Below are 72,089 nucleotides of genomic sequence, written 5' to 3' on the forward strand. Positions count from 1 at the left end.
TGAAATGAGAAAAAACATTAAGTACTTGGCATAATATAGAGCACATAGTATGCATTCATCACAGGTTGGCTTTCATTGCCGTTTGGTGTTTATTCTTCACAGAAATCATGTTTTAAATGTACCTTTACACTACTTAAAATGTGGTTAGCAAAGTGAGGGAAGTTCATTAATCACCAAAACCACTGATAGGGAGATCATGTGGTTGTAAAGTGAGGACGACTGAGAAGGCACCATGAGGCTCTTGGTCTCTTCCATTCCAGTGTCTTGAGTCAAAAAGCACAGGGTAAACAAAGAGCTGACCCAGTCCGCTCAGATGAAACCTATCTTCTAAATTAAAGTCTTTGTGTGAGAGAGCTGTAATCCAAGTGCCAGAAATCAGGCTTTACTTCTATTTTGAATCTTGACTCTCACATACCTAAGTGTACTGTGAAATCTGGGCAGGTAACAACGTATTCAGCCTCCTACTAAGGTCTCTAATAATAGAAATTGTATCTGGCAGGATTGTGTGGAAATTAAACAAAAATTAAATGAGATACAAGTGTCGACAAGAATGTGGAGAAATTGGAATCCTCATACAGTGCTGGTGGGAATGGAAAATGGTGCAGCTACTTTGGAAAACACTTTGGTAGTGCCTCTAAATATTAATCATAGAATTTCTATATCACTCAGCAATTCAACTTTTAGGTATATACCCCCAAAGATGCAAGACACTCTTCCTTTTCCTCACCTCAAGCAGAAGGAAGGGGTCTCTTTTGGAGCCACGAGCTGTGCAGCCTGGCATTAGGGCCAGAGTGATGTCATTGCTCCCTTGGCTGCCCCAGCTGGGGCCTCAGTATGTCACATACCCCCCTAGTTCACTGTCTCTCAGCCTAGTTCAGTCCTAGGACTAGCCTATGAGTTGACGTCTTTATGGCTTACACTACCTTTCAAGTTTACTTAGAGACCAAGAGCACTTTGGCCGTAGGTGGTGAGGCTGTGGACACTCAAGTTCAGACCTTTGAAATGGGCAATTTCCCTCTGGCTGAGGCTGGTTTAAATGATCCCTCTGTGGGCAGTCCTCAGCTGAGTTTGATCTGGTTTTCCTTTCGGCTCTAACAGGACACAGCTGGGCTCAATGCCTCACCATTGCTGTTTTCTTCTTTCTCCCAGTGCCCAGAGATGCTCTCTGCACCACACCACCACTGCTGGGGTTGGGGAGTGGAGTTGGTGATTCAGGAATATTTTTCTATTTCTTCAGTGCCTCCTTCAGTGATATGAAGTTAAAACCAGGTACTGTGAGTGCTCACCTGATTTTTGGTTCTTATGAAGGTATTTTTTTTCCTGTGTAGATAGTTCTTAACTTGGTGTACTTGTGTGGGGGATGATCCGTGGAGCTTTCTATTTCATCTTGATCTGCCTTTCCCGAAACATGGGCATATTACATGTGGGAAAATTCTATTATTGTACTCTTGAGTATAAAATATGGTTTAGAGGACCCCAGAATTCTTTTCAGCTGTGTAAATTAGTTAAAATAAGGTTTTTATTGCAGATAAAATTAAGCAAAGTGAAGACAAGTGATTTTTGTTCTCTAGTATCTTGTAGCACTACTGTGATGTGTTTCTCTGCACAGTTGCTCTTGATATCTATATAGTTAATCTTTCTAACTCTTCATTTACTGTGTCCTAACCATGTATTTAGCCTTTCTCCTTCACTCACCAACACAGGTACTAATGACCTTTCTACTTAGATAAAGTAATCCTCAAAAATGGCCAATGAAACTGTAACACAAATAGCAACAGCAAAGCAAATCTAAAAGTAATAGGCTGTCAGTGACTTGAAATATTCTCTCAAGATAAAAATATGTGAGGGGAACAAGACGGCCCACAGAATGATTCCAGGATGGTGGGGTGGATGGATCACAGATAAATCTGGCAAGGTTGAACCTTTCCATTCTTGCTGCAGGAGGCCAACCCAAAGCCCTGAGCCGGGACCTATGCTACCCACTTCTGCATGTCCTGCAACATGTGTTCTGTGCTCCACATTTCACCTGAAAAAAAGGAGGCAGGTGCCATGGAGAAGCTGGCTATAAAATCCTTTGAAACTGCACTGTAGAATTCCAGAAAGGGAGTTCAGAAATGTTAATCCAGCTCCCACATTTACTGAAGGGGAAACTTGGGATCAGAAAGGATCTCTTTAAAGACATGGACTCTTTAGATTGTGAGCTCTTTAAAGACAGGGAATTAGTCTTTTTTGTAGCCCTAATAAATACGTAGCACCTCCTACAAAGTGTATGCTCAGGTACATGCACCTTGAGGTAACAGATACCCGGTACTTAAGGAAAGTGTTAAGATGAATATACCCTTGTAAACCGCACACAAAATGTAACCTCAGAAAGAAACTCTCATTTTTCAGCAAGCTTTACTTACCTATAGAGTTCCACAGAATGCAGCTAGAATTTCAGTTGGGTTAGGAATGGCCAGAAATGCCCAGGTGTTCTGACTGGTGCCCTTGGATAAGCCCACAGATTTTCTGGGGAAATTTAATGACGTTGACACCTACCTCTGGGACCAGGTGGGCTTGTGGAATTTTCTGGCTAACAAAGTTCCATTTAGCATATTAATATGGATTTTGAAAAGTGTATTCTAATGAACTTTCAAGAAAGCCAAGATCAGCTAGGCTACTTTTATCTAAATCCAAAGGGTGTGTGTATATGTGTGTATATATATAGATTTTTTTTTTCTTTTCATTGTGAAGCATCTGGAATCTAGCAGGAAATTTTGAAGCTATAGGATGTTATATTTTATGTTTTTGTTTTTTCCCTTTTTAGGTTGAAAGGCAAATTATGACAATTTGGGATTTCTGGAAATAATATTTTTCAGTAGGAGTTTTGTGCCCATTTCAACTATAATTTCAAATTCTCTTTTTGCTCTCAAGAGTGCAGTGATGAATGGTCGCAGCTGTGTAGTTGTAGTTTTGGGGTTTCTCAGGAGATGGCAGTGGATCCTATAAAGGCTCCATCTTAACGGTCGTACAAGAACCTTGGCATGCTTACCTCCTGCATGTGCTTTTGTTCATGACAACATTGCAGCATCCCCAAACTGTAGGCATGCTCCCTATTTCATATCAGAAGGCAGGTAAGTTTCCCTTCCTTTATGGGACAGAGACCTAAGCTTGGAGGTTCGGGAAGTTTGAGGAAGTGCCCAAACTTCCACCACTGGGGACAGAGATTGGCCTGACTCTATTTCTGCCTGGAAAATCCTATCCTTCCCCATCCAACTGATTCTTTCCTGCCCCCTTCAGAGCTGGCACAGAACACATTTAACAAGGATACAATTTGAGGACAAGGTCTGCCCTAGTCAAAGGGCTTTTCAGGAAAGTGGCCCTACTCAGACCCCTTCTCCAGCTTTGGAATCAGCACACACGCTGTCAGCACCCACCTGTGTATTGAAAGCAGCCAGGGTGGCAGCAAGGGGGTGCCGCAGCAGATTCGTACAAGTCCCACATTCTGCATCCTCAGCCAGAGGTAGTAAACTGGCAGCTTGCTAGCTGGACCTGGCCTCAGGGTGTTTAGTTTGGCTCTCCCAGAGTTGGCCCACACAGTGTTTTATATTTGATTTATTTGATTATAAAAATGGGGAGATATCACATAAATGTGCAAATTTCCAAACTCTTTTGAAAAACACTTGGGAAATGCTTGGCTCTTTTCCCTTGATTTGCAAAAAGGCTGTAAAATAGCAGGTTTTGCCACCTTTTATAGAAGCATGATATGATATCATGATTTTTAATAAGAAATATATATATTTTGATCTTTGTTCTCAGTTCCTAAGACAGGGCACCTAGTTCCTTGGAGTGTTCTGGGTGATATAAACATCTTTTTTTTTTTTTTTTTTCCTAATGAAGTAACTCTTATCAACAGAAAGACCAAGCATGATTAGAAGCTTGGAACTTTCAACCCCACTTCTCATCCTTCAAGAAGGAGAAAGGGGCTAGAGATTAAATTAATAATCAATCATGCCTGTGTGATGAAGCCTCCATAAAAATTATTGAACTACAGGGTTCAGAGAGCTTCAAGGATGGTGAACAAGAATGCATCCATGTACCAGAAGGGTTGTGTACCCCCAAATACATGGGCACAGAAGTTCCTACACTCAGGACTTTTCCAAACCTTGCCCTATATATGCCTTCATCTGGCTGTTGATTGGTATCCTTTAAATTTTCCTTTGTGAAACAACAACAACAACAACAACAACAAAACCCAAAGACCAATGAAATAGAATAGAGAACTCAGTAATAAAGCCAAGCATATACAATCAACTAAATTTTGACAGGACCACCAATAAGGCAAACATGGTGAAAGGATTCAACAAGTGGTAATGGGAAAATTGGTTATCCACATGGAAAAGAATGACACTGGATCCTTAAATGGATATAAAATCTAAAACTGTAAAAATTCCTAGAAGAAAATATATAGAGGAAAAGCTCGTTGACATTGTCCGTGGCAATTAGTTTTTGGATTTCACAACAAAAACTCAGTCAATAAAAACAAAAATAAACAAGTGGGACTATATCAAACTAAAAAGGTTCTCTAAATAATCAACAAAATAAAAAGACAGCTTATGGACTAGGAGAAAATATTTGCAAACTATATGTCTGATAAGAGATTAACTCCCAAAATATATAAGGAAGTCACACAATTCAATAGCAAAAAAAAAAAAAAAAAAAGGTTTAATAAATGAGCAAAAGTCTGAATGGACATTTTTCTGAACACATAAAAATATCCAACAGGTATATGAAAAGGTGCTTGCCATCAGTAATCATCAGATAAATATAAATCAAAACCACAATGAGATATCATTTCACATCTGTTAGCATGGCTATTATCAAAAAGACAAGAGATAGCAAGTATTGGTGAGTCAAAATTAAAACTAGAACTACCTTGTGACCCAGTGGTTCCTTTTCTGATCATATGCCCAAAATTAAAGGAATCAACACCTTGTAGCTATTTCTACACTCTGATGTGCTTCGCAGCATTATTCACACTAGTCAAGATAAGGAGACAACATAAGTGTTCATCAACAGATAAATGGATAAAGGAATGGTATCCATCCATCCATCCATCTTATAAAGAGGGTTGGGCGTAGTGGCTCACGCATGTAATCCAAGCACCTTGGGAGGCTGAGGCAGGCAGATCACGAGGTCAGGAGATCGAGACCATCCTGCACAACATGGTGAAACCCCATCTAAAATACAAAAATTACCCGGGTGCGGGGGCGTGCGCCTGTAGTCCCAGCTACTCAGGAGGCTGAAGCAGGAGAATGGCTTGAACCCAGGATGCGGAGGTTGCAGTGAGCTGAGATCACGCCACTGCACTCCAGCCTGGGCAACAGAGTGAGACTCCGTTTACAAAACAAAAAGAGAAAGAGATACTACTATAAACCGGAGGAGGTTGTATTAAATGAAATAAGCCAGACATAGAAGGAAAAATACTGCCTGATCTCATTTCTATGTGGAATCTTAAAAAAAAAAAAAAAAAGCCAAGTGCATAGAAACAGAGAATAGAATGGTGATTACCAGGAGCAAGTGATGGAGCAGAGGAGGAAACACGGAGGAGCAGGTCACTTACAGTTTTGTAGGATGAATAGATGTAGACATCTAATGTGCAGCAGCATGAGGACTGTAGTTAACAATACTGTATTGTATACTGAAATTGTGCTAAGATAATGGATTTTGGGTTGTCTTATCCACAACAAGAGAAAAGTTGAGTTGATGGATATGTCAATTAGCTTGGCTATAGTTATCATTTTATTATCTCTCTCTCTATATATATATGTTTTGAAACATCGTGATGTGTACCTTAGATATATGTAATAACAATTAAAGTAAAACAATTAAAACAATGATACTATCCTCAAAAAAGAATCTTTTGTAATAAATCAGCACTGGTAAGTAAAATTGTTTTCCTGGGTTCTGTGAGCCACTCTAGTAAATCAAACCTGAGAAAGGGGTCATAGGAATGTCTAATTTGTAGCCAAGTCAGCAGACATTGTGGATAACCTGTCAACCTATTGCTTGTGGTTTGCTTCTGAAGTAGAAAACAGTTGTATTATGGGGCTAAGTGTTTAACCTGTGGGGTCTCCACTACCCTAGTTAGTGTCAGAATTGAATTGAATTGCAGGACATCCGGTTAGATACAATAGTCCTACCTTATTCATGGTTTTACTTTTTATGGTTTTAGTTACCCGGAGTCAACAACAACCTAAAAATATTAAATAGAAAATTTCAGAAATAATTCATAGGTTTTAAATTATGAGAAACATGGTGAAATCTCGCTGTCGCCCTCCATCCCATCCTGGATGTGAATCTTCCCTTTGTCTAGCATCCCCATACTGTTTACACTCCTCTGCATGTGAGTCACTTAGTGGCCTTCTCCATTATCAAACTGACTAGCACAGTATTACAGTGCTTGTTTCAAGTAACCTTTATTTTACTTCATGATAGCCCCAAAGTGCAAGGGTAGTAATGCTGGCAATTTGGATATGCCAAAGAGAAGCCATGAAGTGCATTCCTTGTATAAAAAGGTAAAAGTTCTCAACATAGGGGGAAAAAACGTATGCTGAGGTTGCTATGATCTACACAAGAATGAGTCTTCTATGTGTGAAATTTTGAAGAAGAAAGAGAAATTTGTGCTTAGTATATATGGGGTTTGGTACTATCCACGGTTTTAGGCAAATGCTGAAGGTCATGAAACGTATCCCCCGCAGATAAGCAAGGGACTGCTGCAATTGCTAGGTGGTGAAACACACTCTACCTGGTCATGTTATTGGAATACATTCTAATTTTTAAAAATTCTGCCATTAATTTGATAATCATTTTAAATGAACTTGTAGTTTGTTAACCACAATTACATGTAAATATATTTGAAAAAATTGGTTTCCCATACATGTACAATACATATAATATATTCAGTCGACTCACAGTGATTGATGTATATTTGTATTTGTAGCCCATAGCTTACAAACACTGAGCTACAAAGAGACCATTTTCCAAATCGTGCAATCTCAATACCACTGACTGGAATAAAAATGAAGGAAACATAAATGGAGGAAATAGTAGTTCCCTATTACCTACTCAAAGCTCTTTCTCACTTATTTCCTTACTTGGGCCTTAAAAGGTGAGGAAAGCGGACCCCTCAATGCCTAACATATTATAAAATTGAAAATTTACAATGTTTTATGTAACATTTCTTCTATGAATAAGTAATCCAAGTTTTCTAAAAAGTAATTGATGAATTACTATGAATAAAAGTCACCCACAAATCTGTATCACATAAAGAAAACCAAACTGTCAATAATTTGAGATACTGTCTTCCATTGTTGGAGTGTGCATGTGTGTGCATATACACACAAAAACATGCATGAGTTGTAAGTTGTATCCTAATGTGTTTAGAATTTTACAATCTCTGTTTTCATGTCAATTAACATTTATTAAAAACACAACCTTTTAAAGATTGTGTAATTACTATCATACAGATGTACTATTCTCCTACCATTGCACGTTATGTTTTAGCCCACTTGTCTGGCTACTGTAAGTAATGCACATTTATGAATAAAGCTTTGTTCAAACTGGATTATTTTCTTAGAATAGATTCCCATATGTAAATGTATAAATCAATTGGTATGAAATATTTTATTACTCTTTATTCAAATTGACTTTTAAAAGATTTATGCCCAAAGTATACTGTATTTCCATCATTGATATATGAATATGTAGTATGTTAGCACACTCATATATAATTAATATTAATTGCATGCTTTTAAGTTCATAGAAGGCCCTTTCAAGTATTATCTCATTTATTCCTCCATGGCAATCAATAAAGTTTAATATCTCCACTTACATAGAAGGAATCTAAGGCAATAGGAAATTAAATAATTTGCCCAAAGCTTTTGCTGCTAAGTGGCATGTCAGAAACTAACTTTGAAGCCTGTCATTTCTCCTACACCAAATTGCTAAATGAGAAAATCTGTAGTATAAAGAGTTTATAACTTTTCTAACATTAAACAGGTGGTTAGAGATCTGGGGTAAGCATTTACATCTATTTCAACCAAGTTGAGGCTCTCTCTTTTCCTTTAATTCACCTTTATCTCTTAAGTATGTATTGATTCTTGTTATTCTATGACTAATTTAAAATACTGGATGTGTGTGTGTGTGTGTGTGTTTTTATGTGTGTGTGTGTGTATGTGTGTTTAATTTAGAAGGTCAGTCCTCAAACATTAAAGCCTTAAAACTCAATCTATTTATGTTTGTTCTAAGGCATTACTTGTCCAGAATCATTAGGGTGTTTCCTGCTATTGCCATTAGCTTGATTATTATTTATTCAGACTTTTCCAAAAATTGACTCATATAAACCCTTCTCTCTTTCCTCATTACACTTCCCTGCCACCCCCAGTCTTTCCTGAAAGATAAATCACATTATTTTTTGGCAGTGGTTTTGTAATGGGGAATTTAGCACAGCACTGAGATTGACTCTGTGCAAAATTAGCTGGCCCTGATTGTTATGATTCAGTTTACCAAACAGCTATGTTAATGGACCTAGACAATGTCAGAAATACCTGTGTCGGCTCTGTTACAGAAGCTGGAGAAAATGACTATGACAGGGAAAACCTAGTCTCATTAAGTTTGCTGCTTTTTTATTTAATGAAGAAGATTATTTTTCCTTTTGTAAAAAACACTGGGCAAACATATGTAAATGTCTTGATCATCTCTTCCCATTGGGTAAGTACGCCTAAGCAGGAGCAAAAGGCAGAGGAAAAGAAGTTCATTTCCTGAAATGGAATACTGTGTAGATTTGGCTCTATAGCCCAGAGGATGATTGGGATGTGTATTGTTCTTGGATGCCTCTGAAGTGAAGACCAAAAGGAAAGAATTCAGAAACCTTGAACTAGAAGGGTTGGTGTTACTCATCCTCTGATGACTGTCTTCAAAGTCAACAAAATCAAACAGCTGGACTTGAGAGGAGTCATATTTGTGGTGGGGAAAAGACCAGGTCATTCTTGACTGCCCCCTTGATTTTTACTTCAGCTGCTTTATTTTAACTTTGTTCTTGCAAGGATCACCTGTTTTAATGAGTGTTAGTCCTATTAACATTTGCAACTGTCTCTTTGAGAATCTCCTTTTGGTGGAAGTGTGAGTGGGTGGGGTGGGCTAAGAATATTGTCTCTGCCTAGTCTCTTCGTAAACATTTGGATTCCATTTTATTTTTGGACCCTAAGCTCTGAATTTTCAGAGACTATCTTCTTTTTGGTATGTGATTTTGACTGCAAAAAAAGTATCTTAGTCCAGTATTTCCCACCCTAAATCAAATTTTTGAGAACCATAAATAGGCCATTAAGAACTTTATACTTTTCCAGTGAAATTAGGAGGGAAATGTTCCAATAAGTTCACACCATTGTTTTAATGTCTCTGAGTGATCCCATGAATAAGCTAAGAATCACAAAATCTCTAAGATGAATATGACCTGGAGTAAGAAAGAAAACTTTAAGAAAAACTCATTTTAGAAACAATTGAATTCTCATCCCCAGTAGTATAATATATGTGGTAATATTTCTCACAAATGTGGAATCATTGTTATTCATAATTCTTTTCGTAGTTATTGATCTTCCTTGCCACTACCTCAACTATGAGACATGTGGGTTTTTCCTTCATGTAACCATTAGTCCTTGTTCTGGTCCATACATTTTAGTTACCATCATAGCTACAGATAATGAGCTTTAGCACTGAGAAGCCGTTGGAAGGATGTAGCAATTACTTGGTCTAGTGAGTGAGCATAGTTGTGTTAGCTATAGCTCAAAGATGATTACGTGATTAGTATTTATTTGCCAGATAGGATGGGACAAGGATTGTAGTAAAGGCAAATAAAACATTTTTTTCCTTAATAAATCTATATGGGATTAAGAATTAGTTCTATGTGTGTAAATGTTACTTACTCTTGGTAACTTATATTTGTATTTAAGAAGAACAGTGTAGAAGACAATTTTATAATTCATCTCCACAATAAGGAAGGTCTGTTAAAGTGAAAACTAAGCAAGTATTTCCATAAAGGAGAATCCTAGGCAATCAGAAATGGTGCTAGAGTCCTTATTTTCCTGGGAATTTACAGAGCTGATTCACCTTTTAATCTTTAATATGGTAAGGAGATGCTACTGAGATTGCTAAAGTCCATGTCTGACAAACTATCTTGAAATTTTAAATCAGTAAATCTTACTAAGCTTCAAAGAGGCAGCAATCTAAGTAAGATACATGTGACTTAGGGAAGTGTGTGTGCAGTTATGTATATGTTTCTGATGGAGAAGATCAGGCTTTAGTGGATGGGTCTTATTCCATGGTAAACTATCAGCCCAGGGGATTTCTAATCTTTAAGCCTGGAATAGACACACTCTTGGCTGACATGTTCCTGGAAGAGGGATGATTAATGGAATTGGAACTAATTTTAAGAACACGTCTATCTTTTAAAACAAAAAAAAAAATCTACATGTGGTATTGGCAAGTTGCTTGCATGATGAGTCTTAACAGAGTTCTTTCCACATGGGTTACCTGAATAAGTGAAGCAATAAAGAGAGAGCACTAGCTTGTACTGAGCAACTATTGGATATAAAATAATATATTATAAAATAGCAAAAAATTGCACATTATGATACTGGTATAAAAATGGGTCAGTTGGTTAGAGTATGAATTCCAGAAAAAGAATTAATTGAATGTGTTTAAAGGAACACTCCCAACAAGAACTTAAGGATTATTCATTAAATGGTGATCTGATAGATAGCAGTTTTGAAAATGAAGAATTAAATTAAATATTTCTGTGTTGATGATCAAGGATTGATACAATTACCTCCACTCTTTAATAAGGCAGTGAAAGATTTTCTAAGCATAAAAATGCAAAAGGACAAATAATGAGAAATTGCATTAGCAACAAATGGAAGATAGAAATTAAAAGATGAGTGCTAAGACACTTAACTGACCTGAGAACACTGAATGTTAAATCAGCAATGGAGAAAGTTGAGCAGCTACTCAATCTGTACCGCAGATCTCACAAGAGGCTCAGAAATTGTCAGCACTAAGTATCTCTGGAGAGGACAGGATGGAGTGTATGAAGAGGTTGTTGAAAACAGGAAGTTGGATTCAATTTTTTTTTAGACTCAGTTAAATCTCCAGATTCCTCATCCTCTGTGCAGCTGGAAGAGTTGTTGTCCCTCACCCTGGCAGAAGACTGGAAGTTTATTCTCTAGAGAGGTAAAGCTGAGTGTCTCTGGATTGGGAATATCAGACACATTTTGAAGAAGGTCTAATCTTATTGCAGATTGAGAGATTTAATTAAAGCTTGCCTACTGAATGTTAGGTGCTCCCATACCATTCTTCTCACACTCTGCTCTCAGAAATCGAAAGAGCCTGTCTTATGCTTTTCTTAAAATACTTGAAGATTATTCTATGCAGAATGTAAATGGTCAATAAGAAAAGACTAAAGTCAGTGCTTACTTCAGTGTCACAGCCCAGTCAGATCACTCTTTAAAGTGAAGCCCAAAGTTGACAAGCACACACATGCTCAGAAGTGCCAACCAGCCTTTAGTGATCACCAGATATTTTAACAAAACCTCTAACCTAAAAGTTAGTAACATAAACAGAAAGCAACAATGTCGGTGGAACAGATTATACAGAGAGCTAAAAAATTAAAAACATCATTATTTCCCAAGCGGCTATGAGACAGTATTGTATCAATGAAACAAGAATAATGTGCTTCAAAAAGAGATAATATGACGCAAGAAAAAAAGTCCTGAAAAATTAAAAACATAAAATATGATAAAATAGTTCTAAAATAGAAGTTTTAGAAACCAATGTTAAGATATTATCTCGGAAAGTAAAACAAACAGCAATGGGAAATAGGAGAGAAAAAAATAATAGAGAATTATCTCAGGAGTGCCAATATTTGAAATTATAGTTCTAAATAGACAAAATACAAAAAAAGGAACAGAAAATAATAATACTTTAAGTATCTCCCAGAATTGGAGAGAATGAGTTATAGAATTATAACAAGTCCCTAGCAAAATAGATTAAAATATGATTACATACTGTAATTTCATACTGCCAGTGCCCAAGATAAGATCCTGAAGCTTTTGGAGAGGAAAAAAAATCAGATATACTAAAGATTATGAATAGAATGTTTTTGGACTCTGCAGAAACAGACCAATGTTTTCAAAACTTTTAGGGAAAGACTTTCAACATTTTTAGGGAAAATGTTTTCCAATCTAGAATTGTGTACTCAAACTGTCAAGTAAATGTGAGAATAGAATAAAGACATTTTAGGACAGTCAATGTTACCAAAAATGTACCTCCTGCTTACCTTTTCTCTGAAAGCTACTTTAGGACTTTCTCCACCAACTTAGAAAGTAAAAACAAGAAAGAAGATATAGGATCTGGGAAACAGAGTATCTCACTGTTGCAAGTGGTAAAAAGAATACTCTTGATGATGATGTGCACAGATTTGTAGTATTTAGTAAATATCACTTTCCTTTTCCTATCTCCAAACTCCTGTGTCCCCAAATGTTCTTCAGTGGGCAGATCTCTGCAAACCTACACCTAAAGTTAGAGGAAACTGAAAAGCCGAAGAAAAAGGCTGACAAATCAATTTTCTTAGCAAGAAATATTTAATAGAGCCTTGCAAACAGAAGCCATGCTGTCCCCAGTGGCAATGAGACGAGATAGTGGGGCCGCATGCCATTAACCCCAGATCTGGGGCTTATATACAGTAGGGAAAAGGTATATATGATTCAGAAGGGATGTGTAGGACACTTGAAGTGTGATAACATCAAAATTGTTTTGACCTAAGGGAGGATTTACAGTAAGTATGTGTTCTTACACAAGGAACAATAGATAGACTGAAAATCTTAGAGGTCTTCCTGGAACAGAAGTGAATCAAAAGTCAACATGGCAGATTAGCATCCAAGATGGAGTTGCTTTAGCTTCTACACCAAACTCCCATGCATTAAAGTGTGGCCTCTGGACTAAGTCTTGTGGATGGAATGGATTGTGCTACTTTCTCACTAGTGTTTTCAACAAGGGATTGTGCCTCTTCTGGCTCCCCTTAAGATAGATGGATACAGGTGATGACTAGGCCCCAGTAGATGGTAGATTCACAAGATTAAAAATAAAAACCTGGATCCATAAATCACCACATGCAGAAGAGGCACCCACTAACCAAGGATCACCATCTTGGATTGTTTCATGGGCAGGAAATAACTTTCTATTCTGGAAGTCTGTTTATCATTGCAGCCTACCCTAACTACTAGGAATGGTGAAAGGAAATACTAGGATAAAACCATGTAACAGGCCGAGAGAGTAACCAGTCCAGATTAAAACAAGTCAGAGGCTCTGGAAGACAAATTTTCTGGGAAGATGAAGCAGATAGAAAACTGGATGTATTTAACCACTGGGGAAAAGTTTGGGGGTGAATTAGTCATAATAACACAGGCAACAAGGAAAATAAAAGTAAACAACACATCCACTGAATCTAGGGAGAAGGAAATTTATGCAAGATAGGAAAAGTAATTATACCTTGTTGCATGGCTCAATAACATTTACCTAACCTTAGAAGACTGGTCCAAGCAACATAAAGTTGTAACTTTCTTCGGGGGTTAGAAGTCTGGAGTCATGCATGTGTATAGTAATGTGGGAGGAAGAAGAAGAGTTAAGTCTGTATGTCCCATCTTGGGAAGTCAATAGATTATGCCTAAAACTGATAAATCAAGAATGGCTATATAAGCATTTCTTATACATAGGGAGATTAATACCAAGAAAAATTAGCTACAAGTGTCAATAGTTCATAACACTGAAGAATACAAATATTGAAAGGATATCAGCAGGGGACTTATATTTTGTAATAAGCCACATAGATTTATTTTGCTCTTTAAATTCCATATCTATATATAATACATTAAAACAAAAAACATAAATATTGAAAAGTTATATCCACACTCTTTATAAAAAATATTCAGATGTATTAGAAATAGAGCTATAACATTAGAATAAAGTTCAATCAGAGTGAAGGAGAAAACAGATAGGAGTGAGGGGATTCTGCTGCTCAAAGCTACAGAAGAAAATGAAGTGAAAAACATCTGTCTAATAAAAAGCTAAAACTCAATAAAAATCTGGAACTTTATCAGTTATGAAACTGTAAGTTTTATTATAAAGTAGCTCATTCAAATTATGAAAACTATCAAGGCCTCAGGAGATGAGTTTTAAAAATATTATGTGACAAACTAGAATGGGCTAATTGTTAAAAAGGTAAACTTTTCTGTTAAGTGAAAAAATGAAGATTTACCTTTATGTGTAACCAACTTAAAAATGGTAACTCTAAATGTTCTTGGAATTAATAAGCTTGTGTTGTATATGTAGAGCCAGTCTCAGTGCAAAATTTTATGTCTATTTGAGAAGAATGAGATAATTAACAGCACTAAACGTGGAATCTTCGAACTCTATGACAAAGTTTCAGAGATCTGCGAATTTATCCTAAGTAAATAAGCAAAGAAAAAAAATCATGCATAGTGAGATAAATAATAATTCCTTACCCTATAGAGTGGCAACCTAATTATAAGAACCATTCACAACTCAATCAGATTTTTATTATATAATAAATATTAAAATATATAAGACAATTCTGTAGTTGTGATTTTTATATAAAATGCAAATGCATATGGACACAATTGTCAAAATTCATAAATTTAGATCAATGACTTAGGGTGCTGGCCTGTGAAATGACATTTTTTATTCTTAATTTTTTTAATGTTACAAAACAGGTTTGAAGTTTAAGTGTTATCTGCAACACTTGCTGATCCGTTTAGAAAAAGTACATATATTTTAGAGCCTCATTTTGCTCACCTATCTCTGAGCATTTTCCTGAGAATCCAGTGCTATAATGTGTATGAAAGCACTTGGTAAATTCAAAGTACTTTATTAACATACGAAGTTATTGTTATCATTTTTATCAGTAAACCATTGAGAACAATGCTTTGGCAGGATTTTTTCTTCTCTCAACCACAGACAGAGCTTTATCTCCCTGCCTCCAGATGTGACACATTAGAAGTTACTTGAGCTCAAGGTCAATTTTCAACTTTGGCTCCTTAGAGAAGCAATGGAATAAACCAAAGATCAATGTGAATGTTTTCCAATAAAATCATCCAAAAGGAATACCCAGGGAGGGATGGAAAGCATTCCAAGGACCCCACAGGAAGAACAAGTTTCTGAGAGCTCTGGACTGCTCTAATAAGATTGCCTTAGCCATTGTCCATCTTTCCATTGGGAAAGACTTTCCTTGGTCAACTCCTATTACATTTCAATGTTTCCTTGGTCAACTGCTATTACATTTCAGTGTCTTTGAGGGGCTTAATCAGAGGGCCTCAATCAAATGACTTAAACTCAAAATATTTAGGCCCAATCATTACTATAGACCAGGATCAAATTGGAGTTCTTTTTACATAATTAAAAATATGTAATTTTTAAATTATGTAATTTCAATAATTTTTCAACTTGGGAGCCTCTCTGAGTTCGACAATTAAAGTTTAGAGATAACTGTTTGGGAATTCTAGTTTGATCTGTTTATTGAAATTAAATGCAGGAGAGCCAGAGACTACCTCAATTGCAGTTCTCATGGTTTGTTGTGTCAGGAACATAAAAAGTATGTGAAAATATGTACTGAAGTTGCTCAGTCTTATTTCCTAAGAATATTATTTATTGTAACATGAGCTTTGTTAAAGGCTTATTTGCCATCTCTCTGTCTCCTTCAGTAAAATGTCCATTCATGTTTTTTGCTCATTTCATAGTTGGACTTTTTGTTGTTTAGAAGCTGAGCTTTGAAATACACAGCACTAACCCTTTATGCAATATGCGGCTTGCAAATATTTTATGCCAATTTTGCGAGAGGTTTATCAATTTTATTGATTTTTTTCAAAGTATCAGGTTTTGCTTTCAGTGAGTTTTTTCTTATTGTTTTCCTGTTTTACATTTAATTGATTTATCTTCTTATTTTTATTATTCCTTCTTATTTGCTTTTATTGTGCTGTTCTTTTCTAGTTTCTTAAGATAGATACCTGGTTATTAGTTTGAACTCTACTCATTTTCTAATGTAAGCATTGGAGGCTATACATTTCTGTGTCAGCCCTGCTTCAGCTGCATCCCACGAATTTTGTTATGTTTTATTTTCAATTTATTCAATTGCTTGCATTTTAAATTTTATTTTAGACTTTCTCTGTGACCCACGAGTTGTATAGAAGTGTGTTTGTAAATTTCCAAGTGTTTGAGGTTTTTCCTGTCATCTTTCTGTTATTGCTTTTGATTCAATTATGGTTGGAAAAAATGTTTTATAGGATTTTAATTCCTCTAAGTTTGTAAATGTTTGCTTTATGAGTGAGGATACAGTCTATCTTAATGAACATTTCATGAGTACTTGAGAACAGTGTGTACTCTGCTGTTGGGTGGAGTATTCAATAAATGTCATTTAGATCCTATTAATTGATGGTCTTGTTCAGTTATTCTGTGTCTTTGCTAATTTTCTTCTAGTGACTCCATTGGTTGCTGAGACTAGGGTGTCGAAGTCCCAACTATAACTGTGGATTTATCTTTTTATATTTCTAGCCCTATCAATTTTTGTTTCATGTATGCATTAGGTTCTTATGTTGCACTAACAAATTACCACAATTTTAATGACTTAATACAGCACAAATCTATTGTCACAGCTCTGCAGGTCAGAAGTCTAAGACAGTTCTCACTGGGCTAAAATCAAGGTGTCAGCAAGGCTGTATTCCTGTCTGGGGGCTCTAAGGGAGAATCTGTTTCCTTGTTCATTTAGGTTGCTGTCAGAATTCAGTTCCTTTTGGCTATAATTTTGAGGTCTTCATTTACTTGCTGTCTAGTGACTGCCAGCCCCAGCTTCTGTAGGCTGTCGGTATTCCTTAGCTCATGGCTTCCTTCTTCTTCTTTAAAGGCAGTGATGGCAGATCAAGTTCTTTTTATGCTCTGAATTTCTGCTGCCTCTTCTTCTATTGCTGCATGCGTCTGAACCACTCTTCTGGCTTCATTAAAATTGTAAGGGCCTATGTGATTTTATCACATGGGACCCACCTAGATAATCCATGATAATGTATCTCCTTATTTTGAGATCAAATAATTAATATCTTAATTTCATCTACAACCTTAATTCCTCTTTGTCATGTAACATACAAGGGATTATGATGTACATGTCTTTGATTCTCAGTACCACATTATATTTTAAAGCTCTGTTGTTTTATTCATACATTTAAGATCGTTATATTTTGGCCAGATTGATCATTGAAATGGCCCCTTTATTCACCAAGTAATTTTTTTCACTCTGAAATCTACTTTATCTGGTATTAATATAGCCAATCTTGCTTTTTAAAAAAATAATAATATTAGCATGATATTTTTCTATCTTTTTTTATCTTTGACCTATGTATGTCATTTTGTTTGAAGAAAGTTTCTTATGAAAAATATTACTTACATATATATTTAACCTGCCAATCTTCTCTGATATATTGAGACCATTTTATTTAAAGTAATTATTGATATATTAGGGCTTAAGTCTACCATTGTATTATTTGTTTTTTTATTTGTTTCTTCAGTAATTTCTGTTTTTCTCTTTTCTTGCCTTTCTCTGGGTTAAGCATTTTCAGGTTATCGCATCTTGTTTTATTTATATTATGTTAAGTATATTACTTTGTAGCTTTCTTGGTGGTTACTCTAGGTATCACACATAGAGAGCACTTCAAAAGTTCATGGAAAATGGCATTAAAAATAAGTAAAAGTATAAACATGATTACATCCATTTTAAGACACTTCTGTAAGCAATGATACTGTTTAGTCCATCCCTAAAGAACTGAAGATGAGTCTGGGAACTTAACCTTGTCAATGCAGTTTTTTATATTATTAACTGAGAAAATATGAGTACCCTTTACAAATTTTTTAAAAATATTAGTAGACAAAAAAGAAGAAACCAAATTAGGACTGTAAGGTGGATGCTTCATGATTTCCCACTGAAACTCTTGCAAAATTGCCCTTGTTTGATGAGAGGAATGAGCAGGGTCTTTGACCTGGTTGGGAGGGACTCTCTGGTGAAGCTTTCCTGGGCATTTTTCTGCTAAAGGTTTGGCTAACTTGCTCAAAACACTCTCATAGTAAGCAGATGTTATTGTTCTTTGGCGCTCCAGAAAGTCAACAAGCAAAATGCCTTGAGCATGCAAAAAAACTGTTGGCATGACTTTTGCTCTTGATCAGTCCACTTTTCCTTGGACTAGACCATTTTCACCTTTTAGTACCATTGCTTAGATTGTGTTTTGACTTCAGGATTGTGCCAGTAAAGCCATGTTTCATCTCTTGCTACATTTCTTTAAAGAAATTTATCAGCATCTTGATCTCATTTATTTAAAATTTCTATTGAAACTTCTGCCTTTGTTTGCAGCTGATCCAGGTGCAATAGTTTTGGTACCCATTGTGTAGGAAGTTTGCTTAACTTTAATTTTTTAGTCAGAATTGTGTAAGCTAAACCAGTTGAGATGTCTATGGTGTTTCCTATTGTTTCAGCTGTTAGTCATCAGTCCTCTTCAATTAGGGCACAAACAAGATTAATTTTTTTTCTCTCAAATTGATATGGATGATCTGCTGCTGTGGGCTTCATCTTCAACATTATCTCTTGTCTTCTTAAAATGAATATCAGTTTATAAACTGCTTATTTTGGGGGGACACTGTTCTCATAATCTTTCGATGGTTTCCCAATTCTTCCAAGGTTCATGATAAATTTGTTGTTCAGTCATGCATCAATTTTAGCAGAATTTATGTTGCCCTGATAGAGGCTCCTTTCAAGCTGACTTATCTTTCTTAATGCCTCCAACTAGATCCAGTTGGGGTGAAATGATTAATAAGATGATGACTTATCTTTCTTAATGCCTCCAACTAGATCCAGTTCAGACATGGTATATTAGTATGAGTTTATTTTTGTGCAAAAATATTTTAATATCCATGATAGGTTTTTCATAATACATGTTTTACATGAATTTTTGAAGACCTTTTGTATATAATTCATTACCAACCCCTAATATTGTCATTGTAACTCTTTGAATGAATATTGAAAAATTACTTCCACTTATTTGCGTTTATCTTCCCTACCTTTTAAATGTAATTTTATCAGTATTTTCTCTACAATTACTGACCAGCACAACTAATATTATAACTTCTGCTTCAACCATTAAATACAATTTTAAAAATTCGTGGAGAAGAATAGTCATTATATTTTCCCTTATTTTTTATTCCACACCTTCTTTTTATAATTTATTTTATGTTTTGAGAGCTTTATTTAGCCATTAAGGGTAGTTTTTCTAGAAACGGATTTCTTTAATTTTGAGAATGTCTTTATTTCCTATTCATTTCTAAAGTGTTCTTTAGCCAGATATAGAAATATTTGACAGTTTTTTTTTTCAACACTTGCGAAATGCTGTGCTGCTTCCTGCTGAACTCTGTGGTTTCAAATGAGAAATATGTTTTCATTAGAATTGGTATTCTGTTATAGATAATGTGTTATTGCTTTGGTTGCTCTTAAGTTTTTAGTTTTAAGCTATTTACTTATGATATCTATTGCCATAATCTGTCTAATTATTTATGGTTGCTCAGTTTTTTTAATATGTAGTTTTATGTCTTTCACCAAATTCAGACAGCTTTCAGTTCTCATTGTTTTCAGTATACGTTTAGGTCCACCATTCTTTCTCTTCTTGTTTTGAGACTCCAGCTGCAACAGTTAGATCTTTTGTTGCAGTCACACATGTTCCTGATATTCTATTCATTTTTTCCATCTATTTTCTCTCCATTTTGCAGACTGAGTAAATTGTATTGTTCTGCTTTCAAGTTAACTGATTCTGTCCTCTGTTATCTGCTCTGTACTATTGAGGACATGCATCAGGTTTTTATTTCAGTTACTGGATTTTTTTTAGTTCAATAATTTTAGTTTGCTCCTGTTTTTTAACTTCGATTTCTTTGCTAAGGTTTTCTTTTTTGATCCAATGGAATTCATAATAATTTGTTAAAACAATTTTATTGTGGCTGCTGCTTTATAATCTTGTCAGAAATTTCCCATAACTTGGTATTTGTATCAGTCCATTGTTTTTTCTTGTCATTCAAGTTGTAATTTTCCTGTTTCTTGGTATCAGAAATGATATTTCATTCTATCTTGGACATTTTGGATGTTATCCTAAGAGGTTCTTGATCCAATTTTTTATCTTCTATTTTAGCCGGTAGTCATTCCTTTTAGGTTTAACATGTAAATTCTGACATTCTTTTGTGGGCTATGGTTCCAATGATAATTTGGTTTTCTGAGCCTTTGAAATGCTATTATTGTCTGCTTCATTTTTTTGGCTCTGCTCAAGTTTTCTCTGGATCCACGAGAGAGCTCCCTGAGGGGCTGAGGATGCTTATCTCAGCTCCCCAGCAAAGTTGGATAATGGGGAGCATGTACTAGACCTGTAGGACAGAATAAATTCTGTTTTATTTTCTGGCCATCTGATGTTGATGAATTTCTTACATTATTTCTGCTGCTGCCACTGGAGAAAAAAGGACTTACCAGGCTGCCTTCTGGCATTGGGTGGAGGATCAATAGCTACAACGTCTGGAGGACTCTCTGTCAGTTTGGTGGAGGGCAAGATTATACTGGTTCTGTGCCACCTTATGCAATTGAGTAGGCAACCAGGAGCTACTGAGTCTGGGCAGCTCTCTGCAGCTGGTTGGAGCACCAGGGGGACATATCTTTTGCTCTGGAGTGGGGCATGAGTTGACGTTGTAGTTCGTTCCCACGCTGCTAATAAAGCTAATAAAAGGCTCTGTTGTGTCTGCCCCTCCAGGCTCTGTTGCTGCTTGGAATACTGGCCTGCTGTCACTGACAGGTGTGGGCAAGGGATAGCTTGGCTACCCAAGATCTTGTGACATGGCTGCTGCAGGTAGATTAGGCATCATTGCCACAAGGTATGGGTACCAGTGAGGCCTGTAACCCACAAATTTAGCCTCAGCTAATAAGTTACCTGACTCTGGGTAATTTATAAAGGAAAGAGATTTAATTGACTCACAGTTCCACATGGCTTGGGAGACCTCACAATCATGGCAGAAGGCAAAGGAGGAGCAAAGTCATGTCTTACATGGCAGCAGGCAAAGAGCTTGTGTAAAGGAACTCTCCTTTATACAACCACCAGATTTCATGAAACTTATTCACTGTCATGAGAACAGAATGGAGAAGACCCACCTTCATGATTCAGTTACCTTCTACTGGGTCCCTACCATGACACGTGGGAATTATAGGAGTTACAATTCAAGATGAGATTTGCGTGGGGACACAGCCAAACCATTTTAGTAGGCCTGCACAAGATCTTCAGTTGACATCGCTGTTACCTGTTATCATGTCCACTAATGCTGGCAGGTATGGGTTGTGTCAGCCCCTCTAAGCTCTGTTGCTGCTGGGAGTACTGGCCTGCTGTCACTGATAGGTGTGGGCAAGGGATAGGTTGGCTACCCAAGATCTTGTGGCATCGCTGCTGCAGGTAGATTAGGCATCATTGCCACAAGGTATGAATTCCAAGTCCCCAGTGGGCTTTCCTTCCCTGATCTTTTGATCAGAGAGAGAAGATTCCTTTTCTTTGCTTTTTTCTTTTTCTCTGCTTTTTTTTTTTTTTTTTTTTTTTGGTTATTTTTATTTTGCTTTGTTTAATTGTTTTGTTTTGGTTAGCTGTTGTGGGTTACAGGCCTCCCTGGTACCCATTCTGGGATAACAGAATAAACAGGAGGAAAGTTACCATGTTGGTATTTATTAATATGTGAGACCCTTGAGGAAAGAAAATAACTTTTATCTGAAGAGCCTTTTAAAATGATCAGCCCCAGAGAAACATTAAAATTAGACAGGAAACACTTCCTACTTTACCCCTTGAGCTCTTCAAACTGCTTATTATTGCCACAAGTAGCTTTCCTCTAACAATGCCACACCACACACAGCTTAACAATGTATAGCCAATCACTAATAAATGTTATTTCTGTAAATCAATGAGAATTCATGACAAAAAACTTTGTATCAGTCCACTCCTGTCCCCTGCCCCCGCCCCCCCTTTTTTTTTTGCCTTTAAAAACCTGCTTCTAAAAAAGGCTTATTGGAGCTCATATCTGCGGTTACTTAGGTCTGAGTCTTCCAGGCAGCTGTCCTCACATTGGCTCATGTAAACTCTTTAAGTTATAATTTGTTCTTCAGCCTCTTCCTTTCATGGTGCCTGCCTTATCCCACCAGTCGTCATCTTACTGCCTTTCAGAGTACTTTTATAATTGCCTGTTGAGTTATTTCCAAAGTATGCCATTGCATATAAAGGGGATGAGCAGTAAAAAGATAGTCTATGCCATATTATTCCTGAAGTCTAAATGCTAATCTGCTTTTTTAAAAAAATAATTTACCTCAACCACTGAAGTTTCTTTTAAAGAAATAATATATTGAAAGTATTTTGCTGTAAACAATAAAACATGCTAACTATAAAAATTAGCCAATAAAGAAAATATAGAAAGTAGGAAAACAATCATCTGTAATCATTATCCAAAGCCAAATATAATGAACATTTGGTTAATTACTTTCCAATCTTGTTTTTCTGATGAGTTAAGTTATGCCGTTACTTTTCTGGGTAACCATGACCATGCCATTTTTATGTTTCAATTACTTTAATACAAATATTTTTCCTGTTATTGTAAATTATTCATAATTCTTTGTTTTGATGGTGGTTCATTTTGGAGTACCATCATTTTCTTATTGTTAGACATGTAAGTTGTTTTCTGCATTCCAGTTATTTTTTTCTGTTGTAATATTCATGTAATGCATACCTTAATATATACAATTATTTTGATGGTTTGTTTTATTTAAATACAACAGTGTCCTGGAGGAGGATAACTATAAGAAACTGAAGAAAAAAATATTTCACCCCCAAATATCCTTCTTTGACATATTTCAAGATGGCTATTAGGAGGGAATGGTAACACAAGAATAGCTAAAAAGCTGCCCTTTGTCGGGGAGATTTGCATCTGTAGAGAAAATCTGCATTGGTAAAATGAACATCCTGGCTTGCTCTGCTTCCCACTCCAGCCTCCCCCTCCACCTTCAGTCTGGATCTAGGACTGATTGGCTCACTTTGGGGGTCTGACACATACTTTCTCTTTCTGAGCACTGCTACCAGTGAGGTTTTATCTGCTTGGCAAAACTTAGTTTGACCTGCTTTCCTCTCTTTACTTCCCAGAGCCCAGACAAAGTGGGTTCCAGAACCCTTTTTCTTTCATTCATTTCTCCTGAAAATCATTTTACTTCTACACCCACCCCCCAATAAATTCGTATGCCTTTCTCCCTGTTATCTGTCCATAATCTTGTCTATTAGGGTTTATTTTATTATTTTTATTTTTATTTTTAGAGAGAGGTATGAGGTGTTGCTCTGTCATCCAGGCTGTAGTGCAGGCTGTAGCGCCATTATAGCTCACTGCAGCCTTGAGCTCCTGGGCACAAAGAATCCTCCCGCTTCAGACGCCTGAGTAGCTGGGACCACAGGTGTACACGATCACACCTGGCTCAGCTTGTTTTAGAGTCTCAAATCATCTAAATTTCCAGGGAAAAATTTAAACTTCCCTACAAGACAAAGTTGCAAAGAAGGAATAGGCTTTGGTATCAGAAACATAACAACTTGGTCCCTGCCTTTCCTGCTTTCTAGCTGGCCACCTAATCTTTCTGAGCCTCCCTAATCTCCTCCGCTTGACATGGGAACTAACCAAGGTCATATATGTAGAATTCTTAGCCTGCACCAGGTACTCATATATATTACACAGCAGTTCTGTTTCCCTCTCGCCTCACTTACTCCTCCATCTCATTCTCTTCCTGAAGATAATTAGGATGAGTTAACTAGTAAGGCGATTAAGGGTCATTTCTAAAATATCAGATTTTAAAACAGTCATCAATACGACTCTTTTAAACAATCTGCATCTCACCTCTGTAAAATTATCTTTCTAGCAAAATTAAATAAGCTTCAATAAATTGAAATGGAATTAAAAGATTGTAAGGTTTACGAGAATGTGAGTGAAATGGGGTGGGGAGGAGATTAAAATTATCTGTGAGATAGAAGGTTAAATTTTTTTAAATGTTAAGAAAAACATAAGTAAACATTTGATGTCAGCACACAGCATGGCAGTGAAGTGCCACACAATTTCCAAAAGTCTCTTTATCCCACAGAAACCATATTTGGATTTCTCGTGTATGGTAGTTTCCCTATGAAGAGACCCAGAGGAGTTGCTCTACTCTTTTTTGATGATGATGATGATGATGGTTGTGGTGATGATGGGTAAGACCTCAGAGGGGAAGAGGAGACAAAACAGAAAGAGGAAAATGGGAGGGAGATTAATTTATATCCATTGTTGAGTGCCTATTGTTTAGATTATTATTTTTTTCTGATGGTGCATCTGGGGTCATTTCTTCCTTCTCCTTCTATTATCTGTTATTTACTTTTGTCCTGTTTGTGCATTTTTACTGCATGTACTACCAATATGAGAGATGGCCCATTTCTATGCATTTGACCACATTGCCTACTCTTCTTTTTAAATTACTAACATTTATAAAGGTAATAAGCTATATCATTAATTTGTTAGTTTCTCATTGCTGGCGAGTTCTGCACATGTCTTTTATAAATTATGTTTAAGTTTGGAATAAATCAGAATTGAGGATCAAATTATTATGAATAGAGAGTGCTTTCCTCATCTTTTATATTTTGTCTACTCCAATTAGTTTTTATTGGAGTTTTGTATAAGTTTATGGGGTGATGAATTTTTATCTGTGTTTATTTTCTCTGCTAAACAAGAACTCTGAGAAGCTGGGTCACATGCCTTTGGTTTTGGGACTCAGATAGTTTTATTTAGAGAAGTTATGAGGTTCAACATTTCTGAGACTAACTGTATCCATGCAGAAAACCCTGCCTTGGCTTCACCTTTGAACCTAGGTTCCTCGAAGACCCAATTTACTCTTCATTTTAGTTCATTATCCCCAATGGGAGAGTGAGGTACTGTTCAGCCAAGTAGGCTCAGCCTGAAAGAGCCTACTTTCTCTAAACAAAATCTAATCACGAGTTTCCTGGAAGAGAGAGCTAGTTTGACTGTTTGGTCAGGAAAGTGCCATGGTAAGGTGAACTCATCTAACTATACTTGGTCCTCATGGCCTAATCTTTTTCTATGTGAAACATCACAGAGAAGATTCTGTGTCCTGAACTCTAATGGGCTCCAATTATTTTCTTGGGGAGAGTGAGATTGGTTGGAAGGAATGCTTTTAGGATTCTTGGCATAATGGGTAGACACTGAGCATAATGCAATATTTCTGTCATTTATATAATAACTATTCTGTATCTGAATATGCTCTTCATTAAATGTATCAGCTTAGGAACTCTACCAAGATCATAGCCAAATAATATGTCACTCCATATATAACTATGACAATCTTGAGATTAAATAACCATGGGATGCTACTTTTAATGGTTTTTCTAGCATCTTTAAACTTAGAAATGTGAACATTTGGCAGGTATTTTTATATTTCACTTTGTATTGTAAAAGGGCCTTAACCCTGAAAAAGTAGCCAGATTTTCACTTGACAGTTCTTGAATCTCAGTTTTTCTATGCCTCAAACAAGGGCCTTTAAGCAGCAATGTGCTACATCTTTTGTTAGTCACTAGAGTTAAAAAAATAGAAAGACATTCTCTTGTTTACTCATTCATTTGGATATCATTTGTTGAGCATCCATTATGTGCTCAGCATCATGCTAGGTTCTGTGAGGTGATGTGGAAATGAATGTAGTAAATTTATTCATTCATTCAATGAACATTATTGAGAATCTGTGATTTGATGAATTCATAAAATGTGTTTCCCATCTTCAATAAATTCACAGTGTAGCTACAGAAACCCCAGCTAATAAAACGATTGAGATCCTTTGTGTTAAACGTGAAATAAATGGAAACTATCATAGATGCTAGGAAACTACTTTGCAAATAATGAAACTTTGCACTTGAGAGTTTTGTTTAGCATCAAACAAAACAGCCTTTTCTGTCTCCTGACCATACAGGGGACACATATTAATTTAGTTTATTTGACTAGAAATTTACCATATGACTCCATAATTCTAGGTCCTATGCCAGACATTGGTAATAACAAGATTCAAGAAGCACAGTTCCTGCCCTTGAAGAACTTAGTAGCAATGGCGATGAGGATGCTCAGGAATTGTGCAATGGTACAAGTGATGCGTGAGCACTGAAGAGAGAGCAGAGAATGTCCCTAACAGTAATGGTGCATGAACTGAAGTTCAAAACAGTAAAGAGAATGGGGCATCAGTGTTCTGGCCACAAATGAAAAAGATCAGAGGTCTGAGAGAGCTTGCTCTGTTGGAGGAACTACATGTCGTGTGTTATTACTGGAGCATGAATTCCGTGGAAGAGCATTGGGAAAGGTCTTGGATATCAGGAGAGAGCATTTGGATATCTTTCTGGAAGAGACGGTGAGTCAGAGATCTACTTTCCATCTAATCTGCCAGTATTTCCCAACTTCTGTTTTCTAATATCCTATGAATTTTTTGCATTTTACTTAAAAGTAATATTGTTTGAGTTCCCCAGCAGCAGAGAGTAATGAACAATGATCAGAACAGTTAGGTTAGAAGAACATAAAACTAGTTCCCAAGTGTCAGGACACATTCTTTACTGGTGCTGTGTCCCATGTGGCATATGAGAAGCACCTTCTGTTATATTTATCTCCTTTGGTCCTCTCAATAGATTTATAGAGTGAAGTGGAATTTCATTCATTTGCTAGAAAAGAAAACAGAGACCCTGGGAGATAAACTGATGTTTGCCAAGCCATGCAGAGAGCCAGCAGTGGTTTATTTCCAGAGCCTAGGCCTCCTGGTCCCAGTGAAATGTTTCTGCCATGAGTCACATGTGGACTTTCTGCTCTGCTGTGACCCCAGTGATGCCCAGCTTACATTCAGGGCTTGCAATTTAGAGTGTGAAAAAGATGGATCCCATACCTATGGTTGTAATGCTATCCATTTCATACTTCCAGCAAGCATCCAATCATTTATTAATCACTTACTGTGTGCATTTTTATACCCAACGGTGTGTAGAAGATCAGACCTGGGCATTGAATGCCAGCTTTTATACTACATGCCTCTTAATTTTGAGCAAGCTTTTCAAACTCTTGGTTTTATTTGTTCATCTGTAAAAGTTGACACAATCATGATACCCAAAACATGAGGTAATATGTTCTTAGAAGAGAGCATGACACGTGTTAACCTTTCAGAACCGTTATACAGTAGCTAAAATAAGTAATAAGGTCTGGGCCCTGCTTTCTCCATGCTTTATCTCAGTGAGAACACCAAAATTCAAAAGAGTTCTTGAAGTTTCAGTAAGATGAGAGAGCAGGATATCCCAGGCACCCTAGACCCTCTCTTTGCACAATGGAGTCACATATTCTTGGCTATTTACCTTCTTTCTGTGGCTTCTGACAATACTGGCCAAAGTGTTCTGTTTAGGAAAAATGCCTACTACAAGGGGAGTAGACTGACATAATCTTGGGAATCACCCTCGTCCTCTTTTCCCCCGCCTCCTCCTGCACCACTAAATGCTCTTAAATTCCCTTTATCCTCCTTTCCTCTAGCTGTTTTTCTTGGCCTGCTTAGAAGTTATGTTTTCTAATTGGGTCTCTCATGGAATTGAGTGTTCCTCCATTGTTTATAGTTGCACCCATATGCTTGTCGCAGATACACATGGAGCTATGGATAAGTATGAGTTAGGTCTTGACTGTGCATGCATGTGCACACACACACACACACACACGCCCCCCACACATACACAGACACAGACAGAACATGCCTGTTTCCATTTAATTTTGCTTTTTGGGTGAAATCGTTTACATAAGTAGGACCATAGGTTAAGTGTGTCCATGTTAGATGATTTGGCAAATGAATCTGGTCTGAAAAGCATGTTTGATATCAGAGGGCCTGAACAGCATCATTTTCAGGGGTCAGGCCCTACTGGGTCTGGCTCAGAGTTCTCTGCCAGTTTTGAGGGTGTGGTGCGGAGAGTCTGATGTTTGCTTTAATGAATGTGCGAAGTCTCTTAAACAGATTGTCTGCCTAGAAAAACATTTCAGATGCTTCTCAGTCCTGAACTTTGGCTTCTTCAGCCATAACCAAAGAAATATTAGGCTAGTTTAAAACCTTTTCCAATCATTCCATAAAAATTGTGGTTTCCCTCCTCTATCAAATCAGCTAATCTCATTTAACCATGACCACTGCTTAAACGCAATTAAATTATAGTCAGAAAATTCTCTTTCCTTGACAAGAACCTAAAATAAGGTGCACATACCAATGAACGTAGCTCACACAAGACTAAGGTCTAAGTTTACAAGTTCCACGAGGACAGGGGCTTTGTTCATCTTGTTCCCTGTTATATGCCCAGCCCCTATAACAGGGTCTTCATTACTGCCTGCAGAGTAAGAATTCATAAAGGAAGTTTGATGAATCTTTTCATCTCTGATGTGGATGCTTGGCAACTAGTGGACTTTTCATTAAATATTTGGGTAAATAAATGCTGACCCCTGGAATTCCATCCTCTGATATTCATGAGTCTAGATTGAGACATTGATGATTGTTAAAATGCAGAGGTGACTCACGGAGTCAGTTGGTCTTCATGTCTTCAGGAATAAAGGACCTGAGATGGGAGGCAAGAGAGATTGTGCTGAGGGCCTGGCTACCAAGGGAGGTGACAGTAAATGGATGCAATGGTGGGACAGGTTGGATGCAAACAAGACTTTTTCCCCTTCACTTCTAAACCTCAGTCTGCCATCAACCAGCCCCTCCTGGCTCTCTCCCACCGGCTGTCCCAGGTTTTTCAGGTTACTCCTCAGCTGCTGGGAGACAGCTCCTTCAGAAACTCAGGCTACTGTCTTTCTGATTCAACATTGAAGGTCCAAGGTGAGTATTTCCTTGGATTCAGCCTTTTGTCACAGCCCCAATGGATCCTACATATAACATTTTTCTTAAATATGTATTTTATATGACTATAAAAGCAATACTCATTTGAAGATAATTGAGGCTATTTATAAGGTATAAATAGGCAGAATAAAATTATTCATTAACATTTAGTTACAGTTTGTTCTGGCTATTTTTTTTTTTTTTTTTTTTGAGACGGAGTCTCGCTCTGTTGCCCAGGCTGGAGTGCAGTGGCCGGATCTCAGCTCACTGCAAGCTCCGCCTCCAGGGTTTTACGCCATTCTCCTGCCTCAGCCTCCCGAGTAGCTGGGACTACAGGTGCCCGCCACCTCGCCCGGCTATTTTTTTGTATTTTTTAGTAGAGACGGGGTTTCACTGTGTTAGCCAGGATGGTCTCGATGTCCTGACCTCGTGATCCGCCCGTCTCGGCCTCCCAAAGTGCTGGGATTATAGACTTGAGCCACCGTGCCCGGCCTGTTCTGGCTATTTTTTATGCTTAGGGTTTTTTCTTTTGTGCTATTGAGGTCATATTGTATGAACAATAATATATTTTGATTTTTTACCTAGTAGGATTAATACAGGAATTTTCTTATATCATTAAATGACATTCATTGCAAATGCTATTCCAAAAAATCAGAAACTTTTGTACTTTGCAAATGCACTGTAATTTACTTAGACTTTCTTCCATTGCTTGACAGTAATTGATACATAGTAGAATGAAGAGTTTCTCTAGGCATGGAGAGTACAGTATTAGGTCATGTTTGGAACTGCCCAAGCAAGGCTTCTGTTCTCCTGGGGAGAGGTAGTTTTCTAGATCTAATCTGTGTTAACTAGTCATTTGATTAAGATAGATGCTTCACTGAGTACAGACATAGTAAGATGTATACGGGGAAATATGAATATCCCTATTTTGTTTCTTCTGACTTAAATTTTTGAAATGATATAAATAACACTCAGACTAATGGCTTACTAAAGGGAAACAAGTCACAAACACTAATGCAGTTTTTTAACCTTTAAGCCTTAGTTCAAAACAACATAACTGTACATTTCAATCTTAATTTGAGTGACTCATGAGTTTGATTTGATAAAATTAAATTAAACTGACTAAGCTGTCATCAGTGCTAGCCACCATTCAAAAGGCTCTGGAAGAATATAAAATAGTGCAGCCACTTTGGAAAACAGTATGGCAGTTCCTCAAAAAAGTGAAAATAGGATTACCATATGATCCAGCAGTTCCACTTATTGATCTATATCCAAAAGAATTGAAAACAGGGACTGGAACAGATATTGTACACTCGTGTTCTGAACAGCGTTGTTTGTAATAGCCAAAAGGTGGAAGCAACCCAGGAGTCCACTGATGAATGAATGGATAGACCCATAAAAACTGAAAATAATTGTTTAAGAAAAGAAATGAATAAAGTGATATATGCATATGAAATAAAATATTATCCAGCCTTCAAAAGGAAGAAAATTCTGACACACGCTACAACATGAATGAATTTTGAGGATGTGCTTAATGAAACAAACTAGTCACAAAATACAAATCGTTGATATTTCACTTATATGAGACATTTAGAATAGTCAAATATGTAGAGTTGTAAAATAGAATGGCAGATGACAGGGAAGGGGGAAGAGGGAGATGGGTAATTGTTGTTTAATGGGTATAGAGTTTCAGTTTTGCAAGACCAAAATAATTCTGGAGGATTGCAGTGATGGTTGCATGATATGAATGTGCTTCATACTGCTCAACTGTATATGCAAAAATGGTTAAGATGGTAAATTTTATTATATGTATACTTTTACCAAAATTTTTATGAAATAGGCTCTGGAAAAACAAAATAAATAATGTAAAAATACATTATCTTAGTGACCTCTTAGGGATGTGTGAGTAGTTAGGTCAAGGAGGCTAGGGGAAAATAGGCTGGTTCATAAATTACAACACAGAGAATAAGTGAAGTGGGTGTAAACTCTACAGAAGATACTTAAAGAAGTTAAGTAAGAGAAAGGCACGTGTGAGCAAGTGGGGACTGCGGGTCAGGGATGGTCTCATGAAGGAAGTGGCTAGAGCTTCCACAGAGGGATGCGGGGGGTGGACTGGAGAGTCAGCACAGGGGGATGTGATGGTTAATATTGATTGTCAACCTGACTGGATTGAAGGATGCAAAGTATTGTTCCTGGGTGTGTGTGTGAGGGTGTTGCCAAAGGAGATGAACATTGAAGTCAGTGGACTGGGAGAGGCAGACCCACCCTCATTCTGGGTGGGCACCATCTCATCAGCTGCCAGCAGGGCTAGAATAAAGCAGGCAGGAGAAGATGGAAGAGCAGACTGTCTAAGCTGAGTCAATTCTCCTTAATAAACTCCCTTTCATATATGCATATATCTGATTAGTTCTGGCCCTCTAGAGAACTCTGACTAATACAGGGGAAGAGAGGAAACTGGGAGGAAAAGACGTGGAATGAGCTTAGGGCAAGTTTGGAGTATTAAGGAAATAAAGTGTCGTGGAATAAACAGCTCAAAGATCCTTTCTTCAGCTGTGTCAGTGTTTGGGCCAGCAAGTTTTTTTACTAATGATTTGATGTAAGACTGAGAGTGTCCTAGTCATACATCTGTCAGTCTAAGAAGAGGCAGAGCTGGAGGTTTGGAAGCATTTAGTTCAAAGTGAAAGCAGGTTTGTTTTGTTGGAAAGTCAGTAGATCTGGAAATGAAATCTCACAAATTGTTTGTCAAATTGGATTTGTGGGAACAGATTGAATTAAATATTATTCAATTGAATATAAAACTTAGAGGTACATGATATATTTGTGATACATTAGTGCTATTTTCAAAGGTTACTTATTTTTTTTAAAAAAAACTTTAACCAATGTAGTACCTACTGGATGACTAAGACTGTGTTAGAAGAGAGGCGAAAGGGCAAGAAAGGAAAATTGAAAGCCAAATTGATCAGAGTTCCTGTGTCAATGGAAATAATAGTTCAGCAGGGGAGAGACATGTGTGGTTATTGTAAGGTAGTATGGGATGGGGCTTGATCATGCTGGGTGGGACTGAAGATCAAGCTAGCCTCAGGACACAAGGATAGAATTTGATGTCAAGGAGATAGAGGGAACTCGAAAAATCTTGTCTCTCAGCCTAGTGGCTTGAGTAGTGAATCCTTCAGGGTCTGGATGAGATAGTAGAGTGGAGTAGCTTAGGTTACTGAAATATTCAATCTAAGAGGTGCAGAAGGAAAGATTAAAGATCCTACAGGGAAGGAGTTTCCAAGCTGCAGGTTGTTACCAGCATTCGTTACAAACATAAAGTAGGCCAGAATAGCATGTAATTGAGTAAGAAATATTAGTGTGATATTGAAGACAGTGAAGAGAAGTATAATTTCGTCAAACTGTGGTTTCAGTTTTGAGGGTGGAGTCATAGCACAGAGCATATTTCTTACTGTGAGTCTCAGTGACCAATGTTTGGGAGCAGTGCAGTAGGCATCTGCAGGAAGCAGAGAAAGCAAATTAAGAAGACAATTGAATATGTTACCTTGCATGGACAATGAATAGTATCATAATAGAATGTTCTTTTTTTAATAATAAAGCTTTGATTAAACTTGTTTCAATGTTACTCGAAAGTTTAAGATTAAATATATATAAATATATACGTATATGTACATATATACATATATACATATACACACATATATACATATATACATATATACACATATATATGAACAAAGAGTTAAAACAAAAATAACAAAACATAACACTGCTTATTAATACATACTAGACATGGAAGAAAGAAGCTATAATGCCCGTATGTTTATGTGAATGAGTGCATGTGTTTGTGTCTGCCCATGAAATACTACTCATCTAAAAGAAAAATTAGATTGTCCTTTACAAGTAGCAACCTGACACTGAATACAGTGGTAAGACAAGTTATATGGACTTGTGATTTGGTCTCATGGCTATATGGGTCTCATTGAGTATGCCTGAGCATCTTCTTAACCAATAATCTTGTTATTTTCTTCAGAATATGGGAATTACATACCTTTGTTTTTTTTTGTTTTTTTTTTGTTGTTTTTTTTTTTGAGACGGAGTCTCACTCTGTCACCCAGGCTAGAGTGCAGTGGTGAGATCTTGGCACACTGCAATTTCCGCCTCCCAGGTTCAAGCGATTCTCTCAACTCAGCCTCCCAAGTAGCTGGGATTACAGGTGCCCACCACCACACCTGGTTAATTTTTGTATTTTTAGTAGAGATGAGATTTCACCATGTTGGTCTGGCTGGTCTCAAACTCCTGACCTCAGGTGATCTGCCTGCCTCAGCCTTCCAAAGTGCTGGGATTTCAGGGGTGAGCCACTGCACCCGGCCCATGGAATTACATAATTTTTAGGAAAAAAAAAAAAATCTGCATTTCAGGAAGTTAATTTCAGATCCATGACTGTGATTGCAAGGATTACAAAGGCCATTTCTCCTCTCATTAGAGAAAAAAACAAAACAAAAACAACTTAAAATATAGAAGAGAGTTGCTACCAATAATTTTAGGGGTTTTCTTATAAGATCAAAGTGAGGTGGTCTAACAATCAAAATGTCAAAAGATAGCAAGTGTTAGCAAGTATGTGGAGAAAAGAGAACCCTTATACAGTGCTGGTGGGAATGTATATTAGTATGGCCACTCTAGAAAACAGTATGAAAGTTCCTAGAAAATTAAAAATAAAACAACTATAAGATCCAGCAACCCCTCTTCTAGGTATATATCTTGAGAAAGTAAAATCACTCTCTGGAAGAGATACTTGCACTTTTGTGTTCACTGCAGCATTAGTCACAATAGCCAAGATATAGAAAAAAAATGTTATGTGACGGATGAATGGATAACAAATGTGAGGTGTGTGTGTGTATGTACATATCAATGGAATATTATTCAGCTTTACAAAAGAAGGGACAGAAATTCTGCCATTTGTGACAACATGTGTGAACCTGAGAAACGGTTATAGCATGTGAAATAAGTCAGACACAGAAAGATAAATACTACATGATCTCATATGTGGAATCTAAGAAACAAAACAAAAAGTTGAATTCATAGTAACATAGAGTAGAATGGTGGTTACCAGGGGCAGGAGAGTGGGGGAAAGCAGAGATATTGGTCAAAGAGTACAAAATTTCAATTATGAGCAAGTTCTAGAGAACTGATGGTGACCAGAGTTAATAATAATGTATTGTATACTTGAATTTGCCAAGAGAATTAGCTGAGAGCAGATCTCAAATGTAGTCGGTGCACACACTAACATGGCACTGATGTGAGATATGTTAATTAGCTTTCACAATGTATACATACATATCAAAACATCATAGCATACACTTTAACATATATAATTTTTATTTGTCAACATACCTCAATTAAAAAGAATTAGTTTCTAAATGAAGATGGTAATATCTAGAAAGGAGTTTTGGCAATTAGCACAATGATACTGATTGTTTTGGAGTCCTGTCTTATGAGTGAATTTCATGAGCCTGTTATCCTGTCTAATTTCCAATAATTTCCAATGCTGGCTTAAAAAAAATACTTCGCGTGTTTGAGCGTGTGCACCACCAGCTGGGTGGAATTCCTTTTACAAAGGCCCAGCTGAATGGATTGGAGAGGACTCTTTATTTATCTATGATTTCAGCTCCACCTGTTTACCATTTTCTTGTTAAAAGGAATTAGTGACTATTGGGTATATGGCTATGAAGCAATTGAACAAATCTCCACTGCAACTATAATACAAATCCATCTTCAATCCCAGAGCAAATTGTTCTCATCTTGGGAGGGGAAAAAGGTATTTTCTCAGCTAAAAACAAAAATTAACAAATATTTTGCAAAAGGTGAACTCCAGGGTCCCAACCAAATCCTGAACAAATTAGAGTGAAACAGAAACAGCTGTTGAGTAAAATGCACATCCTTAGCGTAGGTTGTGGACTGTCAAGCCAGATTGCTCTGAGTTGGCCCATCCCAGCTTTACCATTTCTCAGCACCTTGGCAAACAAGTGGAGACTGTGGAAAGGGGAGCACATGTTCCAGAAAAACAGCAGAAGCTCCAAGTTTTCTTTGCTTTGGGACCTGAGGGATCTCAAGGTCCTTATTTCTGGTTTTCCCCTGGGAAGTTGCCATGCAAATGAAGAAGATTTCCTTTGGTGACAGGAGAAAGCATGAAGCTGTAAACCCACTAAGCTTCTCAAGGGAAAAAGTGAGCCCCAAAACAGGATTTGGTTCAGTAATCCTGTGACCTCACCTGGGAAGGTTAAACTTTGCACAACACTGAATTAAAAAAAAAAAAAAAAAAAAAAAAAAAGCTTTATTTTATCCAATCACTTTTAAGTCTTGAGATATGGGATAACAAAGAGAGATTGAAATACAAACTTGGCCATTTTTCAAGTTCCAAATTTGCTTCCACTCCACTTAAAAATATTGTGTTTCAGTTTAAGAAAGGTGTCAAATGGTTCTGAACATCCTACAATATTTTAAAAATGCTAAGGAGTTGTAAAGTAATTCAGTGCTTGTTTCTGTCTTTCGAATTTATGCTCTATTATGTTCCTTGTTAAATATGTTAGAATGTGCCGGGGGCCCATATGAAAGCACACCTCTCTTCCACCAAGTTCTGAACCAATAAAAAATAAGAACAAAAAAAGTGAAAATGTCAATGCCAGAATATAACCTTTATAATGGATAAAGCAAGTATAGTTCAATGTGGCTTATTTCTTGGGACATGTGGACTTTTTAACACTAAACTAAAATTAGGAAAACTTATGAAGCCCCCTCAGCATGTGGCACCAGCCAATACCACAGACTTTCCTCAGGGGGTGGCTATTACTTTTTGCTATGTGGCCAAGAACAATCAAGAAGATATCCTCTCCATGGAATATAAATCTCCCTCCACAACATATAGTATAATTTATCTTTTAATACGTAGCTAAGTTTCTATTTGTAATGCATGCAAAACATCAGAACAGATGAGAAAGAAATAAAAAGATAAAGTCTCTCTCCCATTTCCCCCCACTCTCTTTTCATTGCACACTCCAGAGGCAACCGCTTTTAAACGACTTCTATTTTTACTTTCTTTGGTTGTTATCATTATAATTTTAAATGACATACTTCTATTTCCACTTCTAAAATTACCAACTTTAAACAATATTTATTGATTCTCTTTCAAAAAGATGAGGAGCTTAGCACACTTAACTAGCTCCTGCCTTGTCTTTCCCCCTATCTTCTAATGTTTATCAACTATTCTGTTTTTATTTCTTCTGTGAGAGGGAAGCTAGTTAAAAGTAGACTCCAGGACAGGCATGGTGGTTTGTGCCTATAATCCCAGCACTTTGTGAGGCTGACACAGGTGGATCACTTGATGTCAGGAGTTCAAGACCAGTCTGGCCAACATGGTGAAACACTGTCTCTACTAAAAATACAAAAATTAGCTGGACATCGTGGTGCATACCTATTATCCCAGCTACTTAGGAGGCTGGGACACGAGAATCACTTGAACCCAGTAGGTGGAGGTTGCAGTGAGCTGAGATCATGCCACTATACTTCAGCCTGGTTGACAGAGTGAGACGCTATCTGAAAAAAAAAAAAAAAAAAAAAAATGTAGGCTAGGCCCAGTGGCTCATGCCTGTAATCCCAGCACTTCTGGAGGCCAAGGTGGGAGAATCACTTAAGGCCAGGAGTTTGAGACCAGTCTGGACAACATGATGAGACCCCATCCCTACAAAAAGTATAAAAATTAGCCTTGTGTGGTGGCCTGTGCCTGTAGCCCCAGCTGCTTGGGAGGCTAAGGTGAAAGGATCTCTTGAGCCCAGGAGGTAGAAGCTGCAGTGAGCTGTGTTCATGCCACTGCATTCCAGCCTGTGGGACAGAGCAAGGCCCTGTGAAAGAAAAGGAAGGGGAAGGGGAAGGGGAAGGGGAAGGGAGGGAGAAGAAGAGAAAAGAAAAGAAAGAATGAAAAAAAGAGAAAAATGTAATTTTTTGTCACTAAAATTTTATCCTGTAAAGCAGGGGTCCTCAGACCCTGGGCCACAGACTGGTATTGGTCCATGGCCTGTTAGGAACAGGCCACACAGCAGAAGGTGATCGGCAGGCTAGGGAATGTTATCCCCTGATCCCCTCCTCCTGTCAGGTCAGCAGAGTCTCATTGGAGCACGACCCTATTATGAACTGCACATGTGAGGCATCTAGGTTGCACACTCCTTATGAGAATCTAATGCCTGATGATCTGAGGTAGAACAATTTCATCCGAAATTCATCTCCCCCGACATCTGTGGAAAAATTGTCTCCCACGATATTGATCCCTGGGGCCAAAAAGGTTGGGGACCACTGCTCTAAAAAATACTCTCCCAAGTGTCACTGTCAATGTTGAATACATTCCCTTAATTTCCTCTAGGTTTCCTTATTATTTATTTTTTGTCATATTCATTTCCTGTATCTCTTGGATTGGGAAGCAATACAGTGCTGCTGTTCAGCTTATAGACTGTGTGTTTGTGACATTTTGCAAGTGGCTTGGACTTGCTATGCCTTACTTTTCTCATCATTAGATAAGGATAACAATCGATCTTCCTCACAGTATTATTATAAGAAGTAAAATAATACACACATAGCACATAGAAAAGTCTCCAATACACCATATTATTTTGCTTGCTGTTTTTTCCTTTTTTAATTTTGCTAGAGTAGCTTCATTTAGTTATTCACACAGAATGTCAGGGCACTAAATATTCTGTGTACGTACAAAGTAAATTTTTATGTTTTTCTCTTCTTATCATAATTGAGTGCTTACAAGATTCTGAATTCAAAGATGAAATGTGGAGTTCTGTTTCCCATAATGATAGATTAGCTTGTTGTATACCAACACTCCAACCAGGAACATCTAGAGAAGGCAGAAAAATATCCATGTAGGTACTGGAGAGCTACTAAGGCAGCCAGGACTAGAAGGTCCCAGAACCTAGAAAGAAGGTGAATAAGTACACTGAGATGAACCCAAAATTTTGAATTTTTTTTTTACTCAAGATATTTGCTGTTCTTTTTTGTTGAGATTTTGACTTCCTTGTAAATTGTGGATATTTTTCCTCGTCCAATGTGTAGTTTGCAAATATTTTCTCCCATTCTGCAAGTTGTCTTTTCTTTTGCGGTTTAGAAGCTTTTTTTGTTTAATTAAGTCCCATTTGTCTATTTTTGTTTTGTTGCTTGAGCTTTTGAGACCTTGGTCATGAATTCTTTGCCTAAACCAGTGTTCGGAAGAGTCTTCCCTAGGTTTTCTTCTAGTATTTTTTATAGTTTTGGGTTTTACATTTAAGTCTTTAATCCATCTTTCATTGATTTTTATATATGATGAGAGATAGGGATCCAGTTTTATTCTTTTGTGTACATATGGCAATCCAACTTTCCAAACACCGTTTATTTAAAAGGATGTCCTTTAAATAACCTTGTTAAAAAGTGGGCAAAGGATAGGAATAGACATTTTTTCAAAAGAAGACATACAGATGGCTAACAAGCATGAAAATTGCTCAACATCAGCAATCATGAGAGAAATGCAAATTAAAACCACAATGAGATATTATCCTACACCAGCCAGAATGGCTATTATTAAAAAGACCAAAAAAACAAAAAACAAAAAACAAAACAAACAAACAAAAAAAACCAGATGTTGGCAAAGATGCAGAGAAAAGGGAATGCTTATACACTGTTAGAAGGAGTGTAAATTAGTACAGCCTCTATGAAGTAACAGTATGGAGATTTCTTAAATAACTAAAAATAAAACAGCCATTCAATTCATTCAATTCAGCAGTCCCACTACTGGGTATCTACCTAAAAGAAAATAAATCATCATATAAAAAGATACCTGCATTTTTATGTTTATTGCAGCACTAGTCACAATTGAAAAGATAAGGAATCAACCTCAGTGTCCATCAATAGATGATTGGGTAAAGAAAATGTGAGATACACTCATACACACATACACACATACACACATATACACATACACACACACGCACACACACACAATAGAATAATATTCAACCATAAAAAATAATGAAATCATGCTTTCTGTAGAAACATGGATGGAACTGGAAGCCATTATCTTAAGTAAAACAACTTAGACACAGAAAAACAAATATTGTATGTTCTCGTTCATCAGTGGGAGCTAAATAATGTTCATGCATGGACATAAAGTATGGAATGATAGACACTGGAGACACAGAAGGACTGGGGAATGGGAGAGGGTGGATGATGAGAAATTACTTAATAAGTACAATGTATATTATTCAGGTGATAGATACACTAAGAGCCCAGACTTCATCTTCATACATGCAAAATAGTCATGTAACCAAATCGCACCTGTACCCCTTAAATGTATACCAAAAAAATGGTATTTGTTGTTCTTGGCATGGGTGAAGAGCCTAAAAAGTTAGGCAGAAAGCAGCAGCTAATTGAGCAGACATTTTGGAATCTCATGGTACCAGAGGAGAAAAAAGTTGGATTCATGCTCTACCAAAGAGACAAAGGCCTGGTAAAGTCCTCTTCTTCCGGTTAGAAACCTCAAGGCATACATACCAGAAGCAAAGGCAAACTCAAAATAGATTGGCCCTCATAAAAACTGGAATTGAGCTTTGAATCAGTTCAACCCCAGGCTGGATTATAATAGTCTGTACCTACTCTAAATGCCTCCCAGCAAGCAAATCTACTTCCTCATTGGAGGAAGATAAATCAAATTTTGAAAGATCTTTATGTATTTTTCATTCATAATGTCTAATGTTAAATAAAAAGTCATGAAGTATGTCACAAAACAGGACCAAATGACCCAAACCAAGAGAAAATACAGACAATAGAATCCAATCAAGTGGTCCATTTATTATTTGACATCTATTTTAAAATGACTGTGATTACTATAATCAAAGTAATACACGTCAAGAATAAGAACTTCACTGGGGGAACTAGGATATATACAATCACCTAATGAAAATGGAAAACCATGAATTTAATATACAGGTTTAGTATCAGATTACCAGATCAGAAGAGAGTTATTGATAAGTAAGAAAGATAAGTTACTATCAAATATCCACACACTGCACACAGAGAAAAAAAAGATGTAAGTTACATAAAACTGCATAAAAGCTACTTGGGTCACGGTGAAAACATCTCACATATCGTACAATGAAGTCCCAGAAGAGGCAAAGAAATTATGGAGGAAACAACATTTGAAGAGATAATGGTCAAGAATTATTCCAAACTCATGAAAGCCATCAAGATGCATAATTTAAGAATAATTGCAAACCCTAAACAGATAAGTAAGCTAAAAAACACACAAAAATGCAGGCACAGAATAGTAAAACTACTGAAAACAGAAGACAGAAGGAAATCTTAAAGGCAGCCCAAAAAATATATTTTACCTTCAAATGAGCAATAGTAAGACAGTAAGACAAACCACTAACTTATCAAAAAGAGTGATACAAACTTATCAAAAAGTGATACAAAGCACAAAAGAAAATATATGAAAACCTGAAATTCTATATCCAGATAAATAAACTTCAAAAATGAAGACAAAATAAGGACATTTCATAATATAAAGAAAATGTTTATTTACAGTTCCATGCTAAAAGAAATAATTAGAATAAAAAAGGTCAGATTATTGATTTAAACCCAAATGTATAAGAAATTAGTTAAATCTGGACTCTGAGGTTCCCTTTTCAACTTGCAAAATATGTGCATGTAGCATGAGTGAGAAATTAACCTTTGTTGTTTTAAGCCTGTGATTTAAGAGGAGTTTTTGAATCAAGTAACTAGCCTGTACTGACTTCCAAACATTGGTGCATGTTTTTTTCCCCCTCATTGGATCACTTTTTTTTTCCTACTGTTTGTAAGTTATACTCTATGTCTATGCTTTCAGTGATTACTCTCGTTTCTTAACTTGCTTATTAACAAAGTTTCAAACTTTAAATTCTCAAACTTTAAAGTACATTCAAATAATCTGGGGATCTTGTTATAAAGCAGATTCTGATTCAGCAGATCTGGGGTGGGGTCTGAGAATCTGGATTTCTAATAAGCTCCTGAGTGATGTCAAAGCTTCTGGAACACGCTTGGAGTAGCAAGGCATAAATTACTTATATTGTCTTATCCTATCTTCCAACTAATATCTAGCTGTTGTCCCACATTTCAGCTGTATTTCCCCACAAATTAAACATGATTACTTTGACATAGTCAGTATTTGTTTGGATTAACTCACTGTTCACAATTTCTTTGCTCACTACTCTTTCCTGCTTCTTCTTTCTTTTAGAATTTCCTTTAGTGTAGACATATTGGTGGTATACTTCATGTTTTATCATGCAGAAAAATGTTTTAATTTTATTCTCATTCTTGAAAAAATAATTGCATTGGGCATAACATTCAGGGCATTGCATTGTCTTCACATGTCCATTTATACTAATGTGAAATGAGTCATCTGTGTAATTGATATTTATGTGATCTGTTTGTGCTATTTACTGGCTTTAAGGACGATTTTTCTTTGATGCTCATGGCTTCCCTATAATATGTCTTTGTGTGAAGTTTATTTCATATTTATTCTTTTTTGAATTAATTGGGCTTCTTGGATCTGATAACTGGTATCCTTCGTGGGTCTGGATAATTGTCAAACATAATGTCATTAAATATTGGCTCATTTTCATTCTATTATCTACTTCTAAAACTATAACTAAATAATTGTTGGCTTTCCCCACCCTCTGCTCTGGCTCTTAATTTCTTTTTCATATTTTCTATCTCTTTGTCTTTCTGGGTCACATTTTTCATATTATCTTTTAAATGTGTTTTCTAGGCCACTCAATGCTGTCTACTTTAATCTTCTATTTAACTTCTCCAGTATGCTTTTAATTTTAACTATTATACCTCTTCATTTCTAATATTTTATTTGCTTCTTTAAAAATATCCCTACAATTTAAAAATTACATTTATTTTTTGTTTATTTTTTTTTTGCTGCTTTATTTCTTCAAAGTAAATAAAGTTGTATATTCCCTGGTCATGACAATATCTGATACATTCAGTAACCTGACTCTCCTGCATTTCATTCAAGGTGCCTTTTTCTGTGTGTTTTTCTATTTTCCAGTGAGTTGCTCGTTTTCCTTGGAACTTTATCTGTGGGAATTCTTTGAAACCTGGGTTGAATTAGTATTCCTCTAGAAATGATTTGTGTTTGCTTCTGCCAGTTTCCTGGGGGGGCACTGCTGGCCTAGGACCACTTTAAATTAAATTGTCCATTTGAGATTTTTCAGACCTCACAGGTGGCATAAATTTGGATGGCAAACCTGTGAAGGGTCTGTGGTGGTTATAAAATCTCAGGATGGATTTTTTTCCCTCCACTAGTGCCAATGCAGACTGTAGTTTCCCTGCTCTTCTGTTCTTGGTGGTGAGTTTATTTCTCATTCAACCTTCTACAAAGAGTATAGGCCAGTGGGATTCCAACTTCGTGCATGGGTCTCCTGTTAGACTCCCCACCTGGGGCAAGCCTGGTCATTTTGTCCTGTCGCCTGAATGCTATGCAGTTTTTATGATGCAAAACTCTTGTGTCTTGGATATTGGAACACATTTGTCTTCCTTATTCCTTTCCTTCAGTTGCCTAGTTGCTGTGGTCTGAAGGTTTATGTTTCCTCCAGATTCGTATGTTGAAATCCCCAAACTGATGGTATGGTATAAGAAGATGGAGCCTTTAGGGGGTGATTAGGTCATTATGGTGGAGTCCTAATGAATGGGGTTTGTGCCTTTGGAAAGAAACCCCAGAGAGATGCCTCACTCCTTCTTCCACGTGAGATTGTAGTGAAAAGATGGCCATCTAGGAAGAAGGGCATCACCAGACACCAAATTGACCAGATCCCTTTATCTCAGGCTTCCATCCTCTAGAACAGTGAGAAATACAATTCTGTTGTTTACATGTCATTCAGTATATGGTATTTTGTTACAGAGGTTCAAACAGACTAAGATGCTTTGGAGACCCAAGGAGGCGTGTGAGGAAGGTCTATTGTATGGTGAGAACACTTAGATAGCTCCTACCCATTCCCCATCACCCCACACTGCTTTACATTTCTGCTCTAAGATTTTCATGGGAACATTACAAGGTGATGAAATCCATTTCAGTCTGTTCTCAACTAAATTGGATTTCTCAGGAAAATAGGGGCAATATCTTAAATATAATCTGTTTTGCCAACACCTCCCTGCACAGTTCATAGCTTGTTCTTTCCACATAGTAGCTTCTTATTACATGTCCAAAAGGACATTGAAAATGATTAACATTTATGCGAACATTTTACTCATCTGTCTGTTAAAATGTGGAAATAAACAGAAATATTGAATTTATCTAACAACTGGTTAGTGCTAGCTTGATCATTTCTGTATTTGGGTACCTACAAACTCCCTGCAGAGAAATCAAATTCAGTTTCATGACTGTTTCAGAATGTTATACTCCCCAGAATTAAACTTCCCTCTGATTTTCTGTTCTCAGCCATCCACCCAAACCGTAGATGGAATCAAAACTAGATAATCAAGTGGAAGAGGTTGAAGATGTGTGTTCTGAGAATGTTCCCAGAGCATTCCCTGTGATTGAGATCCACAGATATCGTTCATACCCTCATCATGCTGGGAGGGTGGTGGAGGCCCTCCTCAGGGCAGAAGTTGAAGCCCAGAAAAAGGGTTGTGGTCAGTTCCAGCACAATTCTTTATCATGCTGAGGTCAGGCCAGTCAGGTCCTCCATAGTCATGGGTTAGGCATGTGCTTTGGACCCAGGCCGCCCTCCAGCTGTCTCTGGAAGCCCGCTGGCTGGGCCCTCTGTCACTTTTCTCCAGCAGGCAGTCCACCAGGCCCCTCCTGCACTGCTCATTCTTCTGCAGCTTGATGTCAGGTCCCGATGGATGGCTTGAACCCTGTGTTGACCCACCATATATCCTGAACTTCTCCCCCTTCCTCTATCCTGACAACGTTTTACCACCACCAAATTTCTCAGGGTGAGCGCCAAAATAACTCTAGATGTAAAGAAACATTTTGGAATCACTGTAGATTTATCTCTGGTGATACTTAAAATTCATGTTATTTCAGAATAAAGGGAGGAAATGGACACTCAGGGGCTGCTTCCACAGTGTTTCTTTTTATTGGCCGTCGTCTCCAAAATCTCTGATTTATTGCGAGTCCCTCTACTCATCTATTTCATATCCTTAGGGATGGTGCTGTTCTCTTCTTTCCAGCCTTCCTGGGAGATGATTTTTCCCCCTACTTTTTATTTCTTGTTAAATCTAGGAAGCTTTTCTTCACTCATTCCAACCCACATTCTTTTCTTCCCGTTCTTTGTTGCTGCATGCTAGCAAAATGGGAAAAGTGTTTCTTCTACCCAGTGAAATGTTCCAATGGCTTAGAAGACAGACCCCAGTATGGAAATCAATTTTGGGGCAGTTTATTTTCAAGACCCTGGGTCTGTTTGTCACACGACCCCTCCCTTTTTTAAAGAATTCAGCATGATTAAATGGAGTTAGCTAGCCTGGGCTTGGGAGCCCATAATCTAGATTCTGTTCCTTGCTCTGTCATTAAATCAACTGTGTGGTTTAGGTCAGATTATTTATTTATTTGGTTGATTAGTTTTCTTATCTGTAAAGTGTGTAAATTAGTACCTAACTTGTGTGGAGGTTTTGAGCATTAGAGATGTTATTGAATTTAGACCAGTGCCTTGCAAAGAGAAAGGATCCAATAAATGTTAACAATTATTATTATTGTTTATTCATATATTCACTCAAAAAACATTAACTGTGTGATTGAAATTGTGGCAATGGTGATACCTCATGATTACAGTAACTTGGAGGTGCCCCAGGGCCCTGCCTGAAGCACTCATTGCTCTGAAAGGAGGGTGATTTTCTACTAACATAGTCAAATGCCTTGAAGTTCTGAGCCAAATGACCATGAAGCTTCTCTTGTTTAAAACACCACGACCCCCCAACCCTCAGACCTAGTAAGGAATTCCTATGTCGTTAGTCCCCCTCATGTATTGCTTCTGAGGCTCTTAGGCCAGTGTGTCTGGGAAAGTTTCAGGCTGGAGGCATCAAGGAGTATTAATGTGCAGATGTAGGATCTGTCAAGAATACGAGCTGTGGTGCAACAAAAACCACCTGCGTGGCTTGTGATGTTTTGAAACAGAGTGCCGGAAAGAAGGGGCCCAGGGCCAAGAAAGGAAAACGGAGCTGTGGATTTGTGTGCAGCTCAGAGCAAAGCTCAAGAGCAGGAGGCGGAGGAAACTGCAGTGGTACTGCCACTGCCCCACCCCGCTCCCCGCTGATGCTGGTGTTGCGTTTGTATGACTGATAGGCAGTGCGTACACAGGAGAGAATGGGAAAGTTCAGTGTCACCTTTGAAACTCAGAGGATGAGTTATCTCAAGGAGTGACTCCCCCATACCACTTACATCAGAACATAATAAAAAGTTTCCAAACAGTAACACAAAGCCATCCATGACTCGCCGGGATCTAAGCTGCGTGTCCTTCAGACCTTGGGAACAGTAAATCTGGAAGGCAAGCAGTTAGCCTCCCAATTAGAGAACACTAGTAATGGCCATCTCCCACTACTCTTCTGAGCTTGCCAAAATCACAACAAGGATGCTGCCATAGGTTTGGGAGCAGAGCCACTGAAAACAGGCAGCCTAGTGCCCACCGGTGGCTCCGCTTCCATGGGCTGGAAAACGCGCGGCAGACTGATTGGCTGGGCTGTCCTATTTCCCTCACTGAGAGAGAGCCTTTGCCAAAGCAGGCCTCATGGCTTTACTGATTGCTTTTCAGAGCCATGAGTTAAAACATGGTTTTTCTGTTCCTAATTTATGCCATGAGAGCCTGGACTGTGACTTAATTGGGAGCTCCGCGATGGTGGAAAAGCAGCTACTGAGGTCCGCAGTGCTGGCAGAATCCTGGAGCCAGCAACTGCAGTTCAAAGGGCTGCAAAAACATGGTTTGCTGAATGAAGGGTGAGCCTACAAAATAGTTTGCCACCAAGTGACACAGGAATACGTCCAGCAATGTCAGGAGCAGGGAGATATTGTGGACATTTTCCAGACCAGCTCTCCCACCTACAGTGCTATCAACGTCCATTCTCCCAACACTCCAGCATTTCCTTCATTTCTCCCCTAACCCGCATGAGGCCCTCCAATGCCCCCAGCTTTCTGTCCACTGCAAGGGCAATCCCATCTGATTTCCTGCACTGGCTGATGAAAACCCATATGGGCAGGAGAGAAGGAGCAGGGTGGGGAGTGTAGACAGCACCTGATGAGAAGGGAGAACTCCACACCTGTGACTGGGGTGAAGGGTTGAAGACAGCACAAACTGTAGCATTTAGCCAGGATGTAAGCACATTGATGGAGAGATGCATTACAACCTTTTTTGTTGTCTGACATGAACAATTAGCAACACAGCAGTCTTGAGAAAATGCAAAATTGTGCTGTGAAGAAAATTGATCTGTTTGCGTAAGTGGAATATTTGCTTTTGCTAAGAGAGAGATAAACCTGTTTTCTCCCTTGGATGTGCTAATTTTAAATGATATTGATTATATTATTTCATTTGTGTCTCACAACAATTCTGTGGAGTAAGCATGTAAGATTATATCATGTTCATATTTCAAAGGAGTGAATTTTAATGATCAAACCCTTGTACATCAGATTAGCAGAACTGGATTCTGACCCCCTTTTTCTGACTTCAAACCTTGTGTTCTTTTCATTTGAACTCATATTTATTTTTATTTACTTAGATGCCTACACCCCAGCTGTTCCTAAAATAAAACATAATAAATGCTTATTTTAGACACAGGAATATTGTGTGTGGGTGCATGTAGGCATATGTTTGTTTTTCTTTTTTTAGGGCACATTTAACATTACTTGGTTGCACTCAAGCTATATAAAAGGAGGAGAACTTCTAGCATCCCACTTGAGTAAAGAGATATTAAATATATTTGAAAAAATCTACTTGAAAGGAAATAAAAGCATAAAGAACATCTGATTTCTAAGCAATATTTCTTCAAGATATGCTTTCATTATTTTAGGAGATGGAGAATAACAAGCTAAAGTAAGAATTATCTCAAATTATTGTAATCTGTTCTTGAAAGCTGTGTGCTGTGGAATGACTACTGGATTAAGAGATATGTTTTTGTTTGGCTCTAACTAGCTGTGTGGCCAAAACGAACTGGCCAAATATTTGTCTGTCTCAAAGGTTCAGTTTCCTCACCTTCAAAATGAAGAGATGGACTTAAAAATTGTTAATTGAATTGCTGTGAACCTCTCTGAGATTCCTAAACCAAGAAAGTACTTAAAATACTGAGTTGCAGCTTCAGTTCAATAGGCGTTTATTGAGAACCTACTTCCTCTGCATGTTTCAGGCAGCATGTTACACTCTGGAGTTGCAGGGATAAAAACCTATCTCTTTCTCTGGTTGAGGGGATTGAATTTTAACCCACCATCCATGTTTCTGTGCTATTTACTGTGTTAGGATAGCCTAGGTTATACCCAGTAACAACACCCAAATCTTGACAGCTTATCACAAGAAAATTTGTGTTGACTCCACGCAGTTCACAAAAGATCCAGATGAATCTACAGAACCTATCTTCCGTGTGGCAGTTCCATGATTCCGAGTATTCCCATCTACGTTCTTAATAGGAGACTTCCACACTTGCAGAAACAGGGAAAGCAAGTCCATTGATATTTCATGTTTTCTCTTCTGAGCTTTGTTCTGGAAGCAACATATGTCAATTCTCACAGTCCCTTGGCCACTGTCACATGATTCCACTTAATTGGAAAGATATCTTGGAAATGAAGTCTATCTTCTATCCAGAAATAAGAAGACAAATTGAAATTTGTGACCACTAGTAAGGCCTACCACACTGTTTCTATATGAGAGCCACAGGGAGAGGCTGTAGGCAACCACAAACAGTAGCAGAGTAACAACCAAAAGAAGAACACACATTTGGAATTGGAACAGTTTATTAATTCATGTGGGCTGAGATGGTCAGGGAGGCAAAGCTAAGCTGGACTTTGAAACATGAGGAGGGGTTGGAAAGAGAAAGGGGAGTTCCAGATAGGACAAGACACAGAGATTGGTTTCAGAGAAAAGAACAAATCAGGTGAGTAATCTTCAGGTCCACTCAGATTAATGACTCAGCACTGACTGCATTTTTTACTAGCGCTAAATTATGCAAAAGAAATCAAGAAATGAAAGTAGGTCAGGAGACAGAAAAAATCACATGTGGAGATGTATCCATACAAGACTTCAGTGAACATGAATTGCCTGGGAAAGCTCTGATGAACCATCTTTAGGGTATTGATAGCTTCCTCTTTTTTTTTTTTTTTTTTTTTTTTTTTTGAGATGGGGTTTTTCTCTGTGACTTAGGCTGGCATGCAGTGGCATGCGATCACTAAACTCACTGCAGCTTCAAACACCTGGTCTCAAGGAATCCTCCCACCTCAGCTTCTCAAAGTGTGCTGGAATTACAGGCATTACGCACCATGCCTGGCCTATTGATGCCTTCTTGAAGGGTGTTTCCAGTAAGCCATAAGGATGCCAAGTATGCCAATCAACCTATTTGGCCAACTCTTAAAGAATCTGTTTTTTTTTTTTTGCTTTTGATTTTGTTTTTTTAATTTTGAGTCAGGGTTATTGGAGTATAATTTACATTCAATAAAATTTACCCCTTTTATAAGTAAAGGCCTGTGGTTTTTAATAAAATGCATGCAATCGTGTGACCACCAGATTGTTGAAGATAGTGAATATTTCTATCACTTAAAAAAGTTCCCTTACCCTTCTTTGCAGTTAATAAACTTTTTTCACACCCAGCCTTGGCTACCCACTGTTCTATATCCTTCTATTTTGCCTCTTCTACAATCTCATATAAAGGGAATCATACAGTATGCAGATTTTTCAATGTGGCTTCTTTCATTTGGAATAATGCATTTCTGGTTCATCCGTATTGTCACATGCATCAGTAATTCACTTCATTTTATTGCTGAATACTATTCCATTGAATGGATGTTCCAATGTGTTTATCCATTCACCAGATGAAAGACATTTGGGTTGTTTCCAGCTTTTGGCAATTATGAATAAAGCTGCAATAAACTTTTCCATCCAGATTTTTATGTGAGCATATATTTTCATTTCTCTTGGGTAAATACCTAGAAGTGGGATTGCTAGGTCAAATGGCAAGTGTATGTTTAACTTTCTTATTGCCAGACTGAATTCCAGAGTGATACAGCTTTCCTTTTAATTCCAGCTGCTGCTTGCTCTTATGATGCACTGAGGAAGTTTTTAAAGGTAATGGTATCTAATCCTCGTATATTCACAAATTTCACAGTTTACCGAGTACCTTCTATGCTTTGTTTCATGTGATTCTTGTAGCATCAGAATGGGAATGATGCCAGATTCAGAGTCAAATGACCTGGACTAGGCTATTCCAACCTTATATAAATACTTTAACTTTTCAGGGCCTCAATTTCTTTATTTCAATAATGGAAATGATACTCATAAGGCCATTATGGGAAACATTATGATCAAAAACTTAGATTGTAATGCTAGTCTTGTGTTTGACTTCTAGCTCTGCCATTTACTGTCTGTTATGTCAGGCAAGTTGTTTAATGTATCTGAGCTTCATATAAAATGAGAATGACAATAATTATTTACTGAATTATCATAACAATTAAATGAGAGATGTGTTAAGCACTTAAAAGAGTAACCCCTGTGGGATAAATGCTTCATAAATAACTGCTATTGTTATTATTGACAGTATTATTGCTGTAGAGATGGCATGCCTGAGAGCATTGAAAAGTACTATATGAAAGCAAACCAGCCAGGCGCAGTGGTTCACACCTGTAATCCCAGCACTTTGGGAGGTCGAGGTAGGCGAACCACATAAGATCAGGGGTTTGAGACCAGCCTCACCTACATGGTGAAACCCCATCTCTACTAAACATACAAAAATTAGCCGGGTGTGGTGGCACATACCTGTAATTCCAGCTACTCAGGAGGCTGAAGCAAGAGAATCACTTGAACTCGGGAGGCGGAGGTTGCAGTGAACCAGGGTCACACCACTGCACTTCAGACTAGGCGACAAAGTGAGACTTCGTATCAAAGAAAGAAAATAAAGTAAAATAAAGAAAAATCATCTGGCACATTAGGATTCAATATATACAGTATTAGTGACACTGTCAGTCATGATACTTCTAAATATACTTGAACTCTGTTTCCAGAACTCTATCTGGCTCATAGTATCACCTTTTTAGAATCTTTCAAGGGGTGGCTGAGAATGGTGGTATGTGCTTATAGTCCCAGCTACTTGGGAGGCTAACTAGGAAGATGGCTGAAGCCTAACAGTTTGAGACCAGTCTCGACAACATAGCAAAACCCTGTCTCAAAACAAACACACAAACGCGCGCGTGTGCGCACACACACACACACACAACCACAAAGAAAAAAAAAAAGGTCAGCGGGGGGTGTGTGGAACTTTTAAAATAATTTCTCCTGTGAATAGAGCCTGCAAAGCTATAATACCATGCCCTTGTTTTCATCATTCTTTACTCTCTGACATCACATTCATTAAGATAGAATATCATGGCCATGAAGGAAGAGAACTCAGCATTAAGGTCATAACTCATCTAAAAACACGTTGTCTAGGGATCACCTGGGCTAAGGCATTTGGCGGGAGGGAGCATTATTGGAGCCCTTTTCTTCAGGATGATTGTCCTGCTCATGATGTCACCAAGACCGTACTTGGAGTGTATCATTATAGTTATCAAGGCCAGTTCTCTAACCTGGAGGACCCTTAGGGGATTGAATTGAGGTATATGGATTTTTGTTATGTGCTTGTTAAAAGTGGCTCTAAATGTGCACACACATTCAGTGCTGAAGGATGATTTGGACTTGCCAGCCTGTTGCTGCCTGACTAATTAAAATAACTGGGCACATGTTGTTCACATCGTTAGATGAAACTTGGTCACACATCTTCTATGGATTTGTTTACTTTTACATTTTATTTGAAGTAACTTCAACCTAGCAGAAAATTTGCAAAAATATTACTGAAAACTTCTGTATATAATTTACCAAGATTCATCAGTTTTTAACATTTCACCATATTTGCTTTATTACAACCTTTTAATACATGTGTGTACATGTGTGCACACTCATGCATGTGCATATTTTGTAATTTTTCTGAACTGTTTGAGAATAGTTTACATATATCATACTCCTTTACCTTTTAAGATCTTCATACGTGTTTTCTTAAAGTTACAAACTTATGTAACCACTGTACAATTACCAACTTTAAGAAATGTAACAATAATACATTTTTTATTCCATCTGCATTGCATATTCCATTTTGTCAATTGCACCAATCATGCCCTTAATATCCTTTTTCCCTCCATTACTATATTTCTGTCATCCTTCTTCCACAGTGAGTGTCTTGGCTCCCAATAACATCAACACATTTACTCAATTCTACAATAGAAAAATCAGTTTTAGAATTGCTGAACCCAAATGACTATATATTAAAAACATACTTGGGAGTTTGAGATTTGGTTTATTTCAATTTCCTAGACTGAAGTAATATATTAATAATACTATGTTCTATAGTTGCTTGCATCCATTTAATTTTTTCTTCAATATGATTATTTTCTTTTTCTTTTTTTAAAATTTTACCTTTACTTTCGGGATACAAGTGCAGAACGTGTAGGTTTGTTACATAGGTATACATGCGCCATGGTGGTTTGCTGCAGCTATCAACCCGTCATCTAGGTTTTAAGCCCTGCATGCATTAGCTATTTGTCCTAATGCTGTCCCTCCCCTCTCACCCCACCTCCGATTTTGCAAAGAATCACACAAAAAGGAGTCATTTGCTTTCAACCCGGTGTGTATTGTTCCCCTCCCTGTGTCCATGTGTTCTCATTGTTCAGCTTCCACTTATGAGTGAGAACATTATTTTCTTCATTTCAGATACAATTGGATTTGTTTCTTTTGCATTTAGTTTGAGGTTTTCCCTACCATCTTTGTTAATTTTATTGTTTGCTATATGGAATACTACTATGCTTCCCAAAGTCCAGACTACAAAATTATACACTCAGAGGAGTGTCACTCCTTCATTCCTGCTCCTCCTCTATCTAGGTGACAAGTTTTGTTTATTTTAACCCTTCTCATGTTTGTGTTAAAAAATTAGATTTATGTGTATTTTCATATTCCCTTTCCTTTTCACCTAACTGGTGACATTTCTCGCCCTTTCACTATTTCTTTATGAAGACTCAATATAATGATACTTTGTTGGACCCTGCCTTCTGCCTTGTTCTTGCTGTGGGTTTATAACACCTTCATATTGTGGCTTATGTAGAGAAAAGATACCTCTGAAGCTTTTTTCCTCCACTCCAAGGCTTAACATAGAATTGGCCTCTCATAACCATTTTTGGATAGATGTTTCATTGATCTGATTATTAAATGGAACAAAAGGACAGCACTGAGCTATAACAGCGCATACTGGACTGTGTCCACCGTGACTCTGAAGTTGAAACCCTGCAGTCTTGCATGAAAGACTGGGCTCCTTCTGTTATTCACACATCTAGATCTTACACAGCTGCCACTCGGAAGTACTTGATCTTCATTCTAACATGTTTTCCAAACCTTTAAGAATTTGAAATTCCATTTTAGTTGTCCAGAATTCTCTTTCCACCTTTCATGCCTGGTCAACATTTAACCATCTAGTTAAAGGAGAGTGATTTGTCTAACTTACTTGTTAGATAGCTCTCATTGAACTACTCTGGCAAACTTAGTATTTCTATAATGACACTTTAGAAACATCTCAACTGTAGCCCTTTTTGGCCTGTATTGGAATAATTGGTTTACGTTCAGTCCCGTAGCCTCCCCCATGAGATTTTGAGTTCCCTCAGTGTCAGGACCCTTCTTTATCTCCAGTGATTAACGCAGTTACTGCTTAACATTTTTTTGAATAATGTAATAAATTGATAAGACCTTTCCCTACTTTCAACTTTGAATCTTAGTTTATTTTATGTCTAAAAAAGGGTCTACTTGAGATTCTCTCTACAGTATCCATTTCAAACTCTAACAGTTTGAAATCTAGAAGATGAGATATCTCTCTATTTCATATTCTAACATTCTATATATGTACACATATATTTATTGTTTATTTGTTTCTAGTTTATTATATATCTAGTTTAAGTATATATATGTGTGTGTACATATATATTTCTCCTTGACTAGATTCATCACTGACAGGAAGGGGGCGCCATTTAACAGCCTGTGGAGAAAGAAAGTTTTTGTAACTTTTGTAGAAAGGGATGGTTATTATTATCCTAGTCGAAATTGAAGTATATTTTATTCTCCTCTCTGAAACGTCAATTTACTTAACATTTGACATTGGAATTGATTTAAAAAAAAAAAAGCCAAGGATACCTCATCTAAGCTCCTTTGCAAATTATGCACAGCAGCGATTATTCTTCTAAATTTCATGTGAGTTTGCAAAAGGTAACAAAGAGTAGTTGATAAGTCTTGATGTAACAAAAATGTATTAATATATATCATATATATGACCATGGGTGGATGTGTGTGTGCATTACAGTGTAACATGTGGAATTGGGGAGGGTTACTTTTGAGCAAAAACTGACACCAAAGTGTACTTACAATGCCTGTGTCTACCAGGATAAGCAGAAAAAGCATTTCTGTCTGTCTGTTGTATCACTAACAGACGCTTTGTATTAAGATGGTGTCCACATTTCAAGACCTTTAGCACCTGAAACATTTCAGAACCCAGACCATGTGGTGGTGGTCCCTTAGAATTCTACGTAATCTCTGAGGTCTAAGCAATCAGACTCAGGACCAGGCTGTCTTATTTAAAGGGGAGACATCTTGGTAAAAGCCTCTTGAAGCTGCCTGTTCCTACTTTCTGGATACCTGAGTTGCTTTGGTCTGAGTTGCACCAGTTGCCTGGGCCGAGCCCCACACGGCACAAATAGATTTGTTATTTTAAGAGGCAACCTGAAGCCACTCTCTCGTGCAGTTACATAAATAAGACCAGGGCTGGCTTGGAAAGGGTGTAAATCTCTGGCCAAAATGAGAGAAGAGGGAGTCATTTGCTTTCAACCACAGTTAACGTGCTGACTGAGTTTCCAAATAAACTTTTATCTCTTAAGACTGATTGCTAGTGATGGTTATAAAAATGAGTGTGAGAATGTAGCCAAGGAAGTGACCACACCTTTCTAGATTCTTCCCTAGCTCTGCCTTCAGTCGTTATTTTCCTATAAACCAAGAAGAGGTAGCTCTGATTCCTAGGTGTAACTCAGCTCTCTTGTAGACAGAAAAGAGGAGTATTCCCCATCTTACAGCTTCTCTCATACCCCCCTTTTCTGCCAATTACAGTAGACAAAGGTGAACAGGAGAGATGAGTAAGGACACAGATCTTAACCCAGTCGTTTCTTTCTGCATTCAGTGTGCTAAATCGTCCTGCCTTTGCCTTCTTGTGCTGCACAGAAAAAAAACCTTCAATCAGCCAAAGGAAAATGCCTCATCTTTGAGTGAAATTCTTGTAGGTATTGCAAAAGGAGTTAGAGGGGCTTATCCCGTCTGCACATTTCTACAACATTGTGCAAGTTAAAAAACATTGCTTGTAGATTGTAGTCGACAGTGTTCTTAGAAAAGTAACAACCGTAGCATTTCTTTGAGGTCCTATCTTCATTTAGCTTTCTGGTTTCTTCTCCCTTGATTTAGAATTTTATTTTTCCAGAGAACAATTTTTTTATGCTGCCAATGAACACAATGCAAAATAGCAAAAATTTGATTTTTCTCCCACAATTAAACTATACTTTTCTACATTAGGTTAGATATTTGTGGTAAAGAGCAATAATTATGAATTATTGTTTTCTCTCACTTTTTGGAATCTGCACATCTTAAAATAGTTTCAAGTACTTTTAAGGAATTTGCTTCATTTTGTTTTGGATGATGTTTATTTTTTTCCTCCCTCTGAAACAAATATATTTTTCTTTCCTTCTTTTATCCCCCCTCTTTCGTAATTCATATTACCAATGAAAGCCCTTTTGAACAAACAAATGAAAATCCTGTAATAACTGAAACAGAAGCAGCCAAATATGATGTTCTGGTAAATATTTATAAATATGAGATGCAGACTTTCTTCTGATACCCTCAAATGCTGGTCACCTTAGGGCACTGAAAAGAATTATGACTCAATAAACTGCATGCTGACATATAACTAAATAAGTAAATAACTGGACTGAAGGCCAACTGCTGCTTAACAGCTTCCCAAGTTACGTACACACTTTCAAACAAGCATGAAATGTAGGTCTCTGGACATCGCTTAAAAGAACCACAAATAAACAGAGTGTGATCCCACACTCCTATTCCTTCTGGACAGCTAGAAAGCTTGGCTGGGAATTGGGGTGATTTTTGTTGCTCTTCTGTCCCGTGCACTGTAAACACAAACACTGCTCAGAGCACCAGGGTCGTGCTGCTGCCGACAGAGTCACTGAGCCTGGAAAAGTGAGGAGGCAAAGAGCCGGTGACCTTTGGCCCATCACCTCACCTCCGATTTTGCAAAGAATCACACTCCAGACTTGGATACTTCGATTGTGACATCTGGGCTAAGTCAGCAGAAGGGACAGAGAGCCTGATTTGCCAATTCTCAAGTGTGGCTTTCTTTTTTCACATGCAAGATATATGTGAAGCTCAAGCTCTGCAGTTTGGGGTCAAACAGATGCCAAAATAATAGAACGTTTTCATGGAATACGTTCCTATTACATTAAACACAAAGTTGAAGCTGAAGGGCTCATTAGACGTTATCTATGGTGAATATTTATTTCTACATATAGGAAACTGAGGTAAAGAACAGAGTTCAGAATAGAGCTCAAATGCCCTCATTCTTGGACCACTGCCATCCTTGGACATTTAACTGTCTCTCAGTTACCTGTAGCTATATAGCAAACCATTCCAAAAGTAATGTCAAACAGCAAAGATTTATTATTTGTCACAATTCTATGTTCCCTTAGGCTCACTCAAACAATTAACATTCACGAGGCCAGTTGGCTGGAGGCTGGACTCAGCTGCATGGCTGAGACGGCTGGGCTCTTTCTCTCTACTTGGTCTTTCACCCCAGACTTCTTCACAGCTTGAGGATTCATGGAAAGAGATCCAAGAGGTCAAGCCCTGGTGGGTGGGCTTTTAAAAAATACCCACTTATTGTCTTTGCTGACGTCCACTGTCCAAAGCAAATAACTTAGTCCAACTCGAAATGCAGTGGAAGAGGAATGCTCAAGAGTGTGGGTCAGTCGGGAGAAGCCTGAGCAATTGTGAGATGGTTACTGCAACAATCTTTTGTACTACTTATGACAATCCTCCCCCAAGCGTTCTATATAATAATGGTATCCTGCAAGATACTAAAAGGCCTTCCTAGCAAAAAGAATCTCCCTAGTCAAGTTTATAAGAGTTTCTCAAAGAAGAAGAAGTGAAAATGGCATTTGACTGAGATTTTCTTTTCCTTGTGAAACAGCTATTAACATCATGGAAAACACTTTTAAAAAGACAAGCCTCGTGCATTAGTACCTAACAAGGTATTAGTACTACTACTAATGCCTTATTAAGTAGGCAAGACCTTCGTAAAATCCCTGAAGATCTTCTGGTTTTCAGATTCATGTCTTTTCATTTTTTGCTGGATCATCTTTTTTTTTTTTGAGTCTTGTTCTCTCACCCAGGCTGGAGTGTGATGGTGTAATCTCAGCTCACTGCAACTTCTACCTCCTGGGTTCAAGTGATTCTCATGCCTCAGCCTCCTGAGTAGCTGGGATTTACAGGCACCTGCCACCATGCCCAACCAATTTTTGTATTTTTATTAGAGACTGGGTTTCACCACGTTGGCCAGGTTGGTCTCAAACTCCTTACTTCAAGCGACCCATCCGCCTCGGCCTCTCAAAATGCTGGGATTACAGGTATGAGCCACTATACCCAGCCGGGATCACCTTGTAAGTCATAAATTTCAGTCTACTGCAACTGGCTCTTCTGTTTATATTGTCTGTTTATGCTGTTTGTTACAAGCTATCAACGTGAACTTTCCATCTGGCCCAGAGCAGTAGGTTGGTAACAAAGCATTGGTAGGGTGTAACTGGCATGGATAAAGGCAAGTCCCAAGAGTCTACTTCATTTTTCTGAGTCTTAGCTTTCCCTTTGCTAAAAATTGGAAAATCACAGCAGCCTTATAGATAGTTATGATGATAAAATATACAAATATATTTGGAAATATTTTGTGATCTCTAGGTATTACACAACCATTATCCAGCTCCAGTTAAATGTTAATATATTTGTTATAATCAGGGTTCGATTGCTTTTTAAGTATAGAATAGACCTCCAAAGTGCCCAGCTAATGCCAAGAATCAGTGAAATTCTAAAAATGCTAATGCGATCATGTTACTGCCATTTTAAAACCTCTCCAGTGGTTTTTACCGCTAAAATTAGCTTTTAAGGGCTTGTGTGATTGATGCCTGCTCAGATCTTCAGCCTTCACAGCTCACAAGTCAACCCTGACCATCCCTTTTTCCTTGTTTGCTTCAGCAGAATGGTCTTTTATTTCCTAAATACTGTCTGTGGCTGTGGTCATTTGCACAGACAATTTTCTTCTTCCATGCTCAGACCACTCTTTTTCCATGACAAGTAGCATCCCCCGTCCCCATCCTTTCTACCTCCTCCCACTATAAGTCCAGGTTAGGTGCTGACCTCTTCCACTGAGCATCCAGACCATCGTGTTTTCCTCCATTTGAACATTAAACCAGTAGGCTCATTGCTTGATTTCTTGTCTCTATTTCAAATGCTATTGAATTAAGTAGGTATTCATTAAACACATTAAACACTTTCTGATTGAATGGATTATGTATTATTTAATACATCCATGAAGAAATCAGAGCCCTGGATAGTATTCTGTGTAGCCTTGGAATAGAAGAGTGTGGTGAAGCCTCCATGAAACCCTATGGAGTGGATTAAAGTTGTATATATAATATATATTACATAATTAATGTATTATATATAAAAATAATGTTTTTCTTTAAGAAAAGAAAGTAAAATGAATGTCTTTATAGTCAAGAAAGGTTGGGTTTTTCATGGTCACCCTTTCATGGCATATCTCCTAGAGAAAAGGAACTTCCTGTAAAACTCAAGATTGAATCCTGCATATAGTGGGATGGTGGTGAGTGAGGGGAGTTAAGAGATAGAAGCCAGTTGGAGAATTGTTCGGTTGGTTGTAGGAAATCCAACTTCAGACTATGAAATTGGGCCACCCTAACCCTTGCTGTGAAATGAGATGTGATTCTGAGAGGGAATCTAGATTTAGACAAGGATCGTTACTCTATAATCAGGGTTGCGTATGAGTGTGTTGTGTGTGTGTGTGCATATGTGATGAGCATGGGGCAGGTTTTGGGTAGATCTGTGGTACAAAAGTGTACATGTTTAGTTTGTCCAGAAACAGAAGAAGTCAGGTACAGAAATAGGCATATTCAGTCAATTAAATTTCATTGATTAGCATAAATCATCTGTTTTCTTTGATAAAATAAAATATTTTTGATTAGATATTAGCACAGGTCTTTGCTATTATTGTTTTAAAACTTTTTCACTTCCTCCTGCTTCCTCTCTGTGTGTATGTATGTGTGTGCGCGCGCATGCGTGTGTGTGTATTAGAGGTTTTCTGGAAGTAAATATTCAGAAAAGTTTTAAAATTGTAAAAATGACAGAAAACCTCCTAATGGTATGGTTGCTAAAATTAGGATCATTTTAATTTAATTTTATTTTAAGTTCCGGGGTACCTGTGCAGGATACGCAGGTTTGTTACATAGGTAAACATGTGCCATAGTGGTTTGCTGCACCCATTGGCCCATCACCTAACTATTAAACCTTGCATGCATTAGCTATTTTTAAGTCAGGGTCATTTTTACATTAAATTTAAGTGTCCACCAATGTTTTTAAAGTTTTTTGTCCACTGAATTTTAGATTAGAACATGCTGCTTTGCATATAGCTAAAATAATTTTATGAGACGTTAGAGTTCATATTAGAAAACATATTGATCAATAGTGACTATCTTAGTCTGATCCTGCTGCTAAAACAAAATATCTTCGACTGGGTAATTTATAAACAACAGAAACTTATTTCTCACAGTTCTGGAGACTGCGGAGTCCAAGATCAAGACAGTGGCAGATGTGGTGTCTGGGGAGGGTTCACTCTTTGCTTCATAAATGGCAGCTCTTGCTGCATTCTCCACATGGCAGATGAGGAAAGAAAGAACAAACAGATTTTCTTATGCCCTCTTACAAGTGCACTAATTCCACTCACGAGGGCCCAGCCTTCATGACCTAATCACCTCCTAAAGGCCCTGTCTCTTAATATTATGGCGTTGGGGATTCAGTATCAACATGAATTTTGGAGGAATACAAACATTCAAAACATAGCAGTGATGTTTAACACATTAAACATCCAGTGAAGTTTGTGTCCCTGTTTTCAACCTTTGTGTTCAATCATCACAGTACTACATCCCTATAGAAAGGGGCTTCCTTGAGTAAAGACAGAAAGCTATGCTGCACCATTTCCATATGGCAAGGGGAGACAATGAGGTCCTATCATGGAAAAGGATCTATGGAAACGCTGGGGAGGGGATGGAGCTTGGTTTTGAACACTGTTTTTTTTAGGCTTGAGCAGTTTGATATGAACACTTATCATGTGAACACATTTTTGGAAGAGACTGTTTCCAAAGTGCCTACTCAGGGGACTTTGTCTAGCCTGATATACAAAGTCCTCCAGAATCCAGCACCACCAGCACTGACCTCACCTGAGAGACAGCACAGCAGGGTGGTTAGGAGTTTGGTCTCTGGTACATGGAAGAGGTCTTTTTGGATCTCAAGTTTGTTATTTATTAGTGTAGCAACATGGGCAATGTACTTAATTTCTCTTGCCCCACATTTCTTCATCTTTAAAAATATGTGTAATAGGGCCAGTCACAGTGGATCACACCTGTACTCCCAGCGATTTGGGAGGTGGATATTATCACCTGAGGTTAGGCATTTGAGACCAGCCTGGCAAACAGCGAAATGCTGTCTCTACTATATATATCTATATATCTATATCTGTATCTATGTATGGATAGATATATAAAATGAGCAGGGCATGGTGGCATGCACCTGTCGTCCCAGCTACTCAGGAGTCTGAGAACCACTTGAACCTGCTAGGCGAAAGTTGCAGTGAGCTGAGATCACGCCATTACACTCCAGCCCGGGCAACCGGGCAAGACTTCCTGTAAAAAATATGTGTACAATAGCAATAATTATTGTTTGCTGCCTTGTCATGAGGATCAAATGGGGAAATGAATATATGCCTGGCATTTAAAAAATGTTCAATCAGTGTTGGCCATTATATTTAGTTCAAGCTTTAGTTTTATAATATAGTTTATGGTTTTTAATGTATTTTGTTTTCTTTTTAAAGTTAAAGTAATATATGTACATGGTTCAAAAAGTCAAATAGTTCTACAAATTTGTCTTGAAAAATAGTAGATTTTTGCCCCTTTTCCTCTCCACCTCATTACTATCTCTCTCCAGAGGAAATCACTTGCTATTCATTTAACTTATACTTTTGGTATTTACCTCACTATCTCTAAATCAGAGCTTCTCAAACAGTAAGGAAAAAATAGGCTACAGGTGTGGGGAGATATTGATGTCTTCTTCCATTGGGGTGGTCAGGTGGAACAAGGTGGTATGAGTTCCCATCTGGTTGCCTCCGGTCTCAATCAGCCTTTTGCATTTATTCCTGTGTGCCTTATAAATATTTATGTGTGTGTATGCCATGTCTTGAACAAGGCTAAGAAGAATTGATAAATACAGTGCTACTTACAGATTTTTTAGTTTAGGCATTATCCATTGACCTCACACGTGTGTCTGCATGTGTACACACCCATACAAATACTTCTTATTTCTTCTGCCCCTCCAATATAGTATCATAATTTTGATTATATACATTTTCAGTGTTGCCTGTATTATAACTAGGTAAATCATAAACTGTGTAGTAAATGATAGTTTTTCTTTTCTGAACAATTTTCCTTTCCTCTGGAATGAATACTTGATTTTTTTCTTTCTTTCGTTTTCTCTATACATGTCACTAATCCAGCCCAAATTTTTCCTGAACTGTCAAAATCCTCAGGTGTTCTTTTAATTTTATATTCCAGAAGAAATCTTATCAAAATTCCTAACATATGCTCCTAATGGATGTCTTCTCTGCTTCATGCACAGCTATTGCCCTACAATCGCCTTTGTTACCTTAGGGACTTCCTTTCTATTTCCCGTGTTAGATTCCCCCTTGTTTTAACCATGTCTTCTGTGTTGATCATCTCCTTGTTTTGCTAGAGCACATCACTCAGTAGTTTCACAAGAAAGGACTAATGAAAAGTAACATTTTTTAGAAGATGGCATGCCTTAAAATGTCTTCGTTCTAGTAACACTCAATTGAAAGTTTGGTAGTTTGGTTGGGTATAGAATTTTATATCCCAGCTCATTTTCTCCCAGAATTTGAAGACTTTGATGCATTGTCTTATATCTTCTAGCTCTGTTATTGTGAAGTCCAACCCTGTTTTTGATACCTCATCCTTTGTATGTAACTATTTATTTCTCTTTTTGTAGATACATGTATGATCTTCTCTGAAATTTCATGATACACTATCTTGGTATAATTCTGTTTACATTCACTGTGCCAGATACTTGGCAACTGATGTGCTTCAATTCTGAATATATTTTAATGTAGTTTTCAACTGTGATTTCTTCCTTCTTCTTCTTCTTTTTAAATCAGTGCTGTCTTCCTGAAACTCCTATTATTTGGATATTAAAAATACTTAACTGATTTTAAGTTTTCTTTGTGTTCTCTCCTCTTTTTCATTGCCTAGCTATTTGGTCCTGCTTTTTGGGGAACTTCCCCAATTTTACATTGCAACCCTCTTTCTACTGGAGTTTTTATTTCTTCTCTCATATCTATTTCCAAGACTCTTTTTAAAATTGTCAGATTAATTGTTTTTGTAAAGGGCTTCGGTTCTTATTTTATGAATGTTGTGTATTAATAATTTTGACTTCTTTCTCACATTTTCCCCTATTATATCTAAGTGGCTTTTTGTCCTTTTTATTTGCATTTAGGTCTCTATTTTTCATGTTAGCATTTATTTGAATGATCCGGTAATTTTGTAGAGTGATACCCTTAAAGGCTGATGTGAAATTCTGTGTACTGTGGTAGAACTTGTCAGCCACAGTCTTCAACGTAGAGAGACAATTCTGATGGGCTCCTTTGTGGAGGAAGCCTCAATGCTGGACCCTTAGTATCTGCCCACTTGGACTGTTCATTGCAAGTATAGTGTATGTGCTGCTGAAGTGAAAGCCAGCTGGGCCATTCAGATTCCAGTCTTTTCCTTGCAGGATATTGGTTTAATTTTCAGTGTTTTAGAGACCTAGCAGTGATTAGACTAGGACTGGGGTATTAGGGTGAATTTGAGTGCTTAGCATATAAAAAGTGCACATAATTTCTCTAATTTCAACAAGATAACACCATCGTTTGAAATACAGAAGAGAATCTGAGGAGGTGTTTCTTAAGCAAGTCTTCAATGAATTGTTCTCTTTTTAGCTCAATTCTCATTTTTACTCTTAGAGGCACCTGGTGCTGAAGAACCTCTGAACATTGTGGGGATTTCTGCCATAAATTTGGTCACATTTTAGCTTTTCTTACTGCAAACTTGGAATTCATATTGCTCACGTCTCCTATGTCATTTAGTGTGTCCAATTGCTTGACCAATTCTGAAGTTTTATTGTTTTCTCTTCTTCTGTTATTTTGTTTTTATGGTTTTATGCCTTAAAAGTATGTTTTCCATGTGATTTTCTTAGGATTTCATAAAAAAGCAAGACTATCTGCATGTACATTTAATTTACTGTCTTTACCTGGAAATCTCACTTAGGGTTTTCTCTTCCAACTTTTTTATTATTCTGTCCTCTCAGGTGGTAATGTCTTCCTTTTGACTTTCTTTCCCTTCACTGACATCCAGCTATAGCCATGGCTCCATCCTCAAGCCATCCTTAATAACTCCAGACCACAGGACTACATTTTCTTTGCCCTTAAAGCAATTTGATTTCTCTCTGCCTAGTACCTGGATTTTCATGTGCCACTGCTACTGCTGCTGCTCCCATGGCTATTTCTAGTAATAACAATATAACTGAACACCAACATTTACTGAATGCTAAGTGCTATTCTAATTGCTTCCCTTGTGTTTTCTTACCTGTTCCTTACAACTCTTTCGCTTTAGTATTGGTATCGTCTCCATTTTACAGGTGAGAAAATTAAGGTACTTGGAAGTTAAACTGCTCCCGCATCACAGAACTCATAACTGGTAAAAGCAGATTTTTAAAAATATGACTATCTGTTTCCAGTACCTGTGTTCTTAATTGTTCACAATTAATTTCAAAAAGAAAATACTATTATGCCTATTTCATAAATAAGATTTTGATCTAGAGAATTTATTATCTTTCCAAAGTTTCTTTATGACTAGTAGAAAGAATAACCAGAGTTTTATGATAACAACTTCAAGACTCTATCCATTATACTTCCAGGATAAATTGTGTCCTTTCCTAACTTGCAAAGTATTGTTTTGCTCTTTCAGTTTTCTTTACTAAATTGCTTTTTAACTGATTAAATATTTACTTCCAGGATATATTATGCCCTTTCCTAACTTGCAGAGTATTAGCTCGCTGTTTCAGTTTTCTTTATTAAATTGTTGATTGATTAAATATTTACCGTATGCTCCATGCAAATGTAACATGTAGTGTAAAAAATACATTTTCAGCATTTCAGCATTGAATTACAAGTTGAAGCCACTTCATCCAACTGCCTTATTTGGCAGATGCAGGTGATGCTCAAAGAAGCTGAGTGACTTATCCAAGCCTACATTGCTAATTACTAAAAAAGCTGTGTTGAAACCCAGTCGTCAAATGCTTTTATTTAATAAAATACTTTTCAAATGACTCATCGTTAGCAACTTAACTTTTTTTTTCTAGAGGGTTTGTTTTGCTGAAAATAACTTTATAGGATATATATAGGATATATATTTTTCTTAAAGGTAAAATTTCTGTATGTCAGATTTTCTTTTCCGTAATAGAATAGACTTGTTTTCTGACAAATGGATTTTGGCCCCCTAAAGCACAATAAAGACTACACAGCACAACAAACTCACAAATATGTATATTATTTAAATGTAAGGGTTTTTTTCCTGCTAAAGCATGTGTGACACTGAAAAGAAGAGACAGTATCAATACAGCCCTGTGACTAAAAATACCACAAATCAGAAACAACGTTCTTCTCTTCTTGATCCACTAAAGAGAGGTTGTGTTCTATGTGCTGTCTGTTTCCTTAAACTCATTCTTGGGTTTTATCTCCGTTCCAAGGTAAATATTCTTTAAAAGTCCAAATCTCTTAGCTGTTCTTTTAAAAGGTTTATCTTGTGCATGTATTGCTTGTTTATTTAGCAATCCTATGAGTCTGTTGAAGTGTTTGTTTAGTGGTCTTTCTAAATTACTTATGGTGAGAGCCAACCAATCTTTGGTCACAGTGCATTTCAGGCTCTGGAAATCACTATGCTGAATGCTTATATTTCCAGTTGGAAATTTCTACAAGGTGCTCAAGCTTACGTTTATGTTATATCTTCAAACACCTTTGTACAAAGAGAAATGAGTGGGTCTTATTTCCAATGGAAAGTTTGGAAAACCGATGAGCCTGGGATAAGGGAAGGAATAACTTCCTTTTTCATACTTTCTTTTCTGTCCTTTTAAAAAATTATTATTTGTTGAGGTGAAAGTAGGGAAGACAGGGGCTTTAATCAGGCACTCATAAGAAATGGAAAAGTAATAAAGACAGGAGCAAAATAAGAAAAGTCACAGCAAATATGTCTTGTAAGAAATGTCAGCAAAACAAGGGAAATGCAATCTTTGGTTCCTCATCCTATCTTAAGTCTTGGCAGTTTTACAATTCAGGGCAAATGAGCAGCATACTCTGAGCTATACTTCTCTAGTTCACAGAAGGGCCTCAGTACTTTTAAGAAAAGGGAGTGTTCAACTTCATCGTTGAGGGCAAAGATTAGAATCATAGAATGTTAGCACTCAAAAGGAATTCATAGATCATCTACTTTCTAATCCAATCTCTTTGTTTCACAGCTGAGGTCGCTCTGAGGCCAAGAGAAAGGATATAAGTCTTCTGCCGTCATACAGTCAGTTAATGTCAGGCATTGATTAAAACGCACCAAAATGTTGGTTCTCAGACTACAATGTCAGCAATCATGTATTAAAATGCAATTTTAAAAAATCCAAGCTACTTAACTTGGCTGACCTCATCTCCTGTCACTCTCCTTGTTATTCCCTCTGTTCCTGCCACGTTGGTCTTCTTCTTGATCCTGGGACACACCAAGACATCTCTTGTATTCAGATATAAGCAGTGGCTATTCTCTCAGTCTGGAGGGATGTCTTCTGTCCCTGACTATGTTGCCTAATTATAGGTGTTTCTTGTCAGTTAGATCTCAGTCTCAGTCTAAATGCCATCTTCTCTGTGAGCACTTCCTTAACTAGGCAATGCTAAGATGATGCTCAGAGTCTCTTTATCACATCGTCATACTCCTTTTCTTAGCATAACAATTACCACAATCCATTTTTTGTTGTTACTCTTCCCTAGTAGAAGTAGGCTTCATGAGTATATTGATCTTATTTGTTGATTGTGCTCTTTAATGCCTAAGGCATGACAAACACATAGTGGATGTATAATAAATACATATTAAATAAATATAGTTGACCCTTGAGCAATACGGTTTGAACTGCCTGGGTCCACTTACGTACGGCTTTTCTTTTGTCTCTGCTGCTTGTGAGACTACAGGACCAACTTTCCTCTTTCTGCTTCTCCTCAGCCTATTTGATGTAAAGACTATGGAGATGAAGAATTTTATAATGATCCACATACAGTTTATAAATAGTAAATATATTGTATCTTTCTTGTGATTTTCTTAATAGCATTTTCTTTTCTCTAGCTTACTTTATTTAAGAATGCAATATATAACATGTAAAATATGTGTTAATCTACTGTTTGTGTTATCACTAAGACTTCTGATCAATGGTAGGCTATTAGTAGTTAAGTTTTTGGAGAGTCAAAAGTTATACATGGATTTTCAACAGCCCAGGGAAGTTGGTGCCCCTTTTCCCAGTATTGCTCAAAGGTCAACTATACATACATAAATACATAAATAAAATAGTTGGAAATATTGAAAAAGATATTATCTATGGTAGACATTAGTTTTAAACACACCAACTTCACCGTGCTCTCTGCTTTATTTTTAATATTAAAACATATTAAATTTGTGTATTTCAAAATAATACATAAATTTATATATGAAAAATCATGCATATATAAACACATAATCTTCCATGATTGGATCCTCTCTAGATAACCAAATATTGACATAAAAAAGGAAGAGTATTGCACATTTTATGACTTTTTATTGCATAGAAAATATTTTTTTCGGAGAGTTTTTTAATTCTGTAAGAATTCTGGCTCCTTCTAAATGCAAGTCTTTGGTGGTGTTATGAACAGAACAGTTTGATGACTATGGGAGGTTGAGAGAGTGATTATGTCCATTCTTCATCAATAGCTTCACACTTGAGGCAACCTGGAGACATAGGAAGCTCTAATGGGGATAATACTCACCATCTTCAAGTTGCTAAACAGTCTAAGATGCTGATTGTCTTTTTGCCTAAAACTTCCTTGATGTTGGAGAGATGTTTACATCTCTTGACATCCTCCCTCTAACTTGACAGGTTTAGGACAGCCTGGAAGGGAATAAAAACACACTGGAAGGAGTGGTAACAACACATCTTCACTATTCCTGCCTCTCACTGTTCATGCGTACCCTGATGAGACACATCTACTTTAATTTGAGAATTGTAAAGATACTGTTAGTTGCATAAGTACAACTTATTGTCAGTTACTCCTTTTTACATTTTAAATATCTAATCTTGCTTTAACCTGGATACCTTATACTTGGTCTTAAATGTGGAGAACTAGAGAACAGAAGAGACTGACACATGAAAGTCAAAAGAGGAGGGTCTGTCTCGCTTTATCCATTGGGAATCTTGTTCTGATAAAAAGGGAGAGAATGGGCAGGACCCCTGTCCTGGAAAGAACAAATGAATTGTTTTGCTCATAGAGGGTCATGAAAAGATTAAAATTATAAATCTCTAAGTGACAGTCACATTCCTAGCTGTCAAGCTGTCATTGGGGCAAAATTTTCTATGCCCTATGTTACCAAAATGCTGTTTTCACCCCAGCACTAGAGAGGTACTCACTAAATCATGACCTACTGACAAGAAACCTATTAGTTCCATAAAGAGAATGATGTACTCTCCCTATAGCACCACTATCTCCATTGGGATCCAGCTGGAGTCAGACTAATATTTCAGCATTGTTTCTATAAACAGAAGAGACATGTAAGAACCAGATTCTTGCTTTTCTTTTTAAGAAGGATAAATGCTTGACACCAAAAACACAAGCAACAAAATAAAAAAAATAGATATGTTGAATTTCATCAAAGTTAAAAATGTTGTGTTTCAACATACATGAAGAACGTGAAAAGATATCCACATAACTGGTAAAAAAATTTTTGCAGATCACATATCTATACCTGGAATATAAAAAGATCACTCAGAACTCAGTAATTTTAAAAAATCCAGTTAAAAATGAGCAAATGATCTGAATAGATATTTCTCCAAATAAGATATAAAAATGATCCATAAGCACAGAAGATGCTTCATATCATTGATTCCTGACTTCATGTTCTTACCACTCCTGGTCTAAGCAACTGCTAATCTATTTTCTGTCTCTACAAATTTTTCTATTCTGATTATATTATATAAATGGAATCAAACAATGTTTTGTGTGTGACTACTTTATTTCTTTTATTCATCCATGTTGTACTATGTAAAAATATTTTGTTTTATGGTCAAATAATATTCCTTTGTATGGATATATCCCATTTTCTTTCCTATCAGTTGAGGGACCTTTGGGTTGTTTCCACTTTAGCTAATATAAGTAAAGTTGCTATGAACATTCATGTGTAAGTTTTTATGTAGTTGTATGTTTTAATTTGTCCTGGATATATACCTAAAAGTAGAATTTCTGGATCATATGATAGCTTTATGTTATCATGTGATAACATAAAGTTAGCTGGGCGTGGTGGTGGGCGCCTGTAGTCCTGGCTGCTAGGGAAACTCCCAAACTCTTTATGAAGAGTTTGGCTAGGGAAACTCCCAAACTCTTTAGCAAGATGGCTCTAACATTTTACATTCTTGTCAGCAATGTAGGAGGGCTCCATTTTTTCCACATCATTGTCAATACTTGTCATCATCTGACTTTTTTATTATACCCATCCGAGTGGATGGGAAGTGATATCCCATTACAGTTTTGATTTGTATTTAACCAATAACTAATGATGTTGGGCATCTTTTCATGAGCTTATTGACCATTTCTATATTGTCTTTGGAGAATGTTCTATTCAAATTCTTGTCCATTTAAAAAATATGTTATTTGTCTTTTTATAAATGAGTTTTAAGACATTTTTGTACATTCTGAATACAAATTCATTGTCATATATAAGGTTTGAAAATATCTTCTATTCTGTGGGTTGTCTTTTCATTTTCTTTATGACATGGTTTACAGTATAAAGATTTTAAATTTATATAGCCCAATTTGTCTATATTTTCATTGTCACTTTTGCTCTGGTTTCATATTTAAGAAATCATTCCTTAACCCAAGTTCACATAGAATCATTTCCTTTATTATAACAATTTTATAGTTGTAACTGATATTTAGGTATATAATTTATTTTGGGCTGGTTTATATATGATTTGAGGTTGAGGTCCAAATTATTGATATGATTAGATTTACTTGTGCTATTTTGCTTTTTCCTCCTATAAGTAGTGTAACATTTTAATTGCTTCAGTGATTTTTAATTATATTTTTGAGTTATTTTCTCAGTGATTAATCTCAGGTTTGCCATATGCATCTTAACTTCTTAGAATCTATACTCTAGTGCAGCACCACTTTCTCCCTACTTTTTAAAACTTTTATATATCTCATTTTGATATATATTATAAATCTAATCTTGTTATAATTGTTACTATTATTCTTTTAAATAATCTGAGCAAAGAAAAGATACCAAATATATATCTATAATGTTTGTTAAATTGACTATCTTATCAACCCTTCCTGGTTCTTTGCAGTTTTTTCTGTGGGTTTAAGTTACCAACTGTTGTGTCATTTTTGTACGTCAATACAACTAATTATTGTCAAATAAGTTACATTTCTACATATTTTGGCCCCAATGATATATACATATTGAGTTATGCTTTTTAAATCAGGGGAAGGAGAAGAAATATGCAATTATACTTTTTTTTTTTTTTTTTACAGAACTATCACTACCAATGTTTCTTTTCTATGTGTATTAAAATTACCAACTGGTATCTCCTGCTTTTAGCCTGAAGAACTTCTTTTAGTATTTTACATATTAAAGGTCTGCTATCAACAAATATGTTCAATTTTTGTTTACCTGGGAATATCTTTATTTTGCCTTCATTTTTCAATGACAGTTTTACTAAATATAAGATTCTTGGTTGACATTTTAACTTTCAACATTTTTCCCCTACCTTCTGGCTACTTTGTTTCTGATGTTCTAGCTGTTTATCTTATTGTGGTTCCCTTGTATGTACTAAGCCATTTTTTTTCCTTGCTTTAATATTTTCTCTTGTTTTGCTTTCAACTTCTGTTGTGATGTGTCTGGGTGGATCTTCAGTAGAGTGGTAGTTCTACCCAGAGAGGAAGTAGACCATAAATGAAAAGAGCTCTAGAGCTTGTCAGGTTAGTCATTATACAGAAGATAGGAACGTGATGCATTTTTTTCTGAAGTTCCCCAACTCTGTAAGTAAGTATGAAGTAGGTGAATGAGTAGGAAGACCATAGTCTCCTGTACTAGCCTCTCCTGATGTAGAACTTTTACCGTATGAACTAACTGAGACATGGGCACTTGGGGGCCCATTATTCTTGGCCTCCTGGTCCTGGAGTAGCATTTCTACAACAGAGGTCTTGGGGAATTAGAAATGCCAGCATCCTTCCCCTCCTGCGGTGAAACCATACACCAGTACTTATCGAAGCCCTGAGCTGTGAGGCTTCTATGCTACCAAGCTGCTGTGTGTTTGGCAGCGAGGGGCAATAATGGTGTGGATTGTAGCTAAATACCACAGACTCTCCATATTCTTACTGAAAGTTGGTACAATTTCTTGCTTGAATGCCTCTCCATTTCCTGTATGGCCTTAGGACAATTTCTGGAGACTTTAAATATATAGTTTTTAAATTTCCACTGGTTAATTTTTTTTTTTCTGGAAGACAGGTTCATTGAGCTCCCTATCTGTATTCTCTCTGTCCCAAGAGAGCTAATTTTAAAGTTAAAGCTAAATGGGGGAAATCAGTTCTGTGTGCTTTTATATTTTTTTTATTACTCTTTTACTCAGCTACTTTCAGAGGCTCCCCACTGCCTGAGTCTACATTATTTATTCTAAGAGCCAAGTTCCTGCATAATTTGGTCTGTGAATTCTTTCCTAGTATCTGCAATATTTGTATTTCATAACACCTTCACTTCATGCAAGTTGGTTCACTTATCTTCTGTTATTGTTCATATATTTTAGTCTTTGTTTATGACCTCTGTCTTTTTGGCCAAAGTATTCAAATTTGTCATTCATGGCCAATTCCAGATGGTCAGAGACCAGGAAAGTTAATAAGGTCTCCCATTCACCGGAGCATCAGCACCATTTAAACCAGACTGTTCTGTGCTGGTGTTTACTTTATTATGTGCATGCTATATGTATCCAGTTTAGTTTTGTTGCTGTTGTTGTTGTTGTTGTTGTTGTTGTTTTGAGATGGAGTCTTGCTCTGTCACCCAGGCTGGAGTGCAATGGCGGGATCTCGGCTTACTGCAAGCTCTGCCTCCTGGGTTCACGCCATTCTGCTCCCTCAGCCTACTGAGCAGCCAGGACTACAGGCGTCCGCCACCATGCCCGGCTAACTTTTTGTATTTTTAGTAGAGATGGGGTTACACCGTATTAGCCAGGATGATCTTGATCTCCTGACCTCTTAATCTGCCCACCTTGGCCTCCCAAAGTGCTGGGATTACAGGCATGAGCCACTGCACCTGGCCGTATCCAGCTTAGTTTTAAGCACCTCAATTAGAAAGTGTTTCTCATTCCATTTTGGCCTTAGAACACCTAGCCCAGGAATGGTCACACAGCAGGTATTAAATAATATTTTGGAGTGAATTCTTTGTACATGTTCACTTCCAGCTTAGAGATACTGCTTCTCTTCAGAGATGCAAGCACAGTCCTGATGAATTTCTACTTAAGTTTTAAGTACAGAAGGATTTTGAGCTTTGCTCATTTTATGGTTCTTGACATAAAATGTATCTCGAATTGCACAGTGTGTGAATGTTCCCAGTTTTAGTTGCCTAAAACAAATTCCAAATTGGGGTAAATTTTCTAAAGGCCCAAGGAGTACGATTATCAAGGAAGATATTCCTTGTCCAACAAAGTCATAAAATTATATTAAATAAATGTTTATAAATATTCACAACCAGGCATCACAGGGAATATCATGTGTTTACAAATTCAATCAGCAAAAACACCAAGTTTAGGACCTTCTAATCCAATGGAGAAAATTGTAGTAAGAAATAAGCAAAATCAGCACACATATAAGCCAAACTGTGTCACTGGCACAATGTATTGTAGGTCCATACAGTCCCTCAGTTGAAGAAGGTACTCATTGAGGATATGGCACTTTTTATCCTCTGGGACCTTAAAGAATAGAAGGCTTTTGGGAG

The sequence above is a fragment of the Chlorocebus sabaeus genome, chromosome 14 (assembly GCF_047675955.1).
Source record: "Chlorocebus sabaeus isolate Y175 chromosome 14, mChlSab1.0.hap1, whole genome shotgun sequence".
Taxonomy (NCBI): Eukaryota; Metazoa; Chordata; class Mammalia; order Primates; family Cercopithecidae; genus Chlorocebus; species Chlorocebus sabaeus.